The following is a 60,948-nucleotide window of genomic DNA, read 5'->3' as shown; positions in this document are numbered from 1 at the left end:
CCAGTTCTGAGGAATCACAGTCTAAAGACTAAACATGACTAATCACTTTCAGATCTCCTTCAGCTTCCACTATTGATTTGACCAGCAACATGCCAACAGCCAATATGCCACTAAAGATTAGTAGATAATTTTTTTTGCTTTCCATCAACATCCTATTCTCTATCCTTTAGTCAGACAGGCCCTTGTAAGGTACAACATTGTTTCCTCAGGCTTGTATTTTCCTCTGTCCAGAACATCCCACACAGATTTGTGATCCTAAATCCCACTCATTTCTTCTAGCAAATCGATGGAGCAGACATCCATCCACTTTCTACACCCCAAGGGGATTTCTTCCTTGATTCGTGTGCAGTGTTATACTCTACTATAGAAGAAAATAATCCTCTCAGCAATTTATTCGTGATTTGATCAAGGCTTCACGAGGGCAGAATAAGATTAAAACACCCACACAATTTCCTAGAAGAGGAAGAAAAAAACATGCAACTCAGTAAACATGGTGGGACAATATTACTTTATACAGGCATTACAATTACAATTTACATAATGCATTATACAAACAAGGCATTTTACAAATATTACCCATTCCATTTTATTGAATCAAGTCTTTTAATTGATTAATAATAATGCTGAAAATTGTATAAAGGTGTGCAGAGGTCTTGCATTTGTTTAATGGTTCTCCTCATTGTAAAACTAGTAAAATACCCTGCAGAGAACCCGTAAATGCAGAGAATTATAGACAAAATTATGATTTAAAGTCTGTTGACAGAGTACTGGACATGGTCAGGAGGTCAAAAGTGCTGTCAGGATTTATATCTTAAACAGGGGATTTTAATTGAAATAATGCTAAAATAAAGACGAGCTGTAACATGTAGATAAACTATATTCTGGAAGTGCAGAACAATAAAAATTTACTATTTTAATGGTTAAAAATGTGCCAGACAAAGATTGTGTTACAAGACTGGAAACGTTTTTACTTATATATTATTTGCATATATTTCAAAATGTGCAGAATTAATGTTGGGCTACTAACAATGGTGACCTTTCACTATATGTGGCCCTGAAGGCGGAATCTTTTTTTCAACAGCCAGTAACCGATAAGTCAGGCAGCTAAACAAGCCAGAATGTCTGGGGGGTAAAATAACTTCTAATCAACGTTTAATTAGCGTTGAACCCTGTTGTGTCATTTGCAAAAATGTGAAATTAACAATATTCAGCAATGAACACGGAATCTCTCGAAAGGCATATCATGCTAGTGCGCAGGGGAGGGTCAGATGAAATGTACAGCATCTCCGTCGAGTCTATATTCGCTCACCAGCCACCCTTGTTATTCTTTTTAAAACTATTATTTCGTTTAGGCCTGAAGACTCAAGATATAAGCAGAGGGTAACATGGAGGTGGACACTATTCATAATCACTTCCTCCTACCAGCCCTCACATTTTTTTTGTGTGAATCCATAACAGGAGGATTAATGTATGTGCTTTAGTTTCTACCCCTGAAGCCTCATTCTGTCAAAATCATATCTGTCAAGTGTGAAATGTGGAAAAATCAAGCCAGTGGAATTGAAGACTGTACAGCGCCAAACGTGAAGTAAAGTCAAACGTAGCACTATGAATAAGGAGAAGGCATCTGCAGTAGAATCCCTCTGTCCTGTTCAAGCTGTCCTCCAAGCATCAGCCAATCTACATGATGTTGCATTTGCCCTTCAGCTTGTCAGCGCGCTTCTGCTTGCTGGAGCGTTTGCCATCAATGTTGAGGCTCATGTTGCGTTTCTTGTCCAGGTTGAGCAGCTCCTGGAAGAGCTCCTTAACGTTGTAGTTTGTCTTGGCTGAAGTCTCCATGAAGGCACACTTCCAGGCAGCTGCCTGTGCCTCTCCTTCCCTGGTCTCCACCTCCCTCTGGGTCTCATCCATCTTGTTGCCCACCAGCATGATGGGGATGTTTTCCACGTTACCCTTGATGGCCAGCACCTGCTGGTAGATGGGCTTCAGCTCCTCCAGCGACTGCCTGCTGGTTATGGAGTAGACCAGGATGAAGGCGTGGCCTTTGGAGATAGACAGGCGCTGCATGGCAGGGAACTGGTGGCTTCCCGTGGTGTCGGTGAGCTGCAGGGTACAGACGCTCTTGTCACAGCTGATCACCTGTCGATACGTGTCCTCCACTGTGGGGATGTAGGTGTCCCTGAAGGTGCCTTTCACAAAGCGCAGCACCAGTGAGCTTTTGCCCACCCCGCCAGCTCCAAACACGACCACGCGGTAGTCGTTACTCTGCTCTGGCATCTCGGCACTGGGGTTTTAGTATCTTCACAGTTTCCTTCTTCTTCCTGAGATCTATTAAACGAAGCAAACAAGAATCAGTTGCCGCATAGGTCATGATCATATCACACATACACACACACGGCTTCGGCAGCGTGTGACTCTAACACGGCGTTCGTGATAAACATCTGTGCAATCTGCATCCTTTATCTAGCGGCCTGCCATGATGGATTATCATTAATCTGTACAAGACACACTCGAGATTGCACATTGATCGGCCTCCAGCGCAATTATTCTGACTGAGCCTCATTCATTTACCATGCGCATGCGAGTCTGTGCATGTAGTTAATTGGTGGCCCAATTTTTCAAATCTTGAAAAATACTAGGGCATTTTATGACACACACACACACACACACACACACACATTGTAATCTAGTGTCATGTTGTATTTAGGAAATAATTAGCATGAAAGCAAAACTGAGATTTATGTCATTCTGCATCCCATTTTGATTCCTCATTTCAGGAAACTCCACCCTTCCATTAAGGGTGTGTGCACTACTAATTGGACAAGACCTGCATCCCACAACCTAATTTAGATCAATTTATCTGGACGCGGCCACAAAGCACTATCTGCATCTAATTATCTCTGCAAATTTGTAATGGAACACTGATTGCCAAACTGCAACAACCAAAAAATGTCCTAAGCAAAGTCAAGTAGTCGTGGGTTTAAAACCTCAAAAGATGAATTCATGAGCAGGAGTGTGTGTGAGCATGCAGAGTCGAACGGTCTCCAGTGGTGAAACCAGTGGTACGAAGAGTATACATACGCAAAAGCAATGGTGGAGAAATATCCGGAGCCTCTAAACATTCTTAAATACTCAGTACGAACAGCACATCACACGCAATACCTGCTGTGCCAAATGATTCAGATTATTTACACCTGGCTTCCCCCCAAAATGTTTGGCAACTGTGTGATGGCTTCCTGAGTTGGAAGCCATGTAACCGAAGTGCAATCTTTTGGAAACATGCCCCTGAGTGGTATTAACAATCATCCCCAGTGTCCAGCGTCAGCTGGGCGTGATCACCGGTCCCGGGGCACTGAGTGCAGGCCACGCCCCCCACCAGTGTTTCTGGGTCCGGTCTTGCTGCTTCCCTGCGGTGGTGGTGAGGCCACGGGCCACAGGGAAGTCTGGTCGGTGGGTTGCATGGTTGGTCCGAGTCATGGTCTGAGTTGGTGAAACCCAGGGGTCTTGTTGTTTGTGTATGGTTGTTAATGGTTTTGATGTTTTGTGATGTTTCAGATGTGGAGTGTCCCCTGTGTCGGTGATGCCTTCACTTTTCCACTCCCCCTTTCCCAAAGTTTAGTCCAATACATTTGTCCAGATTAAATAAAGATGTTTTTTGCATAGCACCTGCGCCTGGCTCCTCCCCTTCCTTGTGCCGTGTCCGGTATGAAAGGCCGGGGTCTTCATCTGCTGTGCCTTCTACTGTACAAACCAAGCCTTTCCAAAGCAAAAAAACCCCCCAATGAACCAGTGGTGGGGCTCTTTGCATGGTGGACGCCTTGAAGTTAATAGCAGAGTAAGAAGTAAGAAAGCCCGCTGGTTCTCAGTGTCACACGAGCGTGATGTTAGCGTCTGACTCACAGGGTCTGACTGTTCAGGCCTTTTCGTACGCTAAGCAATCCAATCTATCGCCGCGTGGCTCCGTTTCATTTACATTTGCTTCCATTTACGTCCCTGTGATTCCTGCGCCATAGTTCATTTTTGAATTTTCTGGGAGTTCTCCGGGTTGCTATGGAAACAGACCTTGAGGGCAGGTCCGTGCCAGAGAAAGAGGGAGAAAACAAGAGAGAGAGAGAGAGAGAGACGGCATGGACGTGTGGATAGTGAGACGGAGGTGAACAGGAGGTGCAGGGTTGATCACTACTTTTTATGGCGGACATCTTCGACCCTCTTTTCCTCATCGCCCTGGTAACCGGCCCGCAACCCAGAACTCTTCTGAATGTTCTATTTCACAGCTTCCAAAAATAAACCTGCTAAAACCAAAGCTGAACTTGGAGCCAGTTTTATTTACAATATCCTAGTTTTGACATATTCATTGACCACAGATATGGTTGCTTAAGGTTGGAATCTGCATTTGAATAGTCGGAGGCCTGTTGCTGAAGATTACAGAAGGACGGGTTTTCTGCTCCCTGGACAGAGAAGCCGCTCTCGAAGGGCCTGCTCGACTTGCCTCCTGGTGTTCCCCCTGAGACTCGTCCCCTGAGACTCCTCTGCATTCTGAGAGTCTTGAGATCTGGTTCTTCAAAACAAAAACACCCCCCCACCAAGGCCAGCGGCGGATCCAGGGACCCAGTGTAATAAATGCATTTGTGAAATGAAACTGGAGCACGAATGAGGCTGACCAAATGTAGCTGAGTGACCACGAAAGATCCCAATTTAGAAAGCAGGCCAAGGACATCAATCAATGTTTTTAGCTGTCTCTTTTTTTGCTTTGTATCACAAGTGACTGTCACAGCAGCACAGCACACAGTGCACACAGTGAAATTTGTCCTCTGCATTCAACCCATCACCCTGAGTGAGCAGTGGGCAGCCATGACAGGCGCCCGGGGAGCAGTGTGTGGGGACGGTGCTTTGCTCAGTGGCACCTCAGTAGCACCTTGGCAGATCGGGATTCGAACCGGAAACCTTCTGATTACGGGGCCGCTTCCTTAACCTCTAGGCCACCACTGCCCCACTTGCAGCTATGTTGTCATAATGTGAACTCAGACAGGCACGTCTTGCTCTCTAATTTAAAGCCATCGGTCTGGGAATCATTAGGTTTAACTTTAAACAAACTTATTCTCTAAATAAACTGAATCATTTTTGGATAGCTGCACAGTGTAACATTAATATACAGACATAACTGTGCGCACTTGGTGGAACTGTTGAATTTATGACAGATTGTTACAAGTGCAATGAATTTAGGCATCGTTACATTTACATTTACGCCATTTATCAGACGCCCTTATCCAGAGCGACATACAATCAGTAGTTACAGGGACAGTCTCCCTGGAGCAACTTTAGGGTTAAGTGTCTTGCTCAGGGACACAATGGTAGTAAGTGGGATTTGAACCTGGGTCTTCTGGTTCATAGGCGAGTGTGTTACCCACTAGGCTACTACCACCCACCCTACCACCCGTTAATAAACCGATAATAAATGTCGAATGACAGCATCCCTGTGACGGCTGCCCTGCGCTTTCGCAGTTATATTCCTGATAAGCGTGCAGGGAATGACGCAAATAATTTCACTCAGGATACTGCCAAACAATTCAGGAGAGTCGGCCAAATCTGCCCGGGACGAGAAGGGTTTCCAAGAAAATCTTTTCACTGACATCAACTCAACACTATTAGAAAGACACAATATTTCACCGCCAATAAAAAAACTGATTTGTTTGGCTTTCGGCGAGCATTTACTGCCGTTGGCGGTCCTGGCATAAATTATGCCACGAATTATGACTTGCATGTTTAAAAGAGAACGACTGAGGATTGGTGATCTCCGGTGAATTGCTGGCCATTCGTTATTTACACAACTATAAGCTGTATATATTATTGGAAATGAAGAGCCGCAGTGCAAATGTATTAATCTGTGACAGCAGGCTGTCACGACAACATTCTTATACAACCAAAAACGTGGGCAAACGCTGCGTCATCACCCTCATCATCACCCACTAGGCTGCACACCCACACGCACCCCTGACACGATCTGGACCCGCACGGACCGGTCTTGGTCCTGGGTGGAGGCGTGGACGGAGAAGTAACGGGGCGTACAGTACAGCATTTTATATGAACTTTCCAGAACGCGGAACACGGACATGCGTGGAATACACAAGCAAATCATTTGCACTGTTGCATTTTCACAAACATCTGCTCGTTATAAGACTTGAGAAGAGGGTGAAAGTGGTCGGACGAACGTACCTGCGCGTGGACGCGGGCCACCTTCCACGGAAAAGCGCGCCGGCTGCGTGCTGCCTTCAGAGCATCCCCCACACGCACACCTCCGGACGGCGTAGACGGCCCGCCTCCCCACTCGCACGGAGCCTCTCGCCGTGGAATTCTGACGCAGAGGAGACCTCGCGGTTCGGCCGCGGTTGCCAGGTCCGTCGCTTCCACGCCCAAGCGTGGACTAGACTAGACTTCATCTAGTTCGGACACACCCATTGCTGCGGCCTGTATAGAAGGGGCAGAGAAGCTTTTTTTTTTTTTTTTAAACACGCTGAATGTTTTCACTAAAATTAGGAGGAGATAAACGGACCTTCCATTTAATATACATTTTCACTTGGGGGATTTGCCAGGGATCCAAACCTGCTCAGCGTGTTTCTAGTTTCCCACTAGAACCCGTTACCCCCCAGCAAGTGCAGTCTTTTCTGGCCCAGCTTAATGTCTATGTGAAACACCTGCACAAGAATTTGAACCAAGGAAACACACCAGTCGCAGTATTTTTAAAAAATCTTTGAGTAGTTTGTAAAACCTGAACTAGCCAAAAACATGGACTTGGTTTCTACCCTGATTGCAATTTAAATTAGGAGAAGGTGGTCATTATGAACCTAATAATGGCTGTTGCTAAAAAAAAACACAATCACTTCTACATATTTTTTTGTTTTGGACGTGTTTGAGCCAGACCTCTAGACAAGATCTGGCAACACCGATCTGGTCCCTGGTGTTTTTCACGGGAAATTTCATTTTTAGACTCTCTTAAAGCATCCCGTCGTTCCCTTCTTAATTGCAGACGTAGTCGTTGCAAGTCACGTTTCTTCCTTCTTAAATCAACCCGTAATTCGACACGCCCTAACACTCAAACACACGCAGCCGAACAGAAGCACTGCACGTTAGCTATTTATTGGTAAAAAATAAATAAATTAAATAAAGTTAAACAAACAAAAAAAAAAAAACTAATTATCTTAAGCGGTAGAATTAGTCGTGTGTTTCTGACGTCTTTGCGTCAGTGCCTGGCGTCAAACGAGCTTCTGTCTCCCCCTAGCGGTTGGAGAGGACCGTGCGGCGCAGGGCGACACCCATGTCACCGAGACACCACCCACCCTGACCATGGCGACAAAGGAACCCCGAAACATTCCAGATCCTAATTTGCACAGCATCGCTTACAGATTACGTTTATTTATACCGCTGTTTGGAATGCGTGGTGAGGTGATATCGCTGAATTGCACTGTATAATGGCGCGTTTTGTACAATGGCGTTGTTGAAATGAACTATTTGAAATGTCTGCATACAAACATCTCAGAATTATCTTCCAGATCCTCCAAACAGGTTGGTTTTAATGTAATGTGCTTTATGTTTGTAATGCGACCAGGCTCTCGTAACACAACATGCAATATAATACTGACAATATATATTGTGGAGATGTGACTATATCTCCTTCGGATCAAACGTGGTTCAAGTCCCGATTTCCACGCGATCTGCCAGATATCAGTGTTGGTGTCAAGTCCTCAACAAGCCAATGATGAGAAAGACAGACAGGAAGGAAGCAGAAACAGTGAAGAAAGAAAGTGAGAGAGAAGGAGACGCGCACACACACACACACACACACGCAGCATCAGAGCAGCGCATCATCAGATCTCAGCAGCACCGTCCTCTCTCCTCTCCTCTCCTCTCCTCTCCACGCCCAGCCAGAGCCACTCGGATTCCGCCATGAGGTGAGATCTTCCCCCCTTTTAAAGCCCCGAACTGCACCGGGTTCGGCGGGTTTCGAGCTGCCGCGTTTTGCGGCCGTTTTGTTCGCGGTCCTGACGTGAATGTTAATGAGGGTGTGGAGGGTAATGCGCGGCGCTTGTTTTATTTTTACTGCGTTGAAACGCGCTGAGTCGGTATCACTGACCCCAGCCTGGGAACAATAACGACGTGCGATGGAATATTTAACCAGACACGGCGGGCAAGGTCGATCTTGGGTGGGTTGCAGTCCAGATATCGTGTCACAACGTGCAATAACCACCGTGCGACGTCATCTAATATTTAAACGTATTCATGTCTCATATTCCCTTCGACGAAAAGAGACTCGGGTTGCTTCTGCACAATGAAGGTCCAAAAGCAGCCATGTGCGGTCAGAGCAAGAGTGGAATTTTACTGACAGCTTGTCTCTCTGGATATTTGATATAAAGCTATATAGATTGGAAATGGATGATATGTAGTCAGGTTGTGTAGAATCACAGGGACAGTGGCCCGTCTATGTCTGTGCATTGCGTTTTACTACGGTGTATTTGTACAAATGAATTATTTTTCCTATTGCAGTCAGGGGAATGAACAGAAATGAGTGACAGGGGCCTTTAAATCATTTATTTTGGGACACTTGGACCCTTGCGTGTGCTGCATAGATGTTGGGAGCCTCCAGCCTCAGCATGATTCAGCCCCTGTCCCTTCACATATAAACATCACCGGTCCCTGAAAGACACATTTTTGGTTATTATGTAACACAACATTGTGATATAATGATGCAAAAATGTGTGGGTAGGAAGTCAGACTTAATATTGTTTCATCTGGGTTTTAATAAACCAGCACACTGTGCATAAAAAAAATTCAATAAGGTCTCATTTGGGAGTCAATCAACTGTATATTGAGGAAAGGTTTAGCAAAGGGGAGCTGGTTCGCTGTCCATTTCTGACACATACCTGAAGGAACTGATCGTTCGTTTATTTATTGCTATAGTTAACATAAATGCATGCATTTCTTCTTCTTTTTTTTTTCTTGCATCATGACTCAAGTGGCTTTAAATCCCCCACTGTCTGTCTTTGTAATGATCTCAGGTCAATCAATCCGAACTCAGCCTGAACTCACTCATGTCCTCAACAAGTCTGCCATACTCTGCTGAAGGTTCGCATACAGCTGCTGACACTTTCGGGATTGATGTGCCCCCAGAGAGGGGTCAGCCTGTACGGGGGGTCATTTGAGAACTCCGACATGCCGAATCGAACCCAGTCACTGGTGGATTTTTCCAGGCAAATTCCAGTCAGCCCTGATAATAATAATAATACTGTATTGATCTTCACTTGACAAACACGTACGGAAGTGCAAGTCCGAGCTGCGATCGGTTGATGAAAACCGAGATCAACTTTCACTCCAGCAATCGGTGGGCTCGCATCACAATGATTATGATCATTTCAATAAGACTATGCCAGTCATTCGATTTTAATTGCATAATTGAGGCGAAGCGTCGAGGTGCTGAAAATTTAATTCCAGCCCCAGAGAAAGACCTTCAGTGCGGGTTGAATAGCTGAGAGATCTCAGTGAGACCCCTGGGCCATTCTGCCCTCTGCCTGACTTTCAGAAGATTTTGGATTCTGACCTTAAGCCTCAGTGTTAAGATTTCCAACCAAGTACACCATTCTAGAGTGAAAGGTGGTGCGCCTTCAGATTTTGCCCATCTTTTTTGAAACGACGTGGTTCAAACTCACTAAAAACATAAAATTTTACTGCAAGCAACTGCAGCTAATTCTAATTTCACTGTATTGACAGCGGTTTTCCAATAGAACGACACAATGTGGGCCAATGAAGGTTTCAAAATCAATATCCACTTTCTGTCCTAAAAAATGGCCAGGGTTGCATCAAACCTCAAGCTGGACCTTTTTGTACCTTTTTCAGGAGCTAAATAGGTCACACACCCGGCATTTTTAAGCCCGTTAATTGCCTTCCCATTATTAGCAGATAGTTGATGAGACTGGATGATTTATATGTGTATGTGTGTCATCATACCATGAAAGTATTCTGAAACATGCTGAATAGACTGAATTCATTGGGAAATGTATTCAAGACATTTGTTTTCTGGCTGAGCGCCATTGTTCCATAAGATGTGCAATTTAACCTTTGAGCAAAATATCTTTGTTAATTTCTCACCACATCGTAGCCTCAGTACATCCAGTTTTGCTGTGACTGTATTTTGATGAAAATGCTTGTGCTGATATGATGACCTAATTTCAGGTATTGCACCCATATTGCTGCCAAACCTAGATATACTGTAAATATATATATCTATATCTATATCTATCTATAGTAAAAATGTCCAGGGACTGCAGTAATGTGGAGCTGCATGTAAATTTTTTATTAATTATTTTTATTTAACAATGGGCAAGATTGAAGTCTACCTTCAGAACCAGAACCCTTAATGTCCAATGTTTGGAAGGATCCCATATGTCAGATATTTCAGATGCTGCTATGGCGCCACAGCTGACAGCGTGTACATGCAAACAAATCACAGCGGAGACAAACATCATGGCTGCCTGGTGTAGAATACGGGTTGCTGAGGATGCTACCTTCTTTAATGGCAGGTGGTGTTTCCATAGCAACCAGACAGCCACAGAGTGAATGAGCGGAGCGAAGAGGAGGGGAAGAAAAAGCGCGCAGTGGTTCTGAGGGAGAACCCTGTGCTGCTATGTGCTCTTTGTTCTCCGCTCAAGTCGGCTCGCTACCGTTCGGCGCCGGCGCCACATTTGGAATCAGGTGTAGGTTTCAAAGCGAGGAAGGACCTCGGTTTTATAAATAGAAATGCGGCTGCTTGTTTAAACGGTGGCCGAGAGACAGGTCTGTGCAAGCATGTGTGTTTCTGCGCACGATGGAGGGGCAGCCTGTCCGGGAGCCTCAGCCTCGTGCTGGAAAATTGCGGTGATGGGCTTCAGCTTCCCTGTGACCATGACCTGGATAAGCAGGCATGGATAATGAATGAATGCATGGAAGGGGGAAATGAAGACGGGAATGAAGGATGGATGGATAAGTGGATTATTAATAACAAAAAAACAGCACTTCTGATTTTTGGATTCCTCCGCAATTTAGTAGGAACTAAAGTCCGATTGACTTATTATCATTAGGAATAAGGCTTTTGGGAATATTGTAGACAGTAACAATTCAATGCAGTCGCAAGAAATATATGAGTTTTTAATACCTTTTAGATGTTATGTCATGTTTGTTTAAACAGACACTGGATTTATAATTTATTTGGAAAGTACATTTTAGATAAAGTATGTATAATTGTAAATCCCTGTTTTAAATGCTGTTGGGAGATTTATGCTGCCTTGACGGGAAGCCTGTGTGTCTGCAGCATGAACTGATGCGGTCAGAGCTTCCGGTGTCTCATTAGCCAAAAGACAAAAGAAGACATCTTTCTCGCTCTCCGTTTTATTGTGTAACTTTCTCTGCTGAGAAGAGCACCGGTGCTCAGAGAAATCCACCGTCCTTTCACCGACATGTTAATAAAGCAGGTGTGATTAATATGGACAAAGCAATAATTGTATGCTCCTCTTTTCTCTTTTTATTCGTCAGCGACAAAACGCTGCCAATTATTCCTTTGTTCTTGCTGCTTGCCATGTGCACAGGCCTGTGGCTGCTATCGTGTGTGCATGGCTAGATCGAGCATTCAGACGCATGTTTGGTTACATCACAGCACAGGTCGCTCTGGGGCCGATGCTCGCCGCGAGCAGCTAGCACCGGAGCTGAATAAAGAATATGAATAAAATAAATAAAATTTAGTCTGGCATGCAGAGCCTTGATTAGTTGGCGATGATAGAAACTTGTGTTCAAAATGCACTGGAGGAAGAAAGGAAAACTGCACATGGATTGAAGCCCAGCAGGCCACCGCCCTGCCATCACGGCTCTGGGCAGCTCATTTAACCGCTCACCCAGAGCGTGACATTCAGCATGGCCACAAGAAACGTCCGATCAGTATTTCCCTCTCACTGTGGGTCTCGTCTCAGCTGCAGCATTTTAGCACCTTTTCTTCTTCAAAGTGTGCAAAGGGATTGGCTGTTGCCATAGCAACTGCCTTGGAACCATAGCACGCCATTGGCAGAGCAGTAATACACTCCTGGCTCCGTCTGAATTATTCCCCTCTCGGGAGAAGATTTCGAAACAGATTACCCAGCAAGCGCTGTGGCGCCTCTGACAGAAAATAGGACAGCCAGCGCAGACCAGCATATCAAATGGGCAGAAACAAAAGAGAAGTCGCCACTACCCGTCCTGACATAAGTACGCCATTGTGATTGATACATCGCCTCTGGCTAATTAAGATGGGGGGACACACACAGACGGTGGCCCATAACCTGCAGCCCTTGAATTTATTCCTTATGATCAAAAAAGAAAATGGAGGGGCGGGGGGCAGCCGGCTGTGAAAAATCCCCATGGACCGTCCCAAAAGGCAGATCTTCATCAAATGTCACCAAGACATCATTGTGTCTCCAGTGCTGTCCAAAAGCATTTGGGTTCCTTTGCGTCAGAATAATGAATAATGAAAATCTGCACTTTTTACCAGTGCTGCATTATCTTTTTATATGTATATATTTGGAACTCAACAGCTATGGGGGAAGTTGGAGGGTGAGTCTCAGTGCTGGGAAAAAGTGTTTCCAAAGTGTTCCGGAAAAGACACTCTCCCTCCGTCCCCGGATTTTCATCATGGATTCGTGAGCTGGCAGCGGTTTGATTTATCGAGCGATGATCGGTAGCGTAGCCGGACTGGCCCGAGACGTACTTTGCATGACCGCTGGGCTCGGCAGGCAGTAATTGGCATTCGTGTTCAGGGTGCCTATTGTGCGTGGCTGCTGGTGAGCGGACAGATAATTCACTAAAGAAGGCAGCCTGGCGGTTCTTAATTAGGACGAGCTGACGAACGAGAATGTGAGTAGTTCCAGATTGCAACCATTTATTTAGGTGTAATTGCAAGCGCCTGTCTATTATTTAAGCCAATTGTTTGTATGAATATTAATGGCAGCAAACTAAATTTAATGACAGCATTGGATGAGCACTGTTTTGGAGGGGAGAAATTATGCTTCACATGCTTAGCACATTAAACGCAGGGCTGTGAGGATTTTTGTCCTCTTGCTCTGGTGTGGCTGTAAGGGGGTTGTGCTGCCGAGTGCATCTGAAGCCCACCTCCCCCACAGCTGCAGTGAAGGAGAGAATCACCTCTACGGGACAAAGCGTTTTCGTCCGCCCTGTAGCAATATGCAGCTCTGCACCACCCCCCCCCCCCCCCCCCCCCCCCCCGCCCAAAAAAAAAAATCATTAATGTAGAATGAAACCATTCATGCCTCTCCTGCGCCGCGTCTGTGTGCCGTTTTCTAGCATGAATGCATGCATAAAGTGTTCGAAGAGTAGCGGTTCAAATGAAGGCTTGTGTACATCTCACCAGCTACATGGCAATGTGGGCGGAAGTAATGCAAATCTGTCATATCAGCTGTGATGAGTAACAGCTTCAGAGTCGGCTCCTGGCACAGACGGACTGGCCTGATTTAGTGCAGGGACGCTGCTCCCAATGTCTGAACAAAACCAACGTCATGTGGCCGTCAGTCACCCTCCATGCTGAACGCTGCCTGATGGATGGCCCCGCCTTTCATATTCAGATACTTTGTAGATTAGGGGTAATAAAGTTTAGGGGTAATCAAAGATTTGTTCATCTGAGCATTATTTCATTTTAACCTATGATTAAAACTGTGGATTGGGTTGAATAAATAAAGGGCAAAGTACTTTTTAATGACCATGTTTTATCATTTACAGTGTATCTTAAAAGTTGCTAGTGCTTAAATGTACATCATTTAAAATTCTTTTTCCAATAATTCTACTGACTGTCTACTTTCATTCTAATGTCAGCATAGTACTTTTACTTGCTGACTGGGAATTCAGAAAATATATTAACATAGATTCTGAACTTTTTTTTTGAAGTTGTACTTTGTACGTTGAGATATTTTTCATTAAATTGTGATATTCTTAATCTAACCTAGCATATTATCATAAAAGTATCAAGGAAATATAACCAGGCGGAAAATGTTTTTGCCATATAAAGACATTGGGGTCTGGGTACCACTCATGTCTTTTTCTGCTGTACTGCCCATACTGAATGGTCACAGAGTTTGTGAATTCAGACCTACCCAAGCTCAAACACTTAGCTAAACGGAAGAAATAAAAAATGTCCTGCCAGTTCTGAACTGCAAAGTACAATGATGAGACATAAAACTCCAATATAAATATTATTTCTGGTAATTATTTATACAGTGTGTTGTTGTATTGCTACCAAATGGAGATTTTCCATCCTGCCTCCCCCTTGTTGGATGGGCCAATTCAATATATTTGACCCCCCCTCTGTCCCTTTAGGGTCCCGTCTGTTTGAAGATGTCCAAATCTGTGGCTTCCTATGACCAGCTGGTCCGCCAGGTGGAGGACCTCCGCAAGGAGAACTCCCATCTGCGGAGGGAGCTGGAGGACAACTCCAACCACCTGTCCAAGCTGGAGAATGAGACCTCCGACATGAAGGTACAGATCTACTGAAAGCAAAGTTACTCACATGAGGGACTGGAACTGTTGCCTCTATTGTTCCTTTGCCTTTTTCGGTCAGTCGAGCATTACAGGAACACAATGGATCCTGGATCCAATGTATAACCAATAAGCGACTGTTCGTAGTCACTACACAATGACCTTAATGTTTAGTGGCTAGCCTCATGACTCTAGATTGCTCTAGTCACGATAATGAACATTTGAACCATTATAAGAGGCAATCCACTGAACATATTACCCAAACCTTTACATCATTTCTTATCTACAAGGCAGACCTTTAAGAGGGTGCAATTATGGTTAGATGTTCAGCGTATAATGACGCATTACTACACATTTGAAAAATGACAACAACAAAAAAAATTCACTGCTAGCGCAGTACGTAGACTGATGCTTTAAAATCTGATGCCTTAGACATGCCAACATCTGAATACAACACAAAATCCCCAAAAAAGTGAGTGTGTGTGTGTGTGTGTGTGTATTTTTTTACTAATAGTGAGTAAAACAAACACACAACCTGCAAAAACCTGCTCAAAACCTTTTGGCACTGTCCTTTTTAAAAGGGAGTATGGTGAGTGAACGTGACAGACAGTTCTCATTTTGAAGAGCTGATTGGTGGCACACTGCCTGACCTGTCATGAATCTGCTGCACACGTGCGCAGATGCTGAGAGCACAGCTGGATAATCCCTCGTAAATCCTTTATTACTCCAGCCGGACCTGTTCTGTCGCCAGAAAACTGGGATACTCTCTGCAGCATGCTGCTTTTTAGCTCGCTTCTTGGATCATCACAAAAGAAACATCTCATTTTCTAAATGGAGGAAGACAAACAAATGGATAAGGGTGGCATCATGTATTACGTATGTATTAGTCAACTCATTTGATTGGTTGGCCTTGTCTCCGGGCTGCCCGGTGACTATACTATTAAGGTTTTTGCATCGTCATACTGGACATGGCTTGGGTCAGCATTTTGGAGGTGAGTGGTGGACAGGCTTTGACACTGACCGATTCCGCCCATTTCAGGAGGTACTGAGGCAGCTGCAGAGCAAGCTGGAGCAGGAGGCTTTCACTTTAGCCTCTTCAGGCAGGGCAGACGTGCTGGACCAGCTCAAAGGTACAGTTTCTTTCAAATTTAAACTCTTAATATCTTTAGAGACCCATTCCGTGTCTTTGTGGACATCTATGGAATTTTCTTGTGGAACTGATCTTTGCTACTGAAAATTGTTTCCAGAGCTGCACATGGATTTAACCAACTACTACGAGCTAAAATACCAGCCGCACAACCTGCACTCGTTGTCTGAGAACCTGACATCCCAGTCCGCCGATGGGGAGGACAGACTGGCCCTCCCTTCCTACAGTCAGCAGAGAGCCAGGAGCCCCCTCCGTCCTGCATCCCGCCAAGGGCATTTGGTGTCTGGGGAGGGCACTGCCATCCTCCCTGGACATGCACATCACAAGGATGGATCCATATCCAAAACAGGCATAATGGGAGAGGGGCGCATCACCGCCCAGCACTTGGAGGACCTCTGCAAAGAAAGGTACGATTCCTGAGGCTGCATTTAAATATTATGAATAAAAAATCAAATATAATTTTGGCAGAAATTGGTGGCTGATTTTTGTTGTTTCTGCATGGCATCGCAAAGGCAAAATGTAAGCGTGGTAGTAGCCTAATTGGCCTAGTCAGTAAGACACTCGCCAATGAACCAGAAGACCACAAAATCACAGGTTCGAACCCCACGTTCTACCATTAGCCCTAACTGTCTTCAGTGGGACTGTCCCTGTAACTACTGATTGTAAGTTGTTCTGGATAAGTGTGTCTAATAAATGCTGTAAAATCTAAAAAAATGTTGAAGGACGTCATGCAACGTTACAGCTAATCTCTGGATAATTTGAGCCCAGCGCTAAACCTGTGTGATTCGATCCCTTTTAAAGGCAGGTGACCCCATTATAGTAATAGTTGGGAATAACTGTGTTCTAGGACAATGCTGCTAAATGAGATTGAGAAGGAAGAGCGAGAGCGACGCTGGTATTACTCTCAACTGCAGGCACTCTCACAGAAACTGGCTGAGCTGCCTCGGCTTGATACGGTATGTGCCAGATAATCCTGCAATCTGAATAAAAGCACATAAACATACATGCCTGATTGGTACCAGGGGTTTAGTGGAGGGCAAATGCACATAGAACAGTTTACAGACGTTTTCGATCACAAATAACATTACGTCATAATCATAGTCATAATCATAGTCATAATCATAACTCACTTCACTTTGTTCACATTTATACATTTTGGCTGAAAAATAAAAAACATCAGTCAATGCAATTAAAATCATTGTCATGAACTAGTGCAGGTTGTAGGTTTTATGATTAGAATGAAAAACCTTCTAGAGCTCTGGCACCAGTGGTGTGACTGGTTTGATTTTGTTATGCACTGCGATTGAGTTCCAACTAGTTCCAAACACGTGATCTGTCTTCTCAGTTTTCCATCCAGATGGATCTGATTCGGCAGCAGCTGGAATTTGAAGCGCAGCAGCTACGTTCGGTAATGGAAGAACGATTTGGAACCAGTGATGAGATGGTCCAAAGGACTCAGGTGAAGCTCATAGATGTAGTTTGAGTAGAAATGTATTTTAAATGATCCAAGTTGTCTGAATGATGTGGAAATAGGGCAAATATTCATTCACCTTTTTTAATTCAGATCCGAGTTGCGCGTTTGGAGCAGTTGGAGAAAGAGCTGCAGGAAGCCCATGAATGTCGTGCCCCTCAGGAGAAAACCCCCACATCAGAGAGCCAGGTTGGTCATTTCTTTAGCATTAGTGTCCTCCAGTTCAAATCAAAGGACTAGGCCTGGGCTATAATACATAACTCTATTACACAGGCAAGCCTGGAAAAGAGTCACATATGTGGGTCCATCGCCCTGCATTGTTTGTGGCGCTTGCAGCAGAAAGAAAAAAATATTGCAGAGACAGATACAATGACAGCAATTCATTTCCATTTATGCCATTTGTGCATTGGCCAGTCAGTTTATTGCAGGGCGTTGTAAGTAAGAAACAATATAAGGCTGCAGGTCCTGTGCTCCCTGCACGGCAGACACGCCCTCTCTAAACTGATGATGGGATACGTGTGAGTGAGCAGGTAGTAAACACAACATGCGTTATGATGTTCATTTTGACAGCCGTGCTCAGGACGCTTTAAATCATTTAACACCAATAAATCCACCGAACCTCATAATGTTTACACAGTGGAAAGAGTAAATGTCACCAAGAAAAACAGTCCAATTCCAGGACCTGGAGGCAGCCGCAAGTATGAGAATATAATTGAGGATTTATGAAATGGCGTGGGCATAACTCAAGATATATTTCTTGGTTGTGCATCAGATTTGTATTCCTCATATGCTGTCTGTTTTGCATGCCGGTTTCCCTGCTCTTTCGATACTGGGTACTCCTGAATGTTTTATAAGAGCTTTGAAATATTGAGGGGCTGGAGCTGCAGAACAACAGCTCATGATCTTTCAAGAAACAAATGATTTGTAGAGCACTGAAAGCTTCTATAACAGTTTTTTCCACTTTAAACGTAATAATTTTCCTTCAGCACAGCATTTTTATGAATTATTAAAATCATGTAATTTCTATAGCATATTTCTGACCACTAGTGTATCCATTATGCATATTCTACTCCTTGCTAGCGCTATTAAAACAAACTAAAACTAAACCCTGAGTGACTGATTTTATCTATTTGCCCCTAATATATTTATGTATTTAAGTAATAATATTTGACATTAGGCTCCTCAAACTCTTAATCTACACATAGTGTTGCTAGGTAGAAATTTAGCTGAGGGGGGTGGCAGACAGAGAAAATCTGTCTGGCACAGATTCCTCTGGCATAATCAGCCTGGCACCAGGCACAGGGCAGTTTGAAACAGCCCACTCACATCTTTACTCTCTGGGAATTACAACAAAGGAGCTTACGCAGGCTGGTACACATTAACCCTGCATCTATACCATCTTAAGCAGCCGCACGGTAATACTCATTCTCTTGCACCCAGTTATAAACACATTCTATCAGTGAATATGTACAAATGTACAGTAATTATAATTGTTCAGAGACAAATGGCATGTGCAATGCTTGTCGAGCTACATAAAGATATTCAGAGCACCATGTGTCAGTCCCCGCCCTTTTGTCTGAAAACCTCTGACAGATCTCTGACTCAGCTGTGGTACCAAAGGTTACCATAGTGATGAACTGATGGATGAAAGGTTGAATAAATGACTTTCGGCTCTCTGTGGAATAGCGGTTAATCAAATTCAGAGTCGGAGCGTCAGATTCCCCCTTCGCCATCATCTTGAAAATGAACACATTTTCAAACCCCTTTTCTTTCCTTGACTCAGTTTTACTCTGCGGACATGAATAACAAATCATTCAGAGCACTTATGAATAATTCATTGATTCATCGTTACTGATGGAATGCTACATTACCCAAAGGGAAAATATTCACTTTTTGCAAGAATACAGAAGAAGCTGATTTTTTTTTATTTTTTTGCAAAGGCAGCACTTAAAACCGCATAGATTGCATCTCCACAAATAAAGAACTTTATAAACAAAGGAAAATGTATGTTCTTAATTTCAACTGTTTGGTGAGGAATATTGTTTTCTTGCAGACAATTAGCAGTGCTGCAAAACCACCAATATCTGAAATGGAAAATGCATCAGGCACTTCAGCATTGGAAGGCCCAGGAGAAGCTGGAAGCAAAGTAAGCCCATGTTACTAGGTTCTGGCCATAAAGGTCAGTCATATGAGGGAGAGAGAAGTTCTAACCCGTAATTTTGCTCAAAAAATGCTTGGCCCGGCTCTTTAGGTGGAGATGGTCTTCTGGCTGCTGTCCATGCTGGCTACACGCGACCGAGAGGAGATGTCGCGCACGTTGCTGGCGATGTCCAGCTCGCAGGACAGCTGCATTGCCATGCGCAAGTCTGGCTGTGTCCCCCTGTTGGTGCAGATTCTACACGATGGACCAGGGGGGCAAGGAGGAGATGCAGCTGGAGGGAATGCTGGCTATAGCCGAGAGGCCCGGTCCAGGGCCAGTGCTGCGCTACATAACATAGTCTACTCCCAGCCAGATGAGGGCCAGGCTCGCAGGGAGATGAGGGTGCTGCATGTACTGGAGCAAATCCGCTCACACTGCGAGAGTGGCTGGGACTGGATCGAAAACCATGTTGGGACTCCTTCTGCTGGAGGAACTAAAACCACAGGTTAGGTCAAGAAAGAGACCAAATTCTACTTTAACAACATTACTTTTGGCTCACACACCTTTTTCTGAACATTCAGATTTTCCCGAACCTGTGGATCCTCAAATCTGTCAGGCTATGTGTGCTATAATGAAGCTCTCCTTTGAGGAAGAGTACCGACGGGCCATGAATGAACTTGGTATGTTCCCGAGTCATACCAGGGTCTTTAAACATCAAAAGCACAAACAAATATTTAAAAAATCTGTTTGCACTTTGTCAGGGGGTCTTCAAGTTGTGGCAGAGATGGTGCAGTTGGCTCAAGAGCTTTATGGCATGCAGAATGATCCAATCAACATGGCTCTGAGGCGCTATGCGGGCATGGCACTCACAAACCTTACCTTTGGAGATGTTGCCAACAAGGTATGCTAAAGAAAATGCAAAAACCCGGAAGGTAGCACTCGATTATAAAAGTGGTTTAAATATGAACCAAACTGGTTTCTGCTGTTTCCAGGCCACTCTGTGTTCAAAGAAAACCTGCCTGCAGGCCATTGTTGCTCAGCTTGCATCGGACAATGAGGAATTGCATCAGGTATTACAGAGATATGGAACTGAAGTGCTAAATAATTTTGCTATTAACCATTAGTTGACTTACTAGAACCTGAGTTACTCATACCGTGCCATGGTGTGATGTCTCCAGGTGGTATCAAGTATTTTGAGGAATCTGTCGTGGCGTGCTGACATTAACAGCAAGAGGACTCTTAGGGATGTCGGCAGTGTGCCTGCTCTAATGAGTTGTGCACTCCAGGCAACAAAGGTATGAGATATGCTAGAGAATTTATTGATTCTTGCCATTCTGTTAAATGACATTTCGGTAATTCGGTAATTACGCGAATTAAAAAACAACGCTGTTCTTCTATGTGTATTTCAGGAATCAACCTTGAAAAGTGTGCTTAGTGCATTGTGGAATTTATCCGCCCACAGTACAGAGAACAAGGTTGCCATCTGTTCTGTTGATGGGGCTCTTGGCTTCCTTGTCAGTACCCTCACCTTCAGGTGTCAGACCAACTCGCTTGCCATTATTGAAAGTGGTGGCGGAATCCTGCGGAATGTGTCCAGTCTTATTGCAACCCGAGAGGATTACAGGTACGTTCTTCTTTTACGAAGACATAGTTGCCAAAAGCCAATTTAATTGACATGATGGAACCTCATATAGCAAGTGCAAGATTAATCCGGGGTATATTTAAAATGTGCATATTTTCAGTATAAGTAAAACTACTGTTGTGTTGTGGTTTTGTATGTTTAACCACACAGCTAATATAGACGGTAATTGTGCCTGTTGCCTATAATTGTGACACTAAACTGCATATTAACAACACCCTTTTGTTAAACAGGCAAGTCCTCAGGGATCACAACTGCCTGCAAACTTTGCTCCAGCACCTGCGCTCCCACAGCCTTACCATTGTAAGCAATGCGTGTGGCACCCTCTGGAACCTGTCTGCACGGAGTTCTAAAGACCAAGAGTTACTGTGGGACCTTGGTGCTGTGAGCATGCTTCGAAACCTCATTCATTCAAAGCACAAAATGATAGCAATGGGCAGTGCGGCAGCTCTGCGGAACCTTTTAACCAACCGTCCACTTAAATACAAAGATACGGCTGTAGTATCCCCTGGGTCTTGCATGCCCTCTCTCTATATGAGGAAACAGAAAGCACTGGAGGCTGAATTAGACGCCAAGCACTTAGCAGAAACATTTGACTCAATTGAAAAGCAAAGTCCAAAGCATGTAGGCATGAGCAAACCACTGCGGCACATTGAGAGCCTGGCAAAGGATTATGCATCTGACTCTGGCTGCTTTGATGATGATGAAGGCCCAAACGTTTCCAATAGTCTGGACACGGGAACTTTCTCTGTGCTCTCCATGTTTTTGAATAACTCGAACTTTCTTCAGGGTCAGTTTCGCAAGAAAGATGGTGAACCTGAACGGGACGTTGAGCTCCCACTAGTGGTGGATAAAAACACCCCTCCCCCTGAAGATGAAGTGTCAGTTGCAGCGGACCTGTTAGCTAAAAAGATCACCAACACAGTGGCGAAGATTGACAAGCTAGTAGAGGACATAACAATGCATACATCCTCAGAGGACAGCTTCAGCCTCAGTTCAGAGGATCATTTTGTTGACTGGCATTATGGGTCAGAGGAACTTCATGAGGCACGAGCAAAGTCATGCTCACCCTGTCGTCTTTCTGAAACCAGCAGCTTTGCAAATAGAGAGCGGTTTAGCAGGGCCCACGCCCTATTGCGGCTGAAAACGAATAATTCAAGCCTGTCCAATGACAGCCTAAATAGTGGCAGCAGTGATGGCTACTATGGTAGCAAGGACCAAATCCGGTCTTCTACAGTTCCATCAATGCCATCAATGCAAATGCGGCCAAACAAACTTGACCTCAAAATGGCTCACCAAGATATATTCAATAGTGGTGTTCCTTCTGACAGTCAGAATGACCTACCAGAAAGAGATTCTGAGGGCAACAAAGATCTGAAAACCTCAGAGCCGAGCAGCACAGAGACAGAGAAAGCTCAAGATCAGCAACCATATACTCCAGCAACTACATCTACCAAGGTGTCATCAGATGCCAGTATACCCACAATCAAGTTGTCTCCCTCTTACCAACACATTCCGCTTATACAGAGTGTTGCCAAATTTGGCGTTGCCAAAACTGCCATCAATGTTCAAGCAGCCCAAGCGATGAGAAGGCAAGCTTGGGTGCCGACGGTGATGACGGGGGGGAGCATAAGCAAATTTTCTCCAATTTGTGCTGCCAGAAGCCCAACGCTGGGTCAAATGGAGACTGTGCAGAAATACTCAGTTGAGAACACTCCAATCTGCTTCTCACGTTGCAGTTCACTCTCCTCACTCTCTTCTGGTGATGGAGCCTTGGATGGACAAAGCCAAAATGAAAATGAACTGGATAGTGATTCATCCTTGGAAATCATTGAAGTTGAAGATAGCGAAGAGCTGTTGAGGAGGGAGGAAGAGGATGAAACCTTGCAGGATCTGAGTGATAGCCAGCTGTTGGTTACAGATCAGAAAACAAGTATTGCAAGCCCAACTTCAGACCCAATTGAAATTCCATGCTCAACAAAACGTGAAAAGATTTTCCTCAGGAGTATCTCCCCAGGGATACATGAGGACCTAACACCATCAAGTTCTTCAGACAACTTCATTCATGAGACACCACTTGTAATGAGTAGATGTAGCTCTGTAAGCTCATTGGGTAGCTTTGAGTCCCCCTCCATTGCCAGTTCTATTCAGAGTGACCCCTGCAGTGAGCTTATCAGTGGGACAGTGAGCCCAAGTGACCTTCCAGACAGCCCTGGACAAACCATGCCCCCAAGTCGTAGCAAGACCCCATGCTGTGCCGAATCGAATGTGCCAGAACCTCAGACCACAGGAGCAGGAAGTCAGTGGGAGAGTAGCTTACGGAAATTCATGGAGATTGCCGATTTTAAAGAAAGGTTCAACCTACCTCCGGATTTGGACACTATGATTTACTTTACTGTAGAGAAACCAACCGAGAACTTTTCCTGTGCATCAAGTTTGAGTGCCCTACCTCTTCATGAACATTACATACAGAAGGATGTAGAGCTCAAACTTACCCCTTTAATCCAACAACAAGACAACAACCCAACATTAACTGTGTCTCAATACCAGAGAGAGGAATACAATGACCATGCTTATATGGATCAAGCAGAAAGGTATAGTGAGGGCAATTCGGATGATGATATAGAAATTCTCAAAGAGTGCATCAATTCTGCAATGCCCACCAAGTTCAGGAAAGTAAGACCTTTAATGTCTACCCTGTCCAACCAAGTTTTCAATTCACAAGGTCGGAGGTCTATCCATTTACCAGTGTACATGGTGGTTCCAAATGCCAATGCTGCCGGTGCTGTACGAAAATCTGCAGCACCAGGAAGGGATGTATATCACGACGATTCTTCTCTCACCGATTCTGCAGAAGGAACTCCGGTTAACTTTTCAAGCACTACATCCTTAAGTGATGAAACCCTTCAATACCCTGTTAATGTGAGAGGCAAGCGGTCCCGAAACACGGAAAAGCAGTCATTAATTGATCAAGAGGCGAAAAGAATTGAGGATCTTCGGATTTTCTCACGTTTTCATAAACCAGCAAAACTGCCTAATCAGCCAGACATTTTAACCAACCAATTAAACAGAACAAATAGACAGGTGACTCCAACACAGAAATTACTCATGCAAAGTAAAGAGATGGCTGCAAAATTTTCACAGCAGAAATTCCGAGCTCAATCGCCCAATGCACAAATTCAAAAGCAAACTCAGGGTCTGTCAAAGAGTTTGCCACACTTGGATCTTCCAATCAAAATGCAAGAATTGGAGATGTATCAAAACCCAAAAGTACATTTTAGAGACAATACTCAGGAAAATGTTGCATTCCAGACCATGCGTCATCCAACACCAACTGAAGAGGCTGTCTACTGTTTCTATGAAGAACAAATGGACAAAACAGAGGGGATGATTAGGACAGGACAGCGACAGGCATCGGATCTCAACAGAAATAATATGAGCTGTAATGTGGCGAAAGTCCAGCGGGCTGACAGCCCTCAGACACGACTGAAAGGCTTCCAGAAGATCAAACATAATCTAATTTTGAGTGAAGCACCACCATGTTACTCTCTTAGTTCCTCCCTCAGCTCACTGAGCGATGCAGATTTTGAAGAGCACCAAGTGAAAAACAAGCAAGTGTGGATGAAAAACCGGCATAACATGATGTCAAACTCAGCCCACTTCCCTACAAAAAGCGTACACATCCAAAACCAGTATGAAGATAACAATTCCTCAAGTTCAGTGAGCAATCTGGATTCTCAGGATTCAGAGGATGATCTTCTCCTGAAATGCATAACCTCTGCAATGCCTAAACAAAAGAAGAAGCACTCTTCAAGAAAAAGGAAATCAGAGAAAAAGAAGAAAAACGCAGATGACAGGAAACATGAGAAAGACTTGGAGAGTGATGACTTGTTATCGGATAAAGATTCGGATCTCAACAGTGTTGAATGGAGAGCAATACAAGAAGGTGCTAATTGTATAATTACAAACTTGCAAGCGTCAAAGTCTCAGGAACAGTCATCCGAATCAGAGTCAGTAATTTCGTTTATGTCAGGATCTAGCTTTACTCCAAAAGAGCAAAAGAAGAACATCAAAGACAACAAAAAGGCGAACAAACCACTAGATTTTACACAACGCAAGCCAGTTTCAAATCTGCCAGTTGTCTTCAGAGGTCGGACAGTGATATACATGCCAAAAAAGGAGACGACACTTTCACAAAGACCACCTCCTAGGAAAGTGTCAGTCAAAACAGATGCCCTAGTGAAAAATCCTGAGTTGGCTCAGCAGAGGTCTCGGAGTCTTCATCGACTTGGACGTCCTAGTGACTCAACTGAGCTGTCTTTGCCGAAGAGAAGCTCAACACCACCTGCAAGAATACCAAAAAGCTCATCTTCAGGGTCATCGCAAAGTTCGACTCCATCCAAACAATATCAGAAGAAGCCAACGTCACCAACACAGACGAGTAGACCCAGTCAGAAAAAGGACATAACACCAGCAACTAGCCCACAAGGAAAGAATGGGACTACTTCTCCATCAAACCCGAACCATGTGTCTCCAGCTCCAAAGAAAACACAGAAATCGCCTGTCCGAATACCCTTCATGCAGAATCAGTCGAGACAAGCAAGAACAATTTCCCCATTAGTAACCAATCAGCCCACTACCATCAGCAGACAGAACAGCCATCTAGGGAGAAGAGTGCAACCCGCTAACCGGTTTGACCTTGTGCGCATGACCTCGTCTCACTCCAGCAGCAGCGAGACAGACCACAATGGCTTCCTGAGACAACTCACGTTCATCAAGGAATCGTCCGGTGTCTTAAGAAGGGACGCTCAGATCTCCCATTCGGTGCCAGGCTCCCAGCATGCCTCACCCCGGAGAACGTGTCCTGGTGCCCCAGCCGTTTACCTTTGTTCTTCACGTTGCCAAGAGTTAAAGGCTGCAGTTCAAGGACCAAGAAGGATGCCAGTCAGAGACATGGTGAAAAGGTCAGGACCAGAGCAGGGGCTTCTAAGGCAGAGCTCTGCCTTTGCGAGAGCCACCTCAAGTGACAGAGATCTCACGGTCAAACGGCCCGCCAGACGCACCAGTTCAGAGAGCCCTTGCAGGGTGGCTCAGAGGAAGGTCTCTGGACCACAACAGAAAGACAGAGACACATTCAAGCGCCACTCATCATCACCCAGCATCAATGTGCTGAGTCGGGTCACAAGTCGGTCCTCTCTGCGCTCCTCATCGTCTGACTCCAGTGGACATGCAAAGAGTGAGTGCAACGTAAAACAGAGGCAGCAGAGATCACCGCACATCAGTGAAAGAGGCACTTGGAGAAGAATTCGGGATGAAGATGTGCCTCAAATTTTAAAGAGCACCCTGCCGGCTACTGCACTGCCTCGGGTCCCTTCTCCCGAGGGACAAAAGCCGGTGCCACCCTCACTGCCTGGAAAGATGCCAACGATTACTTTGAAGTCAAGGAAGACGAGCGATGCAACAGTCCAGACAGAAGATTTCTCCACCAATAAGACCAACTCGAGTACTTCTCCTGTACTTGAAAATGTTCCAGTCATCTTGGAGGAGGCGACTAAGATAGCCCTGCTCAGAAAGTTCAGCTCTGCTTCCGTTGGTGTCCAGGACGGAGATTCAGATGGCTCTCTGAGAAGCCACAGTATAGGTCCATCAGGAGCCTCTGAGGTTCATGGCAGTGGTGTTGGTCACTTCCGCCACAGTTCTCTCAGCAAAGCAGTCAGGGTGACACCATTTAACTACGTACCCAGCTCTATGGTCTCTACTCTGCAAGACGGACAAAGTCAATCAGCTTCGACCATGGAGAAGTCAATGGGCAAAACCGAGGCTTAGCCCTCGTCCGTCTGTCAGTGAAACACGATCAGAATCCCTACTATGCTCCCGGTGCCGCAATTCTCAGGTGGTTAGGTTATGAAAGCTTTTTTTTTTTTTTTAGCTACAGCACCACATTAAACTCTGCCGTCTGAGATCACTCAGCTCCACTAAGTTGTCTTTGTATGTCTGGCATGTAGGGAAACAGTTTTTTAAATTGGGCTTTAAACGCCCACGAGCCCATAGACTGTTCACATGAATGAGAGGCCACGCTTTTAACACAATATGCAAATTTCACAAGTCTCTAAGATGTCTTTTGAACATTTTTGAACTCTGCTAAGGACTGAATGAAACTGCTGAAATGGACGATTGTGGACATCCATTGTAAATGTTGCGTACTTCCTTTATATCCATATATACACAAAATACCACATGGACGCCACAACAAGCCTTCGCTTTGTAACCGCTGCAGGAAAACCATTTTGCAAATAACTCACACTGCACCCCTGTACATGTGTTTCTAGTGGTTTCCCTGTAAATAGCAAATGCAAAGAACTCTCAGTTTGCAAAAACTTTTCCCTGGGTTGCTACTGACTGCATGCAAAAAAAAGAATCACCTATTGACACTGCTGCTCCTGGACATCTGCTCATGAAAAAAGGAGGGGAGAGATTGGGACGATGGGAAGATGTCAAACTGGACAAAGACGACACCACACACCGACCAAATTCACGTTTTACCGCTCGCGTTCTGATGTAATGGCAACGTACCCTAACTAGGTCACTGTAAATATGTCTGCTTAATGAATGCTTTCTTTGATAACTGTGTTTGCCTCTAGGGTCAGGTATACCTAAAGTAATGAAAAGCAAGAACAATTCGTAGTTAACAAAGACTTTGTAGTTAACAGTGTGTTGACATGTTTGTTCTATCGAACTGTCCTCATCATCTCTGGAAGAGGCTGTAAGTGGATTCAAGGTTCCAGGATGACACTTATGTGAAACAGTACCTTATGAATATGTATTATCTATGGATGTAACATCATTAGCCAAGATGCACTGGAAGTTCACGTCAGAGAGCAAGAATACAGGAGGCTAACGAATTTAAATATTTTAACAGTGTCTCACAACGCAGGTTATGGAGGAGCATCTGCCAGAAACCTATCGTATTTAGGGTTTCTTAATCTTGTAATGGCCTAACAATGAATGCATTTGGATCAGAATAAAATGTTTCTGGCTGGTTGTTCGGACATTTCAGAGAACGGCCTGCTCATGTGTTTTGGCCTTATGTCCAAATTGACTAATACACTGGCTTGAATATTCAAGGATGGCATAAATTAGTTAATTTATTAACTGATTGAAAATGAGAGACTGAGCACCGAAAGATGAAACACGTTGAAGACTGTTACCAACCTTCAGTGGTTGTAGAGGATTGTTGCTTCCGATTGAGCTCTGGAAGTGTGAACGTCTGAGTCTAATAAGCAACAGCAACAGTATTATTCCGTGTTGGCCAAGGAGTCCTTGTAATAAATGTTGTTATTTAACCAACGGCGAACGTGATTATTTGGTGTCATTATGCAAGCATCTCAACAGTCAACCCAATATATTTTATGATGTCTTTTTGCCAGTTAGTCTCGATAATTGTGATTGTGCTGGTTTTTGTCATTTGTTTGGGCAGTGGTGGCCTAGCGGTTAAGGAAGCGGCCCCGTAATCAGAAGGTTGCCGGTTCGAAACCCTATCCGCTGAGGTGCCACTGAGCAAAGCACCGTCCCCACACACTGCTCCCCGGGCACCTGCCATGGCTGCCCACTGCTCACCAAGGGTGATGGCTAAATACAGAGGACACAGTCACCGTGTGCTGTGTTTAACAATGACAATCACTTTACTTTCATTTGTTTAATAAAGCAGGGGTACATTTGACTGCCAAGTGCAAGTGCATAAAATACCACACATAACATTATATATAAAAATTGAGCCTATCCTTACTGCATATAATTAAATGTAATACACATCAATTTTAAAAGTGTTTCAAAACTCAGTCTTAGCCCACGAAATAAGTGTGAAAATTTATAACAGCAAAATGAATATAAATTAACATACACTTCTCATAACAATGATTAAAGCACAACATTTTGAACGGATGAATTCCTTTATTGCTGATCCATGGAAAGGTCAAAGGGCTTCGCCTTTTACGCCCTTCATGCTTTGGTCCAGCGCCTCTCCCACAGCCTGGAGCTCTTCTCTCCGCAGAAGCAGGTCACCCCGAGCTCCTTCAAGATGCTCATTCAGTTCCAAAAAACGGCGGCTCAGGAGGTACTTTCTCTCCAGCTCTGTCTTTCCAGATCCCCCCTTTTCATCTGTTAGCAGGGGTTAAGATGGTGTTGGTTAATCAATTTAGGAGAGGTATTATAGTCCAGCTTCAGAAAGCAGAAACAACCTTGCAATAACTAATTCTGCCTGAAATAGCTAGTAAAATCCTGAGCAAGATACTCCAGCTCAGAGGCTCTGGACCGGTAATTAGGAACCGCTCTGCGGACATAACAGCCGTGAAGACGCCGCTCACCTGGACTCGTCTCCCGGAGGACGCTGAAGACGGGGTCGCTGGGGTGAGCCCTGCTGACGTCCTCTAATATTCGCTCCACCGTGGGAGGTTCCGGTCGGCTCGGGAGAACGATCCGCTTCTTGTTTCTCGACCCCATGTCGGTCTTAGGAGGCGGACACGTCACACGTCTGCGAACTTTTACTATTTACTATCAGATGGAGGTTCAGAACTACCTACCTGCCACGTAATACCAACGGCCAAGAAAGGAGACGCTAATGTGACAAATTAAGCAATAAGACGAACGAGGTTTTTAATAAGCACATTTTAACAATAACATTGACTATTGCATAATTTCAATTGATGAGAATTTTAGTCCATATAAAACATTTCCGTCCTCATCTTCTTCGTGTGGCGCGCAAGTGGCTCTTCGTCGCGGGCGCTTGCGTCTGCCACCTACCGGCTCGGAGTGGAACTGATGGGGGAAACAGGAGTTGTACACCACTATCCTACCACTTTTGATCACAAAAGCATAATATGAGATTACACAGTGATTACATGAGATTAGTTACAAAACTAATTTACATAGCATCATTTTGTGTGGATAATTGCAAACCATGTTAATGTTCTTATTTGATGCCAAATACATTTGTATGCAAGAATACCCGAGTTCATGGCTCCTCTGCCTCCATTTTATTGTCTGAGAGGATACAGATGTAGAGCAACCGGTCTTAATGGATAAGGGACTGTTCAGCAACACCTATTTAAGAAACACAGATCCTTTATACAGTTTGCAAATTGTATTATTTAAAAAATGGGTGAAAAAAAAAAAGCAAATGAATCACATAAAACCTATAAAAGTTTACATTTACATTGCATCGATTAATACAAACATTTTCTAAAAAAGAAAATTGAAATCACTTTCGAATGATGGCCAATGACTGCCAGGGAAATAATTAGACAACCCTGGGTGGTTTTGACAGTGACTTGTTAGTACTGCTAACTTGTTATTACTGGTAACTCCTATAGGCCTATGGTTCATAATGGTAACCTATTCTTGGTTTGACATGACCATTTTGTCTTTAAAAAGGTGATTATTCAAAAACATAACATGAACTATGTCTACATTAAATACCAATCAGAAGTGAACATTCTCCAGGCAAGACTAAGAACTGCATTTATTAAAATGTGAAGAGAGTGAATGAGGAGTTAATTTACAGTGATTTGTTCTTTGTAAATGTTATTTAGGCTCTCTGCATCTTCAGTGTTTGTATTACAGAAACGATTTCAATGTGAAAGTGATATCAGAATAATTTAGGATTAATTGCAGATGTAGACAAAACATAGACGCTGTTATGTAAAACACACAGCATGAATGAAGCATGTACACAGCATGCTGTCTACAGCCATCGTCCCCGAAGTCATTGTGTCTTCCCACAGCTGTCAGCGTACGTGTTTCCTCCCGGGCCGCCTGCAGAGAGCTCAAAATACAACAATCGCAATTAGTGGTCTGGATGTATTCCCTAACCCCAATGCATGCTGAATGTAAGCAAGTCGAGGTGAACGGGTGAGCAAATGAAAAGGACTTACTGGTTAATCAACACTGGGTTCAGTCTGCACATGGACAGGAGGGAAGGAGGAAGGATAAAAAAAAAATCTATTAAATTGCAGAAACTAAATGCCCAGGAGTCACATTAAAACTGTTTAAATGTGCCATCGTCATGAACTGTACACATTGTGAATCTTACATTGAACAATACACGTGGTAAATATGATCAGCTTGTAACTACGAGGGTGGGGGAGGTGCTGTAGGCGGCAGAACTGGCTTTAATTAACTGGGTATAATAAGCAGAGAGGAGGTGACGGGGAACTGGCCAGTGTTCTGTACATACAGGCTCTGCGCCCAGTAAAGGTGCTTTATTCATGGTCTCAACTGTCTGCAGAGTCTTGTTTTTAACCAGTGTTTGGAGAACTGCAGCCGGGTCAGACAGATGAGAGGAACAAAGAAAAGGAGGGGTGAGAAAAGGTAAAGCAGCACCATTAACATCACATGATAATGACAGGACAAAGCACGGCTAGACAACATGCGCCTCGCGGGAGAACGTCAGCCTTCCCCTAACATCGGCCGATGTATCGAGTTGATGCATTAAAAGAGGAGGGATCTATTTATGGCTCAAATGACCTGGTTCCTGTATTGCCTCCTGTCTACCTGCCATAATCTGACTACGACCTCAGACAGGATTAATCCATGAGGCAGCATGCAGCAAAACATCCAGAATAGAACGCCTACTGATCTAATAGCTTTGCGGTGTCATCACGAATGACTGCCGTTTCACAGTAAAGTTTAGGCTCCCCATGACCTCACTTGTCCAATCAAGAAAAAGGACATTAATGAAGCCAGCTGCGGAGAGTAAGTAACACCTCCAGATAGATTCAGGATATGTTTAGTAACCCCTTATGCAGCCAGGTGAAAGGCCCACTGGCATAATCAGTGACATAACCGTGATAACCTACCTTCTCTGGTGACGCTCTCTGCTGCAGTCATGGCCCTCCCGCTGAGGTCACTGACCACACCGTCCACGGCTGCCTCGTGTTTGAGGAAGATCGGCCGCACCACTCGCTTGTACAACACCTGGGAGCCATTCCAAGACACCGGGGCCATACACCAGAGCAAGAACAGGCACTGAGGAGAACACGGCCATGAGGGGCAGCAACAGATGACACAGATTTTATTCCATATCTGGTTTGATATGTACCTTACAGATATAGTAGAAAGGGAACCAGAAGAGGAAGATGTCGGAGAAGAACTCCCCTACACTAAAGATTCCATAAACAACCCAGTAGGTCAACCACTTGGTGTCATCGTCCTTGTTCGGACTCTCAATGGCTTTGATTCTGGAAGAGAAGTCACTGATCAGCACCGTAACATCAATTTCTCATAGCTTTCTGCAGTGTTTGTATCTGTTTCATCTCAGCAAAAAAAAAAAAAAACTTACGAGAAATAAGCAGGATACACAAAACCAATTAAGTTGCAGATCAGGGAAGCACCATATCCAAATACTAAATACAGCCCAGTTGCAGACACTGCACCTTTAAAGGGGGGAGAATAAACTCATTATAGCCACAACATATTCCCAACTAACCCCCAAATTATGCAAATCAGCATTCATTTGCTTCCAACAACTCTCAGATGGTGATTGAAGATGCAACAGGGGGATGATGTTACTAAAGTAATGGAAACTGATGGGAATTTATGATGGACCATCTGGCATTATTGGTCCAAGCAGACACTAAAGATGACAAACTTCCACATTACTGATGAAAACTGATATCTTGTGGAATAAATGTTGGGGATGTTGGCTTCAGGCTGTTAGAAAGTTAACTTGAGCCCTGACATTGATCATAATGACAGCGAATGACAAATAAACAAGCTATGACAGTTATCCATCTCTTATCTAGCCAGAGTAGTACTTTTAGTTGTAGTTAGTTACATTTTAAAAAGAAATATAAACCACGTGGTGACATACCTAATGCAATGTAGCGTTTTTTAATTCCAGTTTTCTCCTCGATTTTCCCGAGAAGGTCGGTCACAATGTTTTTCTCATTCAGAAACCTTTCGACGCGCTCTTTTAACTTGGTGAATATGGTGAACATCTTGCTCATCGCAAGATGAGCTACGGACTCCCAGGCGCTTAATCCGCTTTACGGGCACGAAAACGGGCACGTCACCGCCCACGGGTGAGGTGGGCGGGGCCTGCATCCATGACTGACAGGATGCAGAACCAATGAAAAAAGGTTCCTCTCGAGCAGGCATAATGAATGATTATGCAAAGATGCTAAGATATCTCAATAAACTGTGTTTTGCCAAGAAATGTCAAATGGTGTAGAATATGGAGTTCATCAGAGTTCATCAGATCGGCCCAGTCCATTCCCACCTTCAACTGTCTCCTAATAAGTATCTATAGAACTTAATACAACTAACTTCTCACATACAAAATATTTCTCTACTACAAAATGTGTTCTGACTGTACTTTGTGTTTTAAGCTCCTCTGCACTTTAAAAGTGCTTGTGATGATATGTAACATAGCTGATAGTCTCAGCACTTGTTGATTTAAGTCTAACTATACGGTTATGAAGGTCAGATATGAACATCAGTCTGGATGATAATGACTGCTAAATGTTGTAAATGTAAATGTCAAGCCATTTACAAAACACTTTTGGTTTCTACTTCTTTTTTTCCATATTTATACTTTTTTACGTTTATTTTTTGGAGTGTTCATGTCTCTGCTACACTCCCGATACAACAAGTTCCTGGCTTTGCCCCAGTCTTCTTGGCCTAAGAAATGAACATTTTTTTCCCCTCCTGTGTATTAAAACACTTGACCCAGACATGTGTCGCAGCCACCAGCAGGTGTCGCCAGAGCGCACCGTGAAAGCCCGTCCGGCCTCGGGGTGCGACGTGAGCCTGAGTGATGGAAGGTATTCCTCCTCCTGACCGCCGGCGTGTAGTCACACGTCGCGGCGGGACGATCTCTGACTCAGTTTGGATCATGTCGACCTGCTTTTGTTAGCTCAAAGCGAAGATGGAAACTTACAAAGCCATAAAGTACACGCTGTTTATCTGCTGCTACATTTTCTGGGTAAGTTATGGCATGGAGATTTCTCTGCATGCATAAAATTTCCACTCATTGTGCGACATTATCTGTTCTTGTGTCCAGGTTGCTGGTGCTGTTTTAATTGCGGTTGGAATCTATGCTAAAATTGCCAAAGAGCAAGGTGAAAAACATCGCAAACTGGAAATACTGGCTAACAAAGATGTCTGGAAGAATTATAATGGGTATTTTTGCTTTTTGGTGCAGGCATTGTGGACACTGTAACTGCTGACCCAGCTCTGCTGCTGATTGCAGTGGGTTCCCTAATGTTCTCCATCACCTTCTGCGGCTGTTTTGGAGCTCTTCGTAATGGAAGCATACTGCTGCAGCTGGTGAGGTGGACCTCGAAATGTCTTCATTTTCTCAGAATATGCAGCAGTTGGTGCTACATCATGCTACTGAAGCACATTGCTCCACCCAAGCTTGATTCAGTCTGTGTGTTTTTAGTTTTTAGGACTGTTAGTGGTCCTTGTTCTCCTTCAGATTGCCACTGCTGCATTGGGATTCGTTTTCTCTGATATGGTAAGAAGAAGAAGAAGAAGAAATGTCCCCTCGTTCATGTATGTGTGCACTACTCTACAGTTGAAATGCTCATTCCTAATTTAGTGAATTCTTTCAGGTCTTGGAGCGAGCTCAGCGTCTGATGGAGAAAGGAATTGTACGTTATCGCGATGACCAGGACTTGGAAAACGCCATTGACTTTGTGCAGCGAAAAGTAAGATGTGGATGCACCGCACGCAGTTTCGGTTTCCTTAAACATGTTAATCTTGCTGACGACATGCATCCTGAAATCTCTTTCAGTTCCAGTGCTGTGGCGTGCACAGCTACAAGGACTGGTCGCTCAACGTGTACTTTGAGTGTTCAGTGACTAACCCAAGTCTGGAGAACTGTGGGGTGCCATTTTCCTGCTGTGTACAGAGGAGAAATGAGGTCTCATTCCACCTCCAGTGGTTTCTGATTAGAAGATACGTTTATCATAGTTACATTTGTGAGCAGAGTGAGATTGCTGGTATATGAAACATGCAATTGTGTTTAGCCCACTAAGTAATTCGTGCTTGGCAGTAAACAGAAATTCTCATGAACTGTGTGAAATGACCATTTGTTTGGATGTTTGTGTCTTTCAGTCGGTGCTTAACACCATGTGTGGCTACGGAACTCAGAAAACGAAGGAGTTTGAGACCAGCAAAAGCATCTACAGCAAGGGCTGCCTGAGTAGCATCGTTCAGTGGGGGAAACAGAACCTCCTTCTCATTTCAGGGCTGAGTGTTGGCCTTCTTTGCTTGGAGGTCAGCTTACTTTAAATATTCTTCATAAGTATGCCATGTTTAAAATCTTGTAGCACTGATAAATCACGTAAAGTTAATCAAAAAGCAAAACAAAGACATAAAAAAATGTAAATGCCTTTTTTTGCTAATTTTTTTTTTCATGGTTTGCATTATCCCACAGATAATTATGATAAGCCTAGCTGCTGTCCAGCTGAATCAAATCAAGAAGGTTGAGACAAGGAAGAAAGTGAACACACAGAGGAACATGAACAGGAGGAACTACAAAGCACCACATCAATGATTCCTGACTGATGGCATCATTTTGAAAGCAGTTAGCAATATTCAGTATTTTTCAGTAACTTGTATTTCTACAAATTGTAGTGTATATATGTACATTGTAGTATACAGAGGTGAAACGTAATGAATTACATTTGCACACGTTACAGTAATTAAGTAGTTTTAGGGTGGTAGTAGCCTAGTGGGTAACACACTCGCCTATGAACCAGAAGACCCGGGTTCGAATCCCACTTACTACCATTGTGTCCCTGAGCAAGACACTTAACCCTAAGTTGCTCCAGGGAGACTGTCCCTGTAACTACTGATTGTAAGTTGCTCTGGATAAGGGCGTCTGATAAATGCTGTAAATGTAAATGTAGTCTTTGTGAGTAATTTGTCATTTTTTAAATAGGTCAATTTGTTTTTTAAATAGGTAATTTTACTTTTACTCTAGTATTTTGTTTGCTGTAGCGCCTCACCATGACACAAGAGTCAGAGCCAGTCATGCACCAAAAAGAAAAGGCCTACACAATAGCCAATCAGAAAAAAGCAGTATTGAATCTGAACATGTAACGAAATCATGTTGACCCAAACAATGATGCTCCAAGCATCACTTCAAGTCATCTTTTGTTTTAATATTATAACAAAATTGCACTTTGTTTGACACAATTAATGACAACTTGATTGCTGTTAGAGAATTTTAGAAAGATAATTAGCATCAGTATTTCAATTCTGAGTGTCTGCAGTTTTGCCCATTATTCTTTGCAGAACCTTTCAAGCTCCATCAGGTTGGATGGGAAGCGTCGGTACAGCCATATTAAGATCTCTTCAGAAATGTTAAATTGGATTTAAGTCTGAGCTCTGGCTGGGCCACTCAAGGACATTCACAGAGTTTTCCTGAAGCCACTCCACTGATATCTTGGCTGTGTGCTTAGGGTCGTTATCCTGCTCGCTGACGCCCAGTCTGAGTTCAAGAGTGCTCTGGAGCAGGTTTTCAGCCAGGATTTGTGCAGTCATCTTTTTCTCTATCCTGACTAGTTCCTCAAGCTGAAAAACATCTTCACAGCATGATGCTGCCACCACCATGCTTCACTGTAAGGATGGTATTGGCCTGGTGATGAGTGGTGCCTGGTTTCCTCCAAATGTGAAGCTTGGCATTCATATCAAAGGCCAGAAAGTTTTGTTTCTCATGGTCAGGTGGCTTTTGGCTGCCACTCTACCATACAGACTGTGTATCTTTTACTAAGGAGTGGCTTCTGCCTGGCCACTACCATACAGACCTGACTGGTGGATTGATGCAGAGATGGTTGTCCTTTCTCCTCTGTCCACAGGAGACCTCTGAACAACTGTCAAATGTCGGACCTTATATAGACGGGTGTGTGTCTTTCCAAAGTATGTCCAATCAACTGTGTTTTCCACAGATGGACTCCAATTAAGCTGCAGAAACATCTCAAGGATGATCAGGGGAAACAGGAGGCACTTTGCTTCAATCAAATTTGGCTTTATTTTCTTTTTTTATTTTAAAGTTTGAGTTGAGCAATACAATTCAGAATTTGGTACTTATGTGGCCAACTGTTCTTAAACATAGTTTGTACATTATAGCACTAAAAAGTTGAATAAAAACAACTAGTGCTGAATTGGATTTATGACTAGTACTTTTTTACATCGAGTAATTGAAGTAAGTTTTACATTTGAAATTATTTTAACTTTTACTCAAGTAGATTTTTAGATGGGTACTTTTACTTGAGTAAAAGTAAAGACACTTTTACTTAATTTAAAATTTTCAGTACTTTTTCCACCTCTGGTAATATATAAGTGTAAATGATTGTACATAAGGGCCATTTTAATGCAATCACAATGTACAGTGAAATGTTTAATGTTGGTGTCTAACTATAACATTGTCAATTACACTGCTCATGTTATAAATGTAACTAAAAAAAGGCAATTCTGTGTTGCAGAGGCTAAAAGGGTTGTTTGCTATTCACAGTAGCTACTTGTTTTGAACTACTGTTCCATTGAAGGATCTGCAGGCAACCAATATCAAATATGCACCCAGACTACAATACCAGTCAAAAGTTTGGATGCACTAACTCATTATTGGATCTTGCATTGCATTTTTACATTATAGAACAAAACTGAAGACACGGGACTATGGAAAAAACACACACAAGGTTATGTTATGTAATTAGAAAATAAAAAAGGCACTAAGCTTTTGCTGTGATAGCAAGCACACACTTCTCTCAACCACCTTAAGTTAGAAATCAAGAATGGTCTTCAGTCCAAAAGGTTTATGCCAAATACTTTCTTATCATTCACTCATTTTCATTAGCATCTCATGAAGCGGCTTTTGATGAAGGCAATGTTAAACAAATCAGTCATCAATGTAAAAAGCGGCAAATTTGAAAAAACAGATTCATGAAACTCCTGCTACAAAAAATACAATATATGTTATCTGCATTGGATTCTTCAAAATGTCCTGCATCTTAATCTCCATCAATGCCACAGAGTAGGTGCATCCATACTTTTTGCTGACAGTGTACATGTGAAGCAACAAGCACTACATCATCTGCTATATGTTACATCACATTTTGTCATCAACAGAAGTCTTCAAATTTACAACAAATTACATGTGTGTGAGGCCTTGGCCTTGTGCTTTGCCTCATCCGTTTCCTTGATGACTGTGTGACGGGTTTCTGTTTTTTTCACTTTTGAGATCACTCGGAACTGCGCTCGGAAGTTCTGCAGGGCATTGTATGCGGCGCGGATTCCTCCTGGACAGCGAAACCCCTCTTTGATGAAAAGGCCAAGCTCTGAAACCCCAACCAGGCCATCTCTGTTGGGCATCATTCTGATGACGGGAGAGTACACATACTGGACAAACAGCAGTTTCCCTGCGATCAGATGGGATAGAGTATAAAATACTACATTAAATCAGACAAGGTTGATTTTTGCAAAAGTACAAAATAAAGGACTGAAATTACCACTGGACACTTCCCACACTTTGATGGTTCTGTCATCAGATCCGGTGAACACAAATTTGTCATTTGCAGAAAAAGTTGCACAAAGAACCCCTTCAAAAAAGAACCCCTGTGAAACCAACGCAAACATAAGTAAGTGTTAGCTGCAGATGGCGTCATATTTAGTAACAACCACCTGTGTGTCTCACCTTGTACTCCATTGTGTGCTGTAGCAACAAGGGAGTCAGACCCCAGAGCTTTTGAACACAGTTCTGAGAGCCAATCAGAGCGTGAGTGCCCCAGTTGCTCAGGGTGACGCAGGTGATTTTGGAATCATGCGACTCCAAGGCTGTTGTTGAGGCACTCTTGAAATCGTACATCGTCACGTCTCCTCCCTCTGTCCCGAAGATCAGTCTGCAGTCGACCAGGAGCGCTATGGCGGTGAGGGGGGGCTGCAGAAGCGGCAAGGTGTACTTCTCAAAAGGTCCCTCCACGCTGGGAAAACTGTCCCTGGTGGTGATCTCAAACAAGCAGACGGAGTCTTCATATGCCACAGCCAACCAGTCCTCGTGGGAGCTGACTGCCATGCTGTGAACCTTGGACAGGGACTCAGGTGGTGGAATGCAGAGTGTTTCCAGTGGGAAGGCTGAAGGGTATATCATGATGGTGCCTGTTTTCAGCCCACAAAACAGCAGCTTCTTCTTTTGGGCTAACTCCAAGCACCAGACTTCAGCTGAAGCATCCATGGTTTCTGTAGTTGTACCTAGTTTGGACCCAAAATGGTCAAAATTGTGGATCTTTTCCCCCCTCTTTAACAGCATTGCGAGTATGACATGCTATAAAGGCCTATATAATACCAGGCTGTTATAAATGTGACATAATAAGAATCAATCATAATTAATCCCAGATTATTCATACTTGTTATTTCACCTGTGGAAGAATTCCAGGTGTTGATTTCATTCCTGTTGCCACGTCTGACATAGAAAACATTTTCACCGTCTTTGGAGAGAGTCACCAAACAGCAGTTGCCAGGGATGCGGCTCTTGGTTCTGTGGCTGGGGTTGTAGTCCATCTGCCACACTTTTAGGCAGTTGGTGCTGCTCGATGCAGACATGACCAGGTGCCCATAGGCCGCCAGGGAGGTGACAGGGGAGCCCATACCATAAAATGAGTCAAGGAGCTTTCCGGAGGATAAGCACCAGACCTGTAATATAGATGACAGAATATACAAATAAAACCCACATGTATTATCGCCCCAAAACTTTTAAAGGACATGTTTAGTGTTAACAGGGGGCAAGTTTTAAAATGTGCAAAATCGTGAAAACAGAACAGAAAAAGGAACCAACCCGTATAACCTGGTCCTCAGAGCCGCTGACAACAACTTGGCATAGACCAGAGGCTGCTGCAGCCAGCACATTATCATCATGTTGGAGATCCAGAGAGCTGTCAATGGAGTTTGGTCCTACATGGAGCACCACCAGTGTCTTTTCACACCCTGCATTGAGAGAACAGCTAACAGTTCAACAGTCTTATTACTTGTTTTGCGTGATTAGCTTCATAACATGAATACCTGCAAAAAGCATCTTCTCATCTTCTGAGACAGAAAGGAACGAAATAGAACTGGGAAGCTTGTTGACAATCTGTTTCCCAGTCTCTGAAATCTGTAATGAAAAACAATGAAAATGGTCAGATTTGATGTTTAATTTGCCAATTATATAATGTAATACTTGATTGGTATTTACCAGGTACAGAAACCCCTCTTGGGATGCAATGAGGAGTTTTCTGTGTTTTAAAAGATTCAGACAACACGTTGGAATGAAATTCTCGGATCGGCTTGTCAGGGCGGTCTGCATTTTCTCCAGACCGGTCGAGGAGTCGTAGAATGTAATCAGTCCTCCTTCAGACAGGACAGACACCGTACCTTCCAGTACACCAAGAATGGAGGCCGTCCCTTCCATGACAACATTATAGAGGAACTCTGCCGTTTCCAGATGCCAAGCTTTGACCTGCAGCAGAACGGAATAGTGTAACAGATTTAAAAAATAAATAAATAAATAACGTGTAGAATGTCCTGCACTCATGTCAGGTAACTCCTCTGTGAGAACCAAATGTTTGGTTGTAGCTGATGAGGATATGGCTCACGGATATTCTCTGTATTTGTTCAGTCCTAAAACTGGTTAATTCTAATCAGCTCACTTGATTTCTTTTAATCCACCAATTGCCCTAGATTAGAGAAAGAAGGTGCATAAAAGAATAGTACTTGGCCTTCGGAGTGGGTGAAGACCACTAGTCTCTCTTCCATCACACAGAATTGCGGTGTAGACTGCAGACTGGCTGAGACCGCCCCATGGATGCAGTACTTCTCTCTTCCATTGTGCAAGTTCCACCGGCGCAGAGTGCAGTCACCACCAGAAGAGAGAAAGTAAGCTCCACAGCTCATCATTCTCAATGACCGCACCCCCGCTGTAAGGAACATACACACAGTGTTTTTCATCCATCTGATAAATTCCATCACAATGTACCAGCATAGCAGTCATGTGTCAATAAAGATTCATCTAACAATAAAACGCTGATAATTCACATTGTCAGACTACAGAGTAGGAACGTCTGGTTGCTTTATCCCAGAGTCCAGTGAGCATTCTCACCTTTGTGTCCAGTGAAGATATGCATGACCCCAAAATCTTTCAAATTCCATGCAATCACTAGTCCGTCCTCTGAGCCCGCAACAAGGATTTCACTCTGAGAGCAAATATCTATGACTGTGACTCCTATAGATACAGGATATGCGTCATAAAAATGCCGGTCAGAAACAGCAGCTTTGAGGACCCAAATAAAATTTATAGACCACAATAGGAACCTGGCTCTATCCAGTGGTGTTCCTGATACCGACAACTTAATAATAAGGGTCCATCTTTTATTTATACTAACTTATTTCTGTGATGATATTTCTTATTGATAATTAATGAGAGCTTTTATTTTAATTCATTAAAAAGGTATTGATAAGTCGCTCTACTTATTGTGCAGAGGCAAAATAATTTCTCTCAATAGCTTTAACACTTTAAATCGCCAAACAACAAAAAAAACAGTCATTGCCTTTAATGAAACCTGTGAGGGTTATCTTCAATTCTCCCCCAGGTGATGGCAGAAAGCTGTTCCTCGGCACAAGAATGGGATCAGGACAGGAGGCAAACCAATCCTGACACTGGGAGCAAAGAGTTCCAATGAGAGCAGGATAGATTTCTGCCAAGGTGTACAGCCTCGCAAAGATTTCCGTGTAAAGTAGGGATATGTCTGAGGGGAAAAAAAAATTGAAGAGCATTTTTAGATTTTACAAACTCAAACACTCAACAAGGGTTGAACAAGGAACAAAGTGACTCACTCATTCGACCATCTATGAAATCCAGAGTGGGTTTTAGCAGTTCAAGTGTGTCCTGAATGAGCAGGATTTCAGGGCAGTCATACGGTTTCGTGCAGAGGGACAGGTCCTGGATAACACTGGACACTCCACAGGTCAGCGTCTTACAGGACAGCCACTCCATACTGCCTGCAATGCATTACCAGCAGCCATTAAATGCCTTGTTTATTCTTGTTAGTGTTAATGTTAATGTGACTTTTAACGTACCTATAACTATGTGACAGAGGTCTTCCCATTTGTCTGCAGAGATGAGATGGTAAGGCAGCTCGTGTAGCTTCCTGAGATTGGCAACCCCGTCTGTTAACCAGAGGGGTTGAGAAGGCACCTAAATACAACAGGAACACGTCAGGTGTCTGCCAAACACATTCAAGGACCAAATCCTTCCGTTATTTCTAAACCTCGTCACCTTTCTGTCTGTGTTCAGATTGGTCTGTATTGAAGGCAGATGTAACGGTTTGGTGTTGCCATTGCTCCAAATTCCCAGAAAATATTCAGCAAGCACAGTGTGCCTCTGAGTCTTCTGTTCAGCAGATAGGTACCGCTCCCTCACAACGTCCATGAACTGCCTGATGAGAACAGAAATACACTGAATGGAAACGGGACCATTTCACTTAGACATTTGTGAGCATTGGTATGTATTATGTACGGTTACCTGTGATAAACACTTAGAACTGGGATTCCGTTGGCCTGTCCCTGCAAAAGGTGGTCACCAAGGTCATGCCTGAGTCGCGTCCACAGCAGCGGGGGCAGGCGGACGATTGTGTGGTTGGGTGGTAGGGAGTTGTGGTAGATTTCAGCCAAAACCGTATCATCCAGAGACAGGAGGTCCCTGATTTCAGCCTCAGACAATCCCTGTCTGTGAAAGTGAGGTACAGGAAACCATCTGAGTACAGGTTCAAAGACATTACAGATACGTTATATTTGTTAGAAGACATAGTAACTTACCGAGATGAAACAATGAATCCCAATGCGCTGGTCACAAGCTGCCTGCCATGCTTCATCTCCAAAGACTGCAGGAAGAGGGACAGTGCTTCCTCTGCTGTGTTTCCGATGTGAACGTCTGATATGTCGGCATAGGATGCCCACTGTTTGGCCATGTCGAGCGTGACTTTGAGGAACAGAGGGCTCCCGGTTGTCTGGAAGCTCCACAGCACTGCATTGCTCTGCTCCGGCACCAGGCACCGTCCAGCAGAGCGCAAATACGCGTCGATTATGTCTCTTCCCTGGTCACACGAAAGCCGGTCTACCTCAAAAAATCTGCCAGGATCCTCAAGCATTCCTCTCAAATACGAAAGAGGAAGTCCAGTGTCCCGAGCAGACACTACAACATGCACATTGGGAGGGATCTCTCTGGGCAGCCAGCGCAGCTTGTGAGCACTGTTGCTCAGGGAGAGCTGGTCTAAAGAGTCCAAGACGAGCAACAATGACTCTCCTCTCTCAGAGACGTGACTAAGTGTGCAGTTTAAGAACCTAACCAGCTCCTCGAATGAGTTGGAGGTCTGTAGGCTGGGCTGTGGAAGGCCAAAAGCTCGGCATATCTGCAGGCAGATGCTCCAAAGCATCAAGTCTACATCTGAACTGTAGTAAGATGTTCCCAACAGCCTTACCACCACCACAGCTCGAGGGCCCAAGAGGCTACGCATCTCTTGCTGTAGCTTGCACATCAGCGCGGTCTTGCCCATCCCAGGCGGCCCATACACCACTAGCGGAGGGTGGGTAGTAAGGGTAGACTCCCACAGCTTGAGGCTTAGCTTACCCAACAGACTCTCCCTGCCACAGAAGACAGAACACTTTGCACTACTCAGTCTTGTGTGGTGGTTGATCTCCTGCAACAGCCAGCTGGAGTCGGCTGCCCTGCACTGGGCCTCGGGGACTGCCTTACGACTAATCTTCGCCTTCATCTGGGACACAAACTGCTCGCAGAGGCTGTCCAGGTACTGGGCGTGGACCTTGCGGGTCGGGTCAATGCCATTCTTGCTCAGCTCGACAGAATGGAGTATGATGTTGTCCGCGTAGGTGGAGAAGAGCTGGGACTTGAGGTTGGCGAGGAGCTCCTGAGCCTCCACATCCACAAGTCCGTCAGCGGTGACGTCAGTGAAGTGCATAAGGTTTCGCTGGGCTTCTTTTTTTCGAACCTTCTGCATCTCACGCACAGCAAGCACCATGGTGGTGTCATGGGCCCGTACTCCCTGCAGACCATGTTCTATCTCCCAGTCAATCACTGTTCAACAAAGCATGAAAGAAAGGCATCGGTTATTCATGGAAAACATGAAGTAATACCAATTCACTTTGCGAGATGGAAATTCTGTGACAGTTGGGTCCCATAGGTTGGGTCTCACATCTGAGATTATGGTCTTCCACAAGACCAATTCCAAAAGCATTTCAAATGTTCTCAATCATTTTTGGCTGAACATAAATCGATTTCTCACCAGACTTGAAGAACTTTTGCTTCTGAGCAGCAGTAATGTCCCCATCTTTTTCAGCCTGAAGGGCAGCCGTGCGAAGCAGGGTCAGTAACCGGGCCTCTGTGTAGTGCCAGGACAGGATGTCATTGTCACGTAGTGGACCGCTCTCAGGATCCATGTCATCGTAGTGAGGGAAGTACATTGAAATTGGCTGAAGAACATAGGAGGGTGGAACTGAGTTGTCGTCTTTCCAATACCATTTGTTGAGGAACTTCACACTGTCCAGGTTGTCTGAGTGTTTGCTGAGCAGAAGCTCAAATTCGTATTCAGATATGAGATGAGGGATGGGGCGATGGCCATAACTGTTACCTAATAACACCTGGGGAGGGACACATGAAAGAATGCAAATACTGAAGTCAGCCACATCCTCAGTATGTAGTGACAAACATATGACAGGGTCATAACCAATCTGGTCTAACACCATAGAAGAGCAACTGTAGCACAATGTTCTGAAAAGCTTATATAAGTCACAGCATAACACAGCTTGCTTGGCATGGGGCTGCATGCCTCCGTTTACCGTAGAAAACTCATTTTCTACCACAACAGCTTGAACACTTACAACAAAAGATGGACCCACAGAAATCTTTTTACAGGACTGGATCTCTTCTAGACACAATCCAATGGTCATGCTGTCCACAGAAATGCCATCACGCACACCCCATCTTAAATCCACAACCTGAGGATGCAGAGCAAGGCTGATACTGAAACAGGTGTCCTTTAAAATGGTTTAGATGTTTAAATGTCATGTTGCATTCTTTTAGTCTGCTTAGTCCGGAAGTTTTTATTCTAATTTTATAAATAGCGTAAGTAATTTAGGGAGAAAGACTTATATGGGATGGCACAAGCTTGAAAAGAAAACTTACTCACCTCATAAACCAGACCTAGGCTCTGACAGAAACTTTGTAGCTCAGAATAGGATTTTTCCATCAACGCATTCCTCTCTTCATTCATATCTACCAATACAGTTGTCGATGAAAGACTCAATTTCAAGGTCATAAAACAATGCACTGCTGTAAAACTCAAGTTTCCCCAATTATTGGTGGCAGAACGATCTTTACCTCCGAAAGAGGAGCTGATGAAGACCCGGACCACATTAGACTGGAGCTGGGAGCTTGCGGGAGCCTGTCCACGCAGGACTGCCTTGTTGAGTGCCTCTCTCAGCCTTGACACGTTCATCTTGCGTCTCGCCTGTCAATCTCTTCAGCCTAATGTTCTCCACTCGCGAAGACCCCAAATTAATGAGTTGCTGAACGCCTTATAAGTCTAATTAAGAATGCGAGGTCTATGGTAGGGACATCTGCAAATGTTCAAAATATAATTAAGCACTGCAGTGCCTACACGGCCCTCAGCTTCATGGTGTGCATCCTTGAGGGCAGACTTACTCTGAATGAAACAGAACACACGCTGAAAAATGTTTTTCTGTTTCATCTTCTTGGGTTTGTTCACTGCATCCACTGAGAACAGGCACACCAAGACAACCTGTGTTTACCGTCCTCACCCACGGGACCATTAGCAGCTGGGTCCCTTTCTAATTGCACTGAAAGACCAGGCACTTCAGAGCTAATAAGCTACCCCTGCTGACAACTTCGTTATATAAAATATTTTTTAAAAGATAAAATAAAATTCAAGCTCAGCTTGCACCTCAGCAATGGCAAAAAGGCATTGCAATGCAGCAAAACACCGTGGGTGAGAAATCCATGAATCATTTCATAACCAAATTCTGACCTTACATGCCTATATCCTAGCACATAGAGAAGTATCATGTACATAAATTGTACATAAATAAAACAGATATATTTATGTTTTCTCTTCTGAGTCTCCCCGTAGCTGTTTTGATGATCCACTCCCAGGGAGGCCTTCCTCTTGGGAGGCTGTTGTTTGCATCAGTGAGGTATTTGGTACCAGGTTCATGCAGCCTTCTGATTACAGAGAATGACAACGGGGCCTTAACTAAGTGGATCTCTTGGAGAGAGGAGCAAACACTGCTCTATTCTCATTCATAATGTAGCTGGCCTGAAGAAAATGAATGTGTGGTGAATGAATGAATCTACAGAAGAGAGGCCAAAAAATAAATAAAAAATACAGAGCCATGGTCATTTCCATTTCAGCATCTTTTACTCTTTACATGTGCCATTTTAAAGCAACTTCTCAAATTGCAAAACCTTTAATACACAGCACATTTAGGGAAGCGGAACAGCATTGAGGCTGAGCCAAGGTGAGTCAAACTCATTCTCTTAGAAAACTTTCTAGCGCTCATCCTAAAGACACCCAGTGGGGTGTTAACAACCGAACTGCTTGTAAGTGAGGGCATGTTATCAACAGGCACATGGGGTGCCAGCCTCCAGCTCAACTGTTAATCCTTTGCTCAGAAGGAACGCTTCTTGCTTCGGCTCGCGGCCCAGGAAGCTCTTCAGCATCTCAGAGGCATCCAGAGAGCCACCAGGCTTCAGAATACAATTCCTGTAGTCCAAACCAACCTTAGGAAGAGAAGAATATTTCATTCATAGAGTATTTTTATTAAGAGTGTTAAGTGACAAAAAATTTCACCACATGAACCCAACTTGGTCAGGGTATGATATGAGTAATGAACAGCTAGCCTGTTCTGGAACAGATCAGAAACAAAACAAACATTCTCGTACCACTGGATTCATGATGCCCTCTTTCTTAAAGCGCGCATAGAACATGTCCATGGAAAAGACCTCACTCCAGAGATAACCGTAGTACTGGGCATCATATCCCCCTGCCAGGTGTCCAAAGGTTGCAGGCATGTTGGTCCCTGCAGATCGCAAAAATGGCAAACAAACATGAAATAAACACAACTGTAAGCTTTCCATTTCTGGGCTCAACAACAGACATGGCCAACCAAGCCTCCCCTTCCTCCTTGACAGACAATCATGACTTTCAATTGTTTGCCCACTCCTCCCACATTTTACTACTCTTTCGTGATGTGTTTTAATTGAATTATGTGTAATGTACTGTATACTCATTTGTGAGAAGCTTTTCCATCCATAACACACCACCGCACTCCATATTAAAACTGTTCTGACCAATGGCATCAAAAAAACCATACGCATCCACAAGCAAGATATTATGCTTGTCCCATTATTCACACAAATCCCAAAGAGACTGTTATCAAGAATAACTTATAATGTTTCCATTACTGTTTTGAGTAAACCAGCAGTCAGGGGATTTTGAGATTAATTACACAGTGCACGTTATGAAGAAGACAAGACTCTAGCCTGAGCGTACAAGAGTAAGTGTTGCCAAGCAACCAAATTGCAGCTGCAATGCATTCATGGCTCACCTGAGGATGCAGCCACACCCAAAATCTCCTTGCAGAGTCTGGCGTACTCCTCGGCAGGATCCAGACCACTTTTAGTGTGAATGGACTGGTCCAATTTAGCCAACACAATCTGCCTCAGATTGAAGAGACCTGGGGGAAAAAAAGCATAAATGCAGAATCCATCAGTTTTGGCAAAATTTGGAAGTTTTTAACAGAGCCCTAAACCCTACAACTGAAATTCACACAAGCAACACTACAGTCACCTATACAAAATTCACTTCAGAAACTGAACAGGTCTAGATGGAGGAATGTTTGGAAAGATGGGAAATGCATTGCAAGCCAATTGTAATAAAGACATTACAAAAACAGTTCTATAGTAAAAATGATTTTACCAGTGTTGGCCAGACGAGACTTGATGAGTTTGTCCAGTAGCTCCTCTGGGATGGGGCTGTCAGTTTTGTAGTGCTTAGACATGCGCTGCAGAGGCTCCTTCTCCCACACCCAGTTCTCCAGCATCTGAGATGGAGCTTCCACAAAATCGCGCTCCACGTGGGTCCCACTGAACATGGCAAAGTCAGCCTGCAGGAATACAAAAAAATATTACAGAAGGGTCTAGCATTGCTGGTAGTATGTAAACAGGTACGTGCAAGGCCGCAAAAATGTGATCGACTTATATTGAATCTCTTCAGTATGGAAACAGTTTGTTGGGCAGTTGTGAAACACACCTGAGCACAGAGCTGATGCATCACATGACCAAACTCATGGAAGTAGGTTTCCACCTCATCATGCTGCAGCAGGGAGGGCGCATCAGCTGTCGGTTTACTGAAGTTTGCCACCATAGCAGCAACAGCCACCTGCCGTGTCCCATCAGGTAACAGGCAACCTGGCTGCAGACCAAAACAGGCAGCATGGCCATATTTCCCCTCCCTACAAAACACACACAAACAGACCTTAATTTTCACTTGGGTTATTGACAGATGTAATTAACCTAAAGGCTGCTAAAAAATACAGGCAGTGTATTTTTATATGCATACATAAATGTTAACTACACCTTAAAAACCTTGTGGAGTTGTCCTCACCTGGGGAAAAGGTCCAGGTAAAACTGACCAACCACTTTGCCCGAGTTACGGTCCTTCACACAATAGAGTGTGACATCCTCATGCCACACGGGGGCACCCTCCACCATCTCAAAGGACAAACCAAGCAGGTCCTGGTAGATGTCTAGCAGGCCATGAGTCACCACTTCCATGGGGAAGTACTCCTTAAGCTGGTTCTGGTCCACAGCATACTGAGTCTCCTCCACTTGGGTCATGAAATATCGAGTGTCTGAGGCTTGTATTTCACCATCAAAGGGCAGGTTCCGCTTTTTACACTCTTCCTCCTTCAGCTTGAGGATGACTGCACGCTCCTCCTCACCCAATGGCTTCAGTTTATGAGCCAATTCCTCTAAAGTGAGACACAGGAGAAATGCGCAAAATCTGTACTTTTAAATAGTTTAAATTTGGACAAATATTCCAGGTACTTATAAATACAAAGACTACTGACCACATCATATTCAAAGTTGTAAGAAGGGTAAAGAATTATAGGATGATGGATGTTCATTGTACTGCATACTTTATTTATCCATGAAAATGTGACTTCACTGAGAGGTAATGAATCCTGTTGTACCACTAGGTGGCAAGAAGTCTCTAGATAACGGTCCTGAAAGTGAAGGTTCAACTCGACCCAGCCAGATGACAACCACACGTGATATTGTTATTGGAGACTGGACTCCTGGTTAGAAGTGGGCAGTTTTTAATCTATACGATTTTTATTTACATTAACCAGTTGTAGTATTATCCTCATCCTATACAACAAGCATTAAGTATATCAGTATTCAATTCTTAAAACTAACCTAAAAACGTGGAAACCTTTTTGGAAGCTTTGGCCATGTTCATCTCCAAAACAAAGTCAGCGTGGGTGGTGAAGCCCAAGAGAGAGCTCTTCTCAGCTCGAAGCTGCACCAGCTCTTTAAGGATGCTGGAGTTTTCCTGCAAACACACATGCACCCTTAATCTTACAGAAATAATTTAATTAGCATGATGACAATGACCGATGCTGCTCACAGACTATTTTATAATGCACCCTGAAATCAATATTTTAATAAAGACCGAGTTCTGACCTCCTTGCAGCGAGAGTTGAAAGCCTCTTCTAACTTTTTGCGGGTTTCGGGGACATAGCATTTTTTCATAGTTGGGAAATAGTGTGGATACTTTAGAGTAATTTTAAGCTTTCCCTCATCATCCGTCTCCAATGAGTTGAGGAAATCTTCTGCAAGTCCACCTGTAATGCAGCAGGCAAATAACAAATACAGCAAATCTGAAAGTCACAATTCACTAACATTTAATCAAATTAGCTACAAATAAACTAAATCTAACATTGCAGCAGCACATACCCAGTTCCTCCCTGCTAAAAGACAGACTGGTAGTGTCTTCATTCAGATGCTTGTTGAAGTCAATGCACAGGTTGCTCATTTTCTTCTTGATCTTCTTGATCTCCTGTGTTGTGTGCAGCAGCATAAATGTCCATCAGACTGAAATCAAGTTAGCTGCTTGATGCTTTGCACTTCAAGATCATCCTGTGGCTACTCACCTCCTGAGTCTCTTTGGGAAGGTGAAGTCCATTCCTTTTGCCAAGTTTGATCAGCCTTTCCATGTACCTCTTGGCTTCTGTGGTAAGGCTCTCTCCTTGTTCAGCCTTCTTCTGTAAGAACAGCAGTTACAGAGTGGTTTAAATTGTACTTATACACAGATACAAGCAATAGAACCATGTCTCACCTCAAGAGCAACAATCCTCTGGTACACATCCTCCCTCATGCTCATCTCCACATCAAACTCCGACAGCTTCTTGTCTGCCTCTGTGCTGGCAGTTCGCACTTCCTTACATGGTGAGACATGCTGAGGAAAGTCCAGCATGTTACGCTGGACTAAAAGGAAACAAGTTTAAAGGTCATGGAAACTTCAATTTGTGAGATTATTTAACATTAATACAAGTTCCCCTAGCCAATATATGGTCCTGCAGTGGTTAGAAATGGCGATAGGTGTAAAGAGTGCTTTGGCCATTCAGCGAGCGGCAGCTCAGATGGTCGGATCTAGAATTTGTCCCCTTATGTTGTAAGATGAAAAGTTACTTCCCGTTTCTCATGCTTTTTCCGCCCAGAGAATCTCCCACCCCTCTCCTAAAACATTTTCTCCACTGAAGGTCATGGCTTCAAAATGTGTGGAGCATTGAAGTTGTTTGGAGATTGGATGAAAAATGAGCACAAATAAGTTTTTTTTAGTTACATCGTGCAAGACTATGAAGAACCATTGCGTTAATTTTCTGGGAAAACGTAGACATGCCAAACATAAAAGCCCCAAGTGCAGGGATCAAGCAAGACGGCGCCCAAAAACTTCTGTAATTTTATTTCATGGCAGATTGCAACGCAGTCACACATAACCAGGCAACATATTGCACAATTCCAATAAAGGAGAACAGTAGATACGTAAACAGAACAAAGTGTTGTGTTATAGCTGCAAAGCACAAACAGATGGCGTTAATGATGAACTAGTGCGCTGAAAATCTACCTTACTGTGCCGGACTGCACAATCAAAAACAATCAAAAAAACTTTTTGTTCTACTAGGGTGGATCAGCAAGTCTTTATGTAAAAAGTGCTGAGTAGCCTACACAATGGCATACACATTTCCAGCTGACTCAGATTTTTGTGCAGCACATACAGTTTGGTGGTCACAAACTGAGCCAACTTGTCAATATAAAAACACTTTTTCTGAGCACATATGTGGTAGAAAAAAAAAGAAGAAAAAGAAAAAAGCAACTGTAATGTGACCTGGGAAATTCAGACTTTCACCTCATCAAATTTCAAACCCTCCCTAGCGCCACCCCATGTAGTACTGCCTGATTTCAACATGACTAGATTAAAGCGCTTCTGTTGATGGTTTTTTTTGTGCAATTTAAAGCCATGCTCCCTCCTCCTCACCTGTGTATTCCACCTCCACATCAGCAAGGGCTTTCAGGGTGTTCTCATACGAAACCTCGTCCAGATCCAAGACCCCCACAGTGTCATACACCTGCTTGGTTTTGTCAACGAGCTCATCAGTGAGCTGACTGATCTGATCAGGGGTCAGATCCCAGCGCAGGCGGTTCTCAGCACAAACCCGGGTCTCTGTGCCAAACACCACTTCTCCTGGAAATATAACACGAGGGCACAGTCAGAGCAAACAAGCACATATGCAGCCAAATCCTGTGCAGTTTTCCTACGACTGTTTCATGTGATTAGACTGGTTACGCCGTATGGATGGAAATATAGACACAACCATGCATGGCAGCATTAAGTCCTGTAACATATATATATGTTCATATATGGCTCTTTAAGTATATCTGCATTGTTGTCATCCGTTGCGGTCACTACATTAAAATGACTGAAACGAACCATCCCGTGGTTAAGAGTGAACAACTTCCACTAAGGTGCATTAGAAAATCACGCCGACGATTTGACGGCTCGCAGTGATTCGTGGACGAATGAATGAACTAAGTAGGTTAATTACTTGGCTAATATGCGCGGGCTAACAGCCTGTCTGCAGTGTTTGCTGACGTTTCCAATCTCCTAAAGCAAAACAGGCGGCTGCGTCCTCTGAGCTCAGCAGACAGCTCATTTCAAGGCTACTCAACTACGAAAATAAGTGTAATTTAACATGAAGCAATGGCACTGCTAATGTTAGCCTACTCACTTCAGGCTAGCGGCGCTATCAACTAGCCTCCAACTTAGCGGCATCAAACCAGCATTGTGTAAACACAAATGCAGCGCTCGCAGAAAACAATGAAAACGCCATTAGGCAAATGTGTAAATTAGTTGGGGGAAATAGGAGCTAAACGTAAATATGGTGACGGTGGTACTCACCCGTGGGTGCCATAATTGTCGCAACTGTGAGACAGCGTGCTCCAGCCTGGGTGTTCGGAGCGACGCGGGGGCGGGTGTTGCCAGATCTCACGTCAGAATCAAGCTCATGGGCCTGAGGAAGCAATCGATGCCGTTTTAATGCGAGACCCTGACTGCAGGAGGGGACATGTTTGACGTATTTAGACAATTTCTTCTTTAGTTCCTAAACAAACAGGTGATGTTCAGAACGTGTGGCTGTAAGTGTACTCCGTACAAGTGCCAATTACGAGAGGGGCGCCCGACGTTGCTTATAGAGGCAGACTTGGCAACAAAATCCCGTTTAGTAGATGCGGTGCGTGTCAGTCCAGTTCGACATGAAAAATAAATGCATCAAACACACAAGAAACCTCAACAAAACATGTTTATTCGCTGTCGCAAATACTTCATTAGATTGCCCGTGTAAGTGAAATGAGAACTTGAACTTGTAAGGCATGCCATGTGTTTGGGTATGGCGAGCGGTTTTAACTAACTATTTAGCTAATTTACTAACTATTGCAGATATCCATAATTTAATTATTCCTGGTCAAAATTAACTTTTCAGATATCCGAAAAACTTTCATCAAATGGGATATTAAGTCAAGTTTCCATTCGGCTTCCCGTTTCACATACGCAAAATTGTTGATGTGAAGAATTGTGGATATCTGAAATGTTGCTATTTACTAGATAGAATTAAATGACGGATATCTGCAATGCAATATCCATTTAGGCATTAAATGTAAAGAACCGCTTGCCATATTGGGGTGGTGGGTGCGAAAGGCTGACCTTCCGGACCGCTCCTTACTGACATTGTAAGTGAATTGCCCCATTCTCACATTACTGCGAATTATACAGTGAACTCAGGGTCAAGCGAGGTGTTGTCTCCGAGCGACAACATCTCGCCTGTTTTCGCGTTGTTGTGCACCTTTCGTCCAAACCAGCGTGTCTCTCGGCGAACAACGACACCACAGGTGTTACGGTCAATTCAGTTCCCCCCCACGATCCCCCTGGCGCGCGCTGATTTCAAATCATGACGTCACACGCTACTGCAGCGTTAGGCGGCTTTTCTTTATTTAGAAGTTTTATCTGCCTTTTTAAATGTATTTATTCGAAGCGTCTTTGTTTTTTTACAGATACTATTCGAAACGATTGAAGTCGCCGGAGTAGATATGCCGTAGTCTAGTTGTCTAGTTGTCGGGTGGTAGTAGCCTAGTGGGTAACACACTCACCTATGACCCAGGTTCAAATCCCACCTACTTGTGTCCCTGAGCAAGACACTTAACCCTAAGTTGCTCCAGGGGGGGACTGTCCCTGTAACTACTGACTGTAAGTTGCTCTGGATAAGGACATCTGATAAATGCTGTAAATGAAATGTATATTATGAGTGACTGTTTCCTGTATATGCAGATATTTTGAATACTCTCATCCAGAATATGGCATATTCTCTATGATATTTATGTTTTGCTACTCTTCTACTGTCATTTTCTGCCATGACAAGGTAAATTTCCAACTAAAAACTTATCTTATTTGACGTCTGGTCAACCTACCGAAAACTTAGGGGGAACATTTTTGCCAGGTACCCAGGATTTAACCGCCCCTCCACCAATACTACATCAGCAACATGGGTAATTTTTAGACAATTTTCAGACCTCAGTATTAATATTACTACAACAGCAACATGTAATTTTGTACCTGACTGATTTCAGACATCTGCCATACTTCTTATCTTAAATAATAAGGGGAACATAATTTCCTTGTACCCTGAAAATTTGGTTCCCCCCTGCTACAACTGGCAAACAGGAACTCTGGGACCTCAGTACTAATATTACTACATCAACAACATCTAATTATGTACCTGAGTGATTTTCAGGCATCTGCCATACTTCTTATTAACTCCAGAGGAATATCTCGTCGCTTCAAAGACAGCAGAGACACACGGAGCCTGTGGCGGGGCATACAAACCATCACGGATTACAAGCCCCCTCCACAGACCTGTGATAGCACCATCTCCCTGCTGAACGAGCTGAACACCTTTTTCGCTCGCTTTAAAGGGAAAAACAGCACCACAGCACAGAAGACCACACCCCCTCCTGGTGACCAGGTGTTGACTCTGTCCCCGGACAGTGTGAGGAGATCCCTCAGCAGGATCAACGCTCGCAAAGCTCCGGGCCCTGACAACATTCCTGGTCGTGTACTGAAGGACTGTGCAGTGGAACTCACTGATGTCTTCACAGACATCTTTAACATCTCACTCTCCCAGGCTGTCGTCCCCACCTGCTTCAAAGATACCACAATCATTCCGGTGCCAAAAAAGTCATCTCCCTCCTGCTTTAATGACTACCGTCCAATTGCACTTACCCCCATCCTCATGAAGTGCTTTGAACGGCTAGTCATGAAGCACATTAAGTCTGCCCTTCCCCCCTCACTGGACCCCTTCCAGTTTGCATATCGGCCCAACCGCTCAACCGATGATGCCATCTCCACTGCACTCCACTCAGCACTCACACATCTGGACAGCTGGGGCTCAACACCTCACTGTGTAACTGGCTGTTGGACTTCCTCACAGTACGGGTTGGCAGTAGCACATCCAGCACCATCGTCCTTAACACGGGGGCTCCTCAGGGATGTGTGCTGAGCCCCCTTCTCTTCACTCTGCTGACCCACGACTGCACTCCGTCACACTGCTCCAACCTCTCCATCAAGTTTGCGGATGACACGACTGTGGTGGGTCTCATTAATAACAGGGATGAGTCTAACTACAGAAGCGAGGTGAGCCGCCTGGCCAAGTGGTGCGGAGACAACAATCTCTCCCTGAATGTGGAGAAGACGAAAGAGATTGGTGTTGACTTCAGGAGAGGAAACACTCAGCATGCTCCTCTGACCATCAACGGTGCATCTGTGGAGAGAGTGAGCAGCACCAAGTTCCTGGGTGTGCACATTACCGAGGATCTCTCCTGGACAAATAACACCACTGCACTGGCCAAGAAAGCACAGCAGCGTCTCTACTTCCTCCACAAACTTAGAAGAGCAAGAGCACCAGCCCCCATCATGTACACATTCTACCGAGGAACCATCGAGAGCATCCTGTCTAGCTGCATCACTGTGTGGTTTGGAGCCTGCAATGCGTCCTGCCAAAAAACTCACGCATAGTCAGAGTAGCTGAGAGAATCATCGGTGTCCCTCTCCCCTCCCTCCAAGACATCTACAGCACACGCCTCACCAAGAAAGTCCTCGGCATAGCAGCTGATCCCACCCACCCAATGCAAACCTTCTTCAGCCTGCTGCCATCAGGGAGGAGACTGCGGAGTCTCCAGGCCAGGACCAGCAGACTGAAGGACAGCTTCACCCATCAGGCTGTCAGGAAACTCAACTCTCTCCCTGCTCTGCCCCCACTCCCCCCACTCCCCTCTTCTGCTCCACAAACTTTCTGAACCCTAACACACACAAACTGACCATGCACCAGTCACTCTGTGCAGCTTTGGTCTGCCAACTACCTCACTTGTCACTTTGTCACTTTAAACTTACCTCTGTTGCACTACATGGGTTTGCAGTCTCCACCATGTGCCCTTATTTGTATATGGTGTTTTTAAAATTGTATATTGTGTTTTTTAAAATTGTATTTATACCTTTGTATTCAATGTTACTGTTTTGTATTTAATGTTACTTGTATGGGTCTGAGAGTAACGTAATTTCAATTCTCTGCATGTCCTGTACATGTGGCAGAATTGACAATAAAGCTGACTTTGACTTATCTTAAATAATAGGGGGAACATAATTTTCAGAATATGGCAACTGTATAAAATAAGAAGTTCACTATACAATAAATAGTCTGAGAAAACAGTGGATGAAAGTATTAAAAATATCTGTGTATACATTAAATATATTGGGGTGTGTGTGTGTGTGTGTGTGTATACCATTCTCCATTCTACATCCACTAATGGAAATCATAATTACACGTGAATACAGGAAACAGTCACTCATAATATACTTTTACAACTAGACTACCGCCTATCTATTCCGGCGACTTCAATCGTTTCGAATAGTATCTGTAAAAAACAAAGACGCTTCGAATACATACATTAAAAATGGCAGAGAAAACGTCCAAATAAAGAGAAGCCGAGTAACGTGGCAGCCGCGTGTGACGTCATGATTTGAAATCAGCGCGCGCCAGGGGGAACTGAATTTCCCGTGACGCCTGCGCCGAAGCGGCCGCCTTCTGACGCGCTTCCGTCGGTCCAGCCGTCGCTTCCTACAGCGAGGGGTCTCTCACAAGTGGGCGCTGGGAAGCCGAAGACGACCGGTAAGGACGGGGAGGTCTCCGCGCCAGGGGACCTTTCCGAAAACGCGACGCGAAGAAACGGGGTCCCGCGTCTGTGTGCGCGACCCGCCGATTTCCACGCGAACTGAATTTGTGCGAACAAGGCGCCGTCGGCCAGCGGGCTAGCGAGGCTAACCTCACCTCACCTCGCTAGCGGCACACTTCTGCCGTGCCGCGGCTACGGCCGGACCGCTGGCGTTCGTTGGCCGGAGGGACCGATTCGAATTGGCGTCGTTAACCGGCCGCCCTGGAAGTAGGACGCGGTGGCGCGTCTCGCCGGCGTTTGCTAGAACATTCCGCGCCCAGCTGGCTAACCCCGCTAGTCGGTGTGTGTGTGTGTGTGTGTTATCAGGCGTTTTAGGCAAAGAGCTGCAAACGTAAGAGCGACAGGTGTGACAACGCGGGGCGCGTCTGTCGTTTAATGCCCCGACCAGCGAAGGTGACTAGTTTGAACTCTCAGTAGCCTTTGACTGAACCTGAGACGTTGGCATTCTGCCCTGTCTGTCTGCCTACATAGGATCTTTTATTAATTTAACAAATATGATTTGGAAAATTATGATTTTTTTTTTTTTTTAACTCTTTCCAGAATCTCACACGGGGAGGTCTCAGCCTCTTGACGAAATGGCAGACACGAAACGTCTTGCTTTCTCCATAATCCAGTTCCTCCATGACCAACTCAACTCCGGGGAGCTGTCATCAGACGCTCAGGAGAGTTTAGAAGGTACGCGGCCGCTCGGTGCCTTGCTGTCGCTATGTTGTGTGCCTGTCTTTGACTCTCACGTCCGCCCCAGTTGCGATCCAGTGCATGGAGACCGCTTTCGAAGTCTCCACGAAAGATCACAGTCTCGCAGTTCCTCAAAGCTTACCAGAGATTTTTGCGTCTGCAACGAGCAAGGTAGCGTTTGGTTTCTGCTTAAAAATCCACCGTGACACGTGCCAGCTATTTCACTGACTTTGAGGCCACCTTTGTTGTAGCATACCAGTGCTCCTCAAGTTAAGATCAACTTAGATAACCAATGCCCCACAGAGGAGGACGTTGTGGAGGCTGAGCAACTTAAATCTGAAGGTATGTTGTCCCAAGGTTTGCTTCCTCTTCTGAGTTGTTTTTTTTAATAAATCCCATATCACTTATGACTGCAATACACCTTTCGTTCCAGGCAACGACCAAATGAAAGTAGAAAATTTCGATGCCGCGGTGGAGTTATATTCTAAGGCCATTGCAATTAACCCCCAGAATGCCGTCTACTATTGTAACAGGTGGGTATCGTTCGGGGGTGATTCGTAATCGGGGATCATTCTTGCCGCTGGTTAGGTGTTGTAGTTGAACTGTTGACCTCTTAGTTAGGGCTGCGTTATTGATTGAAATGAAACTCTGATTCCCCGTAGACTTGCCACAGCGAGTTTGGCTTGGTTGTGCTTCAGGCTTTGCCCTCGGCTTGATTGCTAAATGTGAATCCGGATTGGAAGATTCCTAGATGTTAATGCAACAATAAAATATCATTATTTCAGGCCCGTAGCTGGATAATTTGTTGATTTACGTTCTTCGTTTATTTATTGCAGGGCTGCTGCATACAGCAAACTTGGTAACTATGCTGGAGCAATTCAAGATTGTGAAATGGCGATTGGAATCGACCCAAATTATAGCAAAGCACATGGAAGAATGGCGTAAGTTATCATACGACTAACAGCTGCTGTAATTGTCATGAGCAAATTGAGTGTATTGAATTATATTATATTCTTAGGCTGGCATTAGCAAGTTTGAACAAACACACAGAAGCTGTGGGCTACTACAAGAAAGCCTTGGAGTTGGATCCAGAGAATGAAACGTACAAGTCCAACTTAAAAATAGCCGAGCAAAAAATGAAAGAAATTCCAAGTCCAGTGAGTTTAAAACATGTTCCAATTAAAACAACACTCACCATATGCTAAAATCACTGAATTCTCCATTCATTCAAACGGTTTTGTTTTATCATGTCTAGACAGCAGGCATGGGTGGGGTTGATCTGGCAGGTCTTCTCAGTAACCCTGGCTTCATGAACATGGTACGGACCAAGTATTCTTGGGGAAAAAAAAAATTACAATTAAAATAGTGAGCTTTGTCTCATTGTTTAATGCCTTATTCTTTTTTTTTTTTCCTCCAGGCATCAAGTTTGATGAATAATCCACAAGTTCAGCAACTGTAACTAATATAACATTTTATGCAGTCAATTTATTTTTGTAAATTTGTAATAACTGCTTGGACCGCCGCGTGGCTTGTGAAATAAAACGTTAATATTATGTAAACATTAGTAAAGCCAAATGAGACGTCACTATTTCTTATATAGGATGTCTGGTATGATGTCTGGAGCCTATGGAGCTACATCCTCCCCGCCAGCAGCAACGGCAACAACAGCAACAACAGCAACAACAGCAGCAGCAGCGGCAGCGGCACCAGCACCTGGAGGAGCAGGGGGTCCTAATGATCTGTCTGGCCTTATCCAAGCGTAAGTGGCCAAGGGTATTTGTCACAATTCAAGTCGTCAAGGTCATGCATTACAATGTTCTTTGTAGGGGTCAGCAATTTGCCCAGCAAATGCAGCAGCAGAACCCGGAGTTGATCGAACAACTGAGAAGTCAAATCCGCAGCCGGACACCAAGTGCCAGCAATGAAGAGCAGCACTGACATTCAAACAGGTAAGTCAAATTCCAAATTCTCAGGACTCTGTACATAACAATTTCATGACTACATATTTTATGTACTTTCATAGGCAAAAAGAAGCCACATCAGGAATGAAGACATTGTGTTCTTTTAAAAACAACAACAACAAATTGTATTAGTTCCAGGAAATAACTTCATCCCAGGAATAAATAAGATGTTGAGGGCCCAGTAGTGAATTGCCCCAAAACTGTTCACAAAAAGTTATGATCCATGTAAATAAACAGCTCTTGTTTGAAATGGATTCAAGCCGCACCTCAGTATTACTGAATGGTTATCAGTGTAGCACATATAACAACTTGTCAGAGGATTGTCCGTCAAGTGGCACTTGGGTGGTTGAATTGCAGGTATTTATAGATTATCAATCTCACTTGCATATACTCTGAGATGTTTCAAATCCCTGCCATGTACAAATGTCATGGTGAAATGGGAATTATGGACAGCTTCACATAGGATGATGTATGATCCTGTACTGTTGGGTGTTTTCTTTTTTTCTTTCCCCCAGTCCTCAGTAAACGTGCACGTTAGTGAGATTACATGAGTCAGTCGTTGGCAATTTTATTGATGTGAAATCTGCTCTTCTTCTCCTGTGTCTCAATAGTGTAATTTTCATTAAATCAACTTGGAGATTTTGGATCTTCTCTGTTTAAAGGTTTGTTTATTTTATTAGGATGGAATCCAAGCTGTTTAAAGGTGTTAGAAATATATAAGAAGTAGTATAGGCCTGAAAATATAAGATATATGAAATTATATATCTTAACAATTTCTAATTTCTCCTCTGATAATCTATTAACCTCGAGAAGCATTAAGCACAATCACAGCATCATCAATGTTGTATTATTAATTCAACATCTAGAAACGTGAAACACGTAGTGAGGGTTTTCCGTCGGCGAAGCTGGACTGTACCATTAGAAGGGAAAGAAGAGGGGGGGGGTTCTCACTGCAGGTGTATCCACAGCAGGAAGTGTTAAGCACATGATGGAAATAGTAGATATTTTTTCATGGGCAAATCAAGCCTTTCGTGTAAACGAAAACGTCGTTGCAAAACTAGACAAGTAGGACTGGTAAGTAAGCCGCCTGGCCGAATATAATCTAAGCGACACGTAAACCATAAACAACGGCGTATTGCTAGCATTAACTAGCAAGTGGCAAATGCTATTTGTCTAGCAGTAACGCCATGACTGTGTTTAACTTGTCTTATTGGTATTTTACTCAATAGATTTCGGAATATGTGAAATGTAAAAGGTTGCTGCGAGTGCAATGATTAATAAATGGTTAGTAACTACATACTGCAAGAACACGCGTTACTGTTAGCATTAATTGGCTCCTCTCTTGCATATGACGTTGAAATAGTTTTGCTAACATTGGGAGTTTATAAATTGACTCTGTCGAACCTGTAACC

At 44.0% G+C, this 60,948-nt stretch overlaps 9 protein-coding genes across 18 annotated transcripts in view; 4 read left to right on the top strand and 5 right to left on the bottom strand.

Annotated features, from left to right (window-relative positions):
- Positions 1-489: 489 nt before the first annotated feature.
- Positions 490-6,389, bottom strand: diras1a (DIRAS family, GTP-binding RAS-like 1a). The gene is made up of 2 exons (XM_029000945.1): positions 6,211-6,389; positions 490-2,325 (listed from the first exon to the last, which is right to left on the bottom strand). Exon 2 carries the CDS (start codon positions 2,272-2,274, stop codon positions 1,678-1,680), a length of 597 nt encoding a protein of 198 aa, XP_028856778.1. The 5' UTR covers positions 2,275-2,325; positions 6,211-6,389; the 3' UTR covers positions 490-1,677.
- Positions 6,390-7,350: 961 nt separating this feature from the next.
- On the top strand, positions 7,351-28,276 carry apc2 (APC regulator of WNT signaling pathway 2). 2 transcript variants are annotated; one of them, XM_029000797.1, is made up of 15 exons: positions 7,351-7,943; positions 14,374-14,532; positions 15,572-15,662; positions 15,780-16,086; positions 16,527-16,635; positions 17,025-17,138; positions 17,244-17,339; positions 19,204-19,296; positions 19,402-19,795; positions 19,872-19,970; positions 20,052-20,191; positions 20,283-20,360; positions 20,469-20,585; positions 20,700-20,914; positions 21,163-28,276. In XM_029000797.1, the coding sequence occupies exons 2-15, from the start codon at positions 14,392-14,394 to the stop codon at positions 26,753-26,755; spliced, it is 7,587 nt and encodes a 2,528-aa protein (XP_028856630.1). In that variant the 5' UTR covers positions 7,351-7,943; positions 14,374-14,391; the 3' UTR covers positions 26,756-28,276. The 2 variants fall into 2 exon arrangements, with proteins under 2 accessions (XP_028856630.1, XP_028856631.1); XM_029000798.1 differs by lacking the exon at positions 7,351-7,943 and adding an exon at positions 12,804-12,900.
- Positions 28,277-28,588: 312 nt separating this feature from the next.
- Positions 28,589-29,648, bottom strand: c13h19orf25 (chromosome 13 C19orf25 homolog). Its single transcript, XM_029001790.1, has 3 exons — positions 29,509-29,648; positions 29,293-29,434; positions 28,589-29,086 (listed from the first exon to the last, which is right to left on the bottom strand). The coding sequence occupies exons 2-3, from the start codon at positions 29,426-29,428 to the stop codon at positions 28,902-28,904; spliced, it is 321 nt and encodes a 106-aa protein (XP_028857623.1). The 5' UTR covers positions 29,429-29,434; positions 29,509-29,648; the 3' UTR covers positions 28,589-28,901.
- Positions 29,557-32,982, bottom strand: reep6 (receptor accessory protein 6). Of its 5 annotated transcripts, XM_029001787.1 has the most exons (7): positions 32,796-32,979; positions 32,265-32,358; positions 32,025-32,163; positions 31,783-31,951; positions 31,161-31,240; positions 30,859-30,882; positions 29,557-30,749 (listed from the first exon to the last, which is right to left on the bottom strand). In XM_029001787.1, the coding sequence occupies exons 1-6, from the start codon at positions 32,929-32,931 to the stop codon at positions 30,862-30,864; spliced, it is 639 nt and encodes a 212-aa protein (XP_028857620.1). In that variant the 5' UTR covers positions 32,932-32,979; the 3' UTR covers positions 29,557-30,749; positions 30,859-30,861. The 5 variants fall into 5 exon arrangements, 4 of the variants coding, with proteins under 4 accessions (XP_028857620.1, XP_028857622.1, XP_028857619.1 ...); XR_003751752.1 differs by having other exon boundaries at positions 30,859-31,240; positions 32,796-32,982; XM_029001789.1 differs by lacking the exon at positions 31,161-31,240 and having other exon boundaries at positions 32,796-32,980.
- Positions 32,983-33,618: 636 nt separating this feature from the next.
- LOC114802554 (tetraspanin-33) lies at positions 33,619-35,707 on the top strand. 2 transcript variants are annotated; one of them, XM_029001577.1, is made up of 8 exons: positions 33,619-33,908; positions 33,987-34,044; positions 34,128-34,252; positions 34,368-34,442; positions 34,540-34,635; positions 34,722-34,850; positions 35,045-35,206; positions 35,367-35,707. In XM_029001577.1, exons 1-8 carry the CDS (start codon positions 33,852-33,854, stop codon positions 35,484-35,486), a joined length of 822 nt encoding a protein of 273 aa, XP_028857410.1. In that variant the 5' UTR covers positions 33,619-33,851; the 3' UTR covers positions 35,487-35,707. The 2 variants fall into 2 exon arrangements, with proteins under 2 accessions (XP_028857410.1, XP_028857411.1); XM_029001578.1 differs by lacking the exon at positions 34,722-34,850.
- Positions 35,708-36,946: 1,239 nt separating this feature from the next.
- nwd1 (NACHT and WD repeat domain containing 1) lies at positions 36,947-45,680 on the bottom strand. 2 transcript variants are annotated; one of them, XM_029000776.1, is made up of 19 exons: positions 45,357-45,680; positions 45,166-45,251; positions 44,858-44,974; positions 44,263-44,617; positions 42,779-44,054; positions 42,486-42,689; positions 42,240-42,399; positions 42,041-42,158; positions 41,798-41,962; positions 41,512-41,709; positions 41,064-41,186; positions 40,679-40,881; positions 40,161-40,424; positions 39,989-40,079; positions 39,765-39,913; positions 39,337-39,622; positions 38,628-39,181; positions 38,443-38,548; positions 36,947-38,352 (listed from the first exon to the last, which is right to left on the bottom strand). In XM_029000776.1, the coding sequence occupies exons 1-19, from the start codon at positions 45,472-45,474 to the stop codon at positions 38,075-38,077; spliced, it is 4,851 nt and encodes a 1,616-aa protein (XP_028856609.1). In that variant the 5' UTR covers positions 45,475-45,680; the 3' UTR covers positions 36,947-38,074. The 2 variants fall into 2 exon arrangements, with proteins under 2 accessions (XP_028856609.1, XP_028856610.1); XM_029000777.1 differs by having other exon boundaries at positions 39,349-39,622.
- Positions 45,681-46,391: 711 nt separating this feature from the next.
- On the bottom strand, positions 46,392-52,587 carry thop1 (thimet oligopeptidase 1). The gene is made up of 13 exons (XM_029000790.1): positions 52,519-52,587; positions 51,598-51,804; positions 50,398-50,546; positions 50,213-50,323; positions 50,016-50,118; positions 49,743-49,903; positions 49,476-49,611; positions 48,661-49,027; positions 48,307-48,508; positions 47,974-48,160; positions 47,603-47,731; positions 46,938-47,074; positions 46,392-46,775 (listed from the first exon to the last, which is right to left on the bottom strand). The coding sequence occupies exons 1-13, from the start codon at positions 52,529-52,531 to the stop codon at positions 46,614-46,616; spliced, it is 2,064 nt and encodes a 687-aa protein (XP_028856623.1). The 5' UTR covers positions 52,532-52,587; the 3' UTR covers positions 46,392-46,613.
- A 4,129-nt stretch (positions 52,588-56,716) lies between these two features.
- sgta (small glutamine rich tetratricopeptide repeat co-chaperone alpha) lies at positions 56,717-60,180 on the top strand. 2 transcript variants are annotated; one of them, XM_028999729.1, is made up of 12 exons: positions 56,717-56,833; positions 57,438-57,572; positions 57,643-57,746; positions 57,827-57,917; positions 58,009-58,108; positions 58,412-58,516; positions 58,594-58,732; positions 58,831-58,893; positions 58,993-59,030; positions 59,176-59,334; positions 59,402-59,524; positions 59,599-60,180. In XM_028999729.1, exons 2-11 carry the CDS (start codon positions 57,473-57,475, stop codon positions 59,511-59,513), a joined length of 1,011 nt encoding a protein of 336 aa, XP_028855562.1. In that variant the 5' UTR covers positions 56,717-56,833; positions 57,438-57,472; the 3' UTR covers positions 59,514-59,524; positions 59,599-60,180. The 2 variants fall into 2 exon arrangements, with proteins under 2 accessions (XP_028855562.1, XP_028855563.1); XM_028999730.1 differs by lacking the exon at positions 56,717-56,833 and adding an exon at positions 56,900-57,290.
- A 143-nt stretch (positions 60,181-60,323) lies between these two features.
- Positions 60,324-60,948, top strand: part of LOC114801618 (zinc transporter ZIP3-like) — a 4,382-nt gene continuing 3,757 nt past the window's right edge. Inside the window, exon 1 of one of the 2 annotated variants that reach the window (XM_028999732.1) lies at positions 60,324-60,610. The gene's annotated coding sequence lies outside the window, so the exon portion shown is untranslated. The other variant, XM_028999733.1, reaches the window with a different exon arrangement.

Source organism: Denticeps clupeoides, chromosome 13 (assembly GCF_900700375.1).
Source record: "Denticeps clupeoides chromosome 13, fDenClu1.1, whole genome shotgun sequence".
In the NCBI taxonomy this organism is placed as follows: Eukaryota; Metazoa; Chordata; class Actinopteri; order Clupeiformes; family Denticipitidae; genus Denticeps; species Denticeps clupeoides.
This window is presented reverse-complemented; position numbering and strand designations above follow the sequence as displayed.

Excerpts from the sequence above, each read along its gene's own strand:
- diras1a (XM_029000945.1), bottom strand. The coding sequence starts at position 2,274 with ATGCCAGAGCAGAGTAACGACTACCGCGTGGTCGTGTTTGGAGCTGGC.
- apc2 (XM_029000797.1), top strand. The coding sequence starts at position 14,392 with ATGTCCAAATCTGTGGCTTCCTATGACCAGCTGGTCCGCCAGGTGGAG. Across the intron at positions 14,533-15,571 it reads ATGAGACCTCCGACATGAAG|GAGGTACTGAGGCAGCTGCA; the intron begins GTACAGATCTAC and ends CGCCCATTTCAG. Across the intron at positions 17,340-19,203 it reads CCCCCACATCAGAGAGCCAG|ACAATTAGCAGTGCTGCAAA; the intron begins GTTGGTCATTTC and ends GTTTTCTTGCAG.
- c13h19orf25 (XM_029001790.1), bottom strand. The coding sequence starts at position 29,428 with ATGGGGTCGAGAAACAAGAAGCGGATCGTTCTCCCGAGCCGACCGGAA. Across the intron at positions 29,087-29,292 it reads CCTCCGGGAGACGAGTCCAG|ATGAAAAGGGGGGATCTGGA; the intron begins GTGAGCGGCGTC and ends CCCTGCTAACAG.
- reep6 (XM_029001786.1), bottom strand. The coding sequence starts at position 32,931 with ATGAGCAAGATGTTCACCATATTCACCAAGTTAAAAGAGCGCGTCGAA. Across the intron at positions 32,359-32,795 it reads AAAACGCTACATTGCATTAG|GTGCAGTGTCTGCAACTGGG; the intron begins GTATGTCACCAC and ends CCCCCTTTAAAG. Across the intron at positions 31,241-31,782 it reads AGAGAGCGTCACCAGAGAAG|TTCTCCAAACACTGGTTAAA; the intron begins GTAGGTTATCAC and ends ACCCGGCTGCAG.
- LOC114802554 (XM_029001577.1), top strand. The coding sequence starts at position 33,852 with ATGGAAACTTACAAAGCCATAAAGTACACGCTGTTTATCTGCTGCTAC. Across the intron at positions 34,253-34,367 it reads GAAGCATACTGCTGCAGCTG|TTTTTAGGACTGTTAGTGGT; the intron begins GTGAGGTGGACC and ends GTGTGTTTTTAG. Across the intron at positions 34,851-35,044 it reads GTGTACAGAGGAGAAATGAG|TCGGTGCTTAACACCATGTG; the intron begins GTCTCATTCCAC and ends TGTGTCTTTCAG.
- nwd1 (XM_029000776.1), bottom strand. The coding sequence starts at position 45,474 with ATGAACGTGTCAAGGCTGAGAGAGGCACTCAACAAGGCAGTCCTGCGT. Across the intron at positions 39,914-39,988 it reads TGAGAAGATGCTTTTTGCAG|GGTGTGAAAAGACACTGGTG; the intron begins GTATTCATGTTA and ends CTCTCAATGCAG. Across the intron at positions 38,353-38,442 it reads AGTGTGGGAAGTGTCCAGTG|GGAAACTGCTGTTTGTCCAG; the intron begins GTAATTTCAGTC and ends ATCTGATCGCAG.
- thop1 (XM_029000790.1), bottom strand. Across the intron at positions 49,028-49,475 it reads AAAGGTTTCCACGTTTTTAG|AGGAATTGGCTCATAAACTG; the intron begins GTTAGTTTTAAG and ends GTCTCACTTTAG. Across the intron at positions 48,161-48,306 it reads TGCATCAGCTCTGTGCTCAG|GCTGACTTTGCCATGTTCAG; the intron begins GTGTGTTTCACA and ends GTATTCCTGCAG.
- sgta (XM_028999729.1), top strand. The coding sequence starts at position 57,473 with ATGGCAGACACGAAACGTCTTGCTTTCTCCATAATCCAGTTCCTCCAT. Across the intron at positions 57,918-58,008 it reads TGAGCAACTTAAATCTGAAG|GCAACGACCAAATGAAAGTA; the intron begins GTATGTTGTCCC and ends CTTTCGTTCCAG. Across the intron at positions 58,733-58,830 it reads TGAAAGAAATTCCAAGTCCA|ACAGCAGGCATGGGTGGGGT; the intron begins GTGAGTTTAAAA and ends TATCATGTCTAG.